General features: G+C 46.0%; 2 long non-coding RNA genes across 2 annotated transcripts; one reads left to right on the top strand and one right to left on the bottom strand.

Moving 5' to 3' along the window:
• Positions 1–13301: 13301 nt before the first annotated feature.
• Positions 13302–42641, top strand: LOC149431420 (uncharacterized). Its single transcript, XR_016309270.1, has 3 exons — positions 13302–13383; positions 38421–38503; positions 41205–42641. It is a non-coding gene; the product is annotated as an uncharacterized LOC149431420 (long non-coding RNA).
• Positions 42642–58114: 15473 nt separating this feature from the next.
• Positions 58115–65884, bottom strand: LOC149431419 (uncharacterized). Its single transcript, XR_016309271.1, has 2 exons — positions 64769–65884; positions 58115–58338 (listed from the first exon to the last, which is right to left on the bottom strand). It is a non-coding gene; the product is annotated as an uncharacterized LOC149431419 (long non-coding RNA).
• Positions 65885–72089: the final 6205 nt, after the last annotated feature.

Genomic DNA, 72089 nt, shown 5'->3' with positions numbered 1-72089 from the left:
TGACAGCCGCTTCAAAGCGGCTAGGAGTAAGCGAGTGGCGGCGGCTAGAGGGCCCGTGGAAGAAGTCTCCTCCATGGAGGAGCTGAGTGAGTTCCCTGTGGTGAAAGGTGAGCCGGAGCAGGGGCTTGCTAGGCCCGCTGCGTCCTCTCAGTGCAATGCTGTCCTATTATGGAAGACGCGGAAGTTGCGGCAAGCACGGAAGATTCCGGGTCCCTCCCCCTTGGTCAGCAGCCCGCTGATTGGGGAACCAGGATGGAGGAGGCGGAAGCGGCTGGCGAGCTCCACTTTGTACCGGAAGTGGAGCAGGGACTGGACGTGCATCGCTTCTGGTTTACCTCCGAGTTGGAGGACGAAGAGGCGGATGTGACATCATCCAAACCACCGAAGGCTATTGTGAAGGAGTGTGCGGTGTACGTCCGGCTTCAGCGCATCCCTAGCTCTGTGGAAAGCGGCCTTCTGGCGAGAGCAGGGGAGCCGCAGGTTGAAGACTGTGTGGGACTCTGCTAAGTCGGGTGTCAGCACGCCCTTGGATGTTGGAGGTGGTAAAGTATTGTGTGATGCTGTTGTGGTACAGGCCCCTTTCGTGAGTCAGGGGGTGGGCGTATCTATCCCCACTACCCCTCCGTCTCTGGGCCTGCGAGGCCCCGCCCCCTTGGGGGCTAAGGATGCTCATGTTACACAGCCCATTGCTAAGGGTCCCCCGGTTTGTTCTAGGGACCCCTCGGGTCAAGCCCCGCTAAGCCCCTCCCCTAGTGGTCCAGGCCCCCGGCCTCAGGTCCCATCTGCTCACGTATCACCAGGGGAGGCCCTTCTGAGTTCTGGTGCCCCCATTACAGCCCCCCCTAGTTGCAGGTCCTTCTGCTGTAGGTGGCCCGGTGGCCAAGCCTATCTTGAGCTATTCAGCGGCGGTGAGGTGAGGTCAGGAGCCAGCTAGACCACTCCAGGCGTGTGCTGGCAACCTGCCCATCTCAGCCGCATGCAGAAATGTGGTCCAGCTAAAATGGACCGGGGAGGGCCCCCCTTTAAGTCGCAGAGAGGTCATAGATCGGGTCCAAGACATGGGATTCCGGGCAGTGGACATCTTTGCTTTCATCAACCAGGTGGGAACGGGCGAATATGATGTCTCTTTCATGAGGGCTGAGCTTCTTGACCTCTTCTGGCAAAGGTTTGAGGCCACCTATATCCGTAGCCCCAGGTGGGTGGGCCTCACCCCCAAGCTTATCTCCCGCCAGAATGTGGTAAAGAAGGTTACAATCTTGGTCGGGAATGAGTCAGTCCCAGCCTCCGATATTGTTGTCTGGTCGGGGAGGTTTGGAGATGTTTTAGGGCCCCTGAGCAAAATTTTAGACGACAGGGGGATATGGACAGGTGGATGGACAACCACTGTCCGCCTGAAAGTGGTGGGTAATGTGCTCCAGCACATCCCATCCTCTGCTTTTTTGGGGAGGGATAGGCGCATTGTCTTCTACGCTGGTCAGCCACAGTGTGTCACAGGTGTGGGGGCAAGGGACACTTTGCTACCTCGTGTCCCGTCATCCGGTGTTCTCTTTGTCAGGAGATAGGTCACCTGGCGAGAGATTGCAACATCATCCGTTGCAACTTGTGTGGAGTCCTGGGGCATGCCTACAGCCAGTGTCCTGAGGCTCTCCGTAACTTGTCCGAGGGTGAGTTGGCGGTGGAGCTGGATAGGCTTGATGCAGAGGAGGCGGCAATACAGGCAGAGAAGACCAGCTTGGCCTCTGCAGCAGCCTCTGGAGGTGGAGGGGGGGTTCCTGAGGCCCCTTCTGCTTCTGTTGCCCCTTCTGTCTCTGTCCCCCCTGTTGAGTCTGCCCTTGTTGAGTCATCTGTCATTTCCCCTGCTGTGCCTGTCCCCCCTCCTAGGAGAAGGAAGAGATTAGTGGAGGCTGCCAAAGGGGCAGGGGTGGTGGTTACATCTGGGCCCTCTGTGCCTGTTCCCCCAGTCCTTCTTCCATTGCGGAGGGGTGTGGGGCCTAAGAAAGTTCCTCAGGAAGTCCAGGGTCCTGTCCAGGGTGGGCAGGTGGAGGTCCCAGTGGGGGAAGGGTGGTCAGTTGTAGGAAAATGGAATGAGGCAGTCCTTTCTACAGCAGGGTCAGTTTCCTCTCTGGAGGTGGGGGATCTGGCCCTGGACAACATGTTTGGGGCTCTGTCGGGGAAGGAGGGGAAGGTCTCAAGTGACCCCGCTTCTCTGATGGAGGATGAGGAGGCGGGGGGGTCTCTAAAAAGGTTGAGGGACCCTGCCAAAAAGTCCAAGAGGAAGGTTAAGAAACTCCCCTCTCAATCTCCTTGATGGCAGTTCCCACTCCGTTAAAGGTGGCAACTATGAATGTTGCCAGCATGAGGTCTGTAAGTGCTAGAGAGACAGCCTTATTTTTGATCAGTGGTATGGATGCTGATATTTTCTTTTTGCGGGAGACCCGGTTGTCCAGCCTGGCGGATATACATCTGGCCAAGCGGGAGTGGAGGCGTGGGCCATCCTACTGGTCTCTTGCGGCTGAGCCTTACAGCGGAGTTGCGGTGCTTTTTACCGATATGGTACCGTGCCAGCGGGTTATTGAGGTGGAGATTGGAAGATGTTTGATCTTGGATGTCCTTGTGAGGGGGCAGGAACTGTGCCTAATCAATATATATGGACCGCAGTCCAAGTGGGACAGAAAGTGCCTCTTCACAAGGATCAAGCCTTTCCTTTTTACGTCCCGGCTGGTGGTCTTTGGAGATGACTTTAATACCATAACTAGGCCCAAGGACAGGAGGGGCTTCAATGACAGGCTGAGATATGACAGCGTTTTTCTAAATGCCATAGTCAGGGAAGCAGGTCTGGTGGATGCCTTGGTTAAGAGCAGCCCGAACAGCACTGGTTTCACATTTAGGAGAGGTAATAGTCAGAGTAGGATAGACAGGTTTTTTTTGAAGGAGGACTCTGCCTTCTCGGCACCCGAGTGTCGGGCGGTAAAGTTTTCTGACCACCTTATGCTTACTGTGATTTTGAATGTTTCAGACACGCCGCTGAGAGGGAAGGGCATCTGGAGGTTGAATTCGTCTCTGCTGGAGGACGAGGAGGTGAGACAATCCTTCGAGGAGTTCTTTCAGGCTCAGGAGACTGTGCTGGATCTCTGCGACAGTAAGTCCGAGTGGTGGGAACTTACCAAGGTGCAGATTGGCAGGTTTTTCAAGGTAAAAGGAGGCAGTTTGTTAAGTACTAATCTCCTACCAACGGTTACGGAGGAAGCTCGACCGCCTTGTTTCTAGCGGTGGAGATTCTGGGGCAATCTTGGAGGCCAAGCTTCTCCTCAGGGAGTATCAGTATGACCGGCATACCTCTTTGGTTCTGGAGAGGGATTATGGGAAGTACCACTCCCCCGACCCTTTCCAGAATTGCAAACAGAGTGCAGTGATTAAGACAGTCTCTGCCCTAAGGGATAGTGCGGGATCCCTGACAAGATCCAGGCCAGGGATCCTGGAGGTCTCTAGGTCCTTTTATGAGGACTTGCTGGGTGAGAAGTGCCTCGACCGGACAAGGATGTTGAGCTTTTTGGAGTCTACACCGGGTCTGGACGGTAATGTTCCGCTTGCAAGTTTGACTGGGGAGATTACTGCAGAAGAGGTGGTCAAAGCCATCGATAGTCTGGCCATTAAGAAGACTCCTGGGCCAGATGGCCTGACAGCCGAGTTTTTTAAAACCTTTAAGTCCAGCTTGGCGCCTTGCGGAGGTTTCCAACTGCTGTCTGGATGAGGGGTCCCTCCCTCCCTCCATGAGGCAGTCTGCAGTGATTCTCTTGTCAAAGGGTAAGGATCCTTCGGCTATTGAGAACTGGCGCCCCATTAGCCTTCTCAATGTCGATAGAAAGGTTCTGGCTAAGATCTTGTTCTGGCGCCTGTCGTCAGTGGTGGATGGCTTGCTTTCACGTCAGCAGCATTGCTTGGTCCAGGGCAGGAGTACCTTCACAGCGGTGTTTGCTGTCCTGGAGGCCCTGGAGCGGTGTAAGGCTAAAGGATGGGGAAAGTTTCTGCTGGCAGTGGACCAGGCTAAGGCCTTTGACCGAGTCAATCATGAGTACCTCTGGCATCTCCTGGACCGATATGGTTTGTAGGGGAGGTTCATTGACTGGCTGAAGATGTTGTATAGCGAGGCTGAGAGCTTCATGTTGGTGAATGGCTGAGTTGGGCGACCCTTTGAGGTTGGATCTGGGGTGCGCCAGTGGTGCCCGCTGAGCCCTTTGCTCTACGCCTTTCCCATCGACCCCTTCGTCAGGAGGCTAGATGGTGGGGCGGTGAGTGGGGTGCCGGTGGGGTCCGTTGAGGATCCGCCCCTGAGGGTCATGGCTTATGCTGATGACGTTTCTGTTTTCATCTCTGGGTCGGAGGAGGCACAGGAGGTGGTCTCAGTGATGGATCAGTATGCCGAAGCATCTGGCTCCAAGGTCAGCCAGGACAAATGCAAAGTTCTCTGGATGGGGAGGGAGGGTGAGAGCTTCTTACTGCTGGACACCTTCCCAGTGCCTCAACAGAGTATAAAGGTTTTAGGCAACAATTTTGCCCTGCTGATTATAGCAAATCAAATTGGGAGGCCAAACTGTCTGGTGCCGAGGTCAAGGTGAGATGTTGGAAGGGGTGGCGGCTCTCCTTGAGGGAAAGGGTTGATTTGATCAAGACTTTCCTGGTCCCCGTGTTTTTGTATGTCAGTTTCGTTTGCCTCTTGCAGGAATCGCTCTATACGAGGATCTACAGCTGCTTCTTCCAGATGTTATGGGGGAACAGGCTGAACCTTGTCAAGCGGAATGTGACCTACTCATCCAGGTGGGAGGGTGGCCTAGGTATGGTCAACCCGGTGGTTTTTTTCTCTCTGATGTTTTTGAAACATAACTTTGGTAACATGCTGGCAGAGAGACCACCTGCATGGGTAGGACTGTTTCGGATCTGGTTTAGACCCTTTTTGAACAGTTGGGAGAGTGGCGGGCCAGTGAAAAGCCTGCGGGTCACGCACAGTAAACTCCCGGCTTATGTGGCACCGTGCCTGAAGTTATTCCGGTGGTGGCATGTGACGGTGGAGGAGGTCAGATCCCTCCCTAGGAGACTCCTGGGTGAAAGGATTGTGGCAGCCGCCTTTCATGCTCCATTGGCCTTAAAAGATTGCCCAGGCCATATCATGAGGGAGGGTTTACGTTTAATAAATCTGGAGCGGATTCCTTTGAAGTTTAGAGACCAGGCCTGGCTCGCTTTCCATGGCAGGCTTTACGTGAGGGGTAATTTGAAGTACCGTCCTCTGGATGACCGTGGTAGTCAGGGTGAAGTGGAAACTATGGACCACTTCTTGCTTACATAGTGGAAACTATGGACCACGGTGCCAGGTATCCCTTCAGCAGAAAGTCCTCCCCGTCCAGGTGGTGGTGTGTGGCATCCTTGGTGAGGTTTGTAAGATTCAGGGTCTGGAGAAAGACAGGTGGTGGCGAAAGGCCTGGATGGAGGCGTGGAGGAACATCAGGCCTGTAGCTGCTGCCTGTTGATCTCGGGTGGTGGGGTCTGTCCCTATTTTCCTCTCCTTTCACCCCCCCTAGAATTTGTAGTTGTGGATCCTTTTTGATGGAAGGCTGCAGGCGCTGAAGATCTGGTTTCTTAGCCTCCTTCATGGGTATGTATTCTTTTTTTTTTTGATGTGGTGTGTTTGGGTCATGAAGGCCCCTGAAGCAGTAGAATGGAAATTGTTTATTTCTTGCTAAGTTTATTGGCCATAGAGGCCTATTTACTGTGGGTTTTTTATGTTTATTTTTATGTTTGCTGTTACCTGGCCATAAAGGCCTGAAGGGAACAGGTATTCATGTTTTTTGTTCCAAGTGATGGACTTTTGTGTTGTAGGCCATAAAGGCCTCTTTTTTTCCCAGATATGGACTCTTATGTTTAGGCCATGAAAGGCCTTGGACAGCCTTATTAAGGGCCATGAAGGCCGTATCTATTATGTTGAGTTTTTTTTCTTTTTAGGAATTTCCCGGACTTTTGAATTTTGTGCATGAGGGAAAGGCTTATGTTTGTATTTGTTTCTTTATATTTATATATTTTGTATTTTTGTAAATAATTGGATTGGTGACTTGTATGACTTTAATACAAATAAAAAATCTTCATTCCTGACACGGTGTGGAGAGGTTGTGTTGGACAGTGCTCTGCTGAGCTCCAGAAAGGCCTGAAAAGCCAGGGGCTTGAATGTACCAGCCAGCCCAGGAAGGATGGCAGATCCTGGGCCTGGCCTTGCAGGAGGAAGGTCCCCTGAGGGGCTTAGTACCGGTCCCAGCTTTCCACCAGTGGAGGACCTGGGAGCGGCCCCTAGGAAGGGTGAGAACTACTCACAGTATCGGGTCCGTGTGGCTGCCCGGCCAAAGCGGTGGAGAAGGAAGAGGCCAAGCTCGGTAAGCTCAGTTTGGAGCTGAAGAAGCTCTGGTCACAGTATGACCGTGTATGGAGCTCCAAACGCGAGGCAATGAAGCCAGGCCTGGAAGCATTGAAGCAGCGTGTTTCGCTGCAGGAAAAATATGTGGCGGCGCTGAAGCGCAAGAGTGCAATCCTCTGGAAAAAGTACCAGAATGACGCCAGATTCAAGGCAGCAAGAAGCCGCAGTGTTGAAGCTGTGAGGGGCCCGGTGGAGGAGGCCTCCTCCTCCGAGGAATTGTCAGAGGAGCTCATGGTGGAAGGTGAGCAGTTGCAGGGGCCAGCTGAGCCCGCTGCATCTTCCCAGCATGGCACTGATCCCAAAAAGGAAGATGCAGTGGCCGCGGGAGAGTCTGGTTCCCTCCCCTTGGGCAGCAGCAGTCGGCTGATTGGAGGACACGGATGGAGGAAGCGGAGGCAGCGGGAGAGCTTTGCTTCGAGGCGGAAGTGGGGCAGGTACTACAGGCGGATGGCTTCCGCTTTGCTTTGGAGGAGTCTGATGGCGAAGTGGAGGAAGTGGCGTCACGGAAGTCACAGAAGTCGCCGAAGCCGGTTCTAACAGAGCGGGCGGTGTATGTGAAGCTCGAGCGTATGCCTAACACTCTGGAGAGTGGCCTGCTGGCAAGAGCTGGAGAACCGGCTGTTAAGGACGTGGTGCAGGACTGGGTGGTAATGTGCCTGGTAATGTAGCGGTGGCTGGGGATGCATGTGCTGGAGGGTCTGTGGTGGGGGTTCCCTCTGTAAGTTCAGGGGTTGGTGTTACTGCCTTGTCAGTGCTCCGGTCCAGGTCCCGCCTAGTCCCAGTCCCTTGGGGGTGGTGGTTGCTCCTGGTGCAGTGCCTAGTTCCCCTGGTCCCCTTGCTATTGCTCAGGTCTCCCCAGGGTCTGTGGTGCGGAGTCTCACCTCTGCTGGTCCAATCCCTCTGCCTTTGGCCTCTGCTGAGCCCGTTTTGTCTGGGGCTGGCTCTACAGTCTCAGCTGCTCCGGCTGTGGTCCCTCTTGTTTCAGGTCCCTCTGCAGTGGGTACCTCTATGACCAGGCCCGCTTTAAATTATTCGGCGGCATTAAGAGGGGGTCAGGAGTCAGCTAGGCCACTCCAAGCAAGGGCAGGGAACCTGCCAACATCTGCGGTTCGCAGGAATATAGTACAATTAAAATGGACCGGGGAGGGTCCCCCTCTGAGCCGCAAAGAGGTTATAGACCGGGTCCTAGAAATGGGATTCCAGGCGGTCGACATTTTTGCCTTCATTGCCCCAGTGGGCATGGGCAAGTATGACCTGTCCTTTGTGAGGGGAGATCAGCTCGACCTTTTCTGGCAAAAATTTGAGGCCACCTACGGCCCAGGTGGGCGGGACTCACCCCAAAGCTTATTTCACGTCAGAATGTGATTAAAAATGTGACAATTCTTATCCGGAACGAGTCTGTTCCGGCCTCGGATATAGTTGTCTGGCTGGGGAGATATGGAGATGTGTTGGGACCCCTTCAGAAAATTTTGGATGATAGGAAAATCTGGACGGGAGGATGGACGGCACATGTCCGTTTGAGGGTGGTCGGTCACGTCCTGCAACACATCCCCTCCTCGGCCTTCTTGGGAAAAGACCGGCTGATCATTTCTTATCCGGGTCAGCCTCGAGTGTGCCACAGATGTGGTGGCAAGGGGCATTTCGCCGCCACCTGTCCTGTTATTAGGTGTTCCCTATGCCAGGAAATCGGTCACTTGGCGAGGGACTGCAACCAGATTCGTTGCAATCTCTGCGGTGTTTTAGGACACTCCTATAGTCAATGTCCTGAGGCTCTATGCAACTTGCCTGTAGATGAGTTGGCAGCAGAGCTGGACCGGATGGATGCTGAGGAGGCTAAGTTGGGGGTGGGGAGGGCTGGTGTGGCTTCTGCAGTGTCTTCCGGGGCAGGAGGGGAGGCATCTGAGGCCCAGCCCGTTTCAGTTACCCCTGCTGAGCCTGGTCCAGTAGAGTCCCCTGCAGTCCCTTCTGTAGCACCCGTCCCCCTTCCCAGGAGAGGGAGGAAATTGGTTGAGGCCGCCAAAGGGGCGGGGGTGGTTGAGTTAGGATCTAGGTCTGTTGTGCCTGTTCCGCCGGTCCTTCTCCCTCGCAGTCGGAGTGGGGGGTCTCTCGGGAGGCTCATGGTCCTGTTCGGGAGGAGCGGGATGGGGTTCAGGTGAAGGAGGGTTGGTCCCTTGTGGGGAAGCAGAATCAGCCTGTTCTCCTCCTTGGAGGTGGAAGACTTGGCCCAGGATAATCGGTTTGGGGCTCTGTCTGGGGAGGAAGGGGGGGCTTCTAGTGACCCCACGTCCCCGATGGAGGATGAGGAGGGAGGTGGGTCCCTGAAGAGGGTGAGGGATCCTGCTCGAAAGTCCAGAAGGAAGGTCAAGAAACGTCTTTCTCAATCTCCTTAATGGCAGTTCCCGCTCCGTTGAAGGTGGCAACCATTAATGTTGCCAGCCTGAAATCTGTAAGTGCACGAGAAACAGCCTTATTTTTGATCAGTGGTATGGATGCTGATATTTTCTTTTTGCAGGAGACCAGGTTGCCCAGCTTGGCGGATATACACCTGGCCAAACGGGAGTGGAGGCGTGGGCCCTCTTACTGGTCTCTTTTGCAACTGAGCCTTACAGTGGGGTTGCGGTTCTTTTTACCGGCATGGTAACGTGCCGGCGGGTTATTGAGGTGGAGATTGGAAGATGTCTGATCCTGGATGTCCTTGTGGGGGGGCAGGAACTGCATCTGATTAATGTTTATGGGCCGCAGTCCAAGTGGGACAGGAAATGCCTCTTCACAAGGATTAAACCTTTCCTTTTTACGTCCCGGCTGGTAGTCTTTGGAGGTGATTTTAACACCGTAACTAGGCCCAAGGACAGGAGAGGCTCCAATGACAGGCTGGGATATGACAGAGTTTTTCTGAATGCTATAGTCAGGGAAGCAGATCTGGTGGATGCCTTGGTTAAGAGCAGCCCAGACAGCACTGGTTACACATTTAGGAGAGGTAATAGTCAGAGTAGGATAGATAGGTTTTTTTTGAAGGAGGACTCTGCCTTTTTTGTACCTGAGTGTCGGGCAGTGGAGTTTTCCGATCACCTTATACTTAGTGTGACTATAAATATTTCAGACATGCCACTGAGAGGGAAAGGCATCTGGAGGCTGAATTCGGCCCTGCTGGAAGACGAGGAGGTGCGACAATCCGTTGAGGAGTTCTTTCAGGCCCAGGTGACTGTGCTGGATTTTTGCAACAGTAAGTCAGAGTGGTGGGAGCTTACTAAAGTGCGGATCGGCAGGTTTTTAAAGGCCATAGGTAAGAGAAAGCAGTTTAACAAATATAACGCCTACCAACAGTTGCGGAGGAAGCTCGACCGCCTTGTTTCTAGCGGTGGAGATTCTGGGGCAATCTCGGAGGTTAAGCGTCTCCTCAGAGAGTACCAGTATGACCGGCGGACCTCTTTGGTTCTGGAGAGGGATTATGGGAAGTACCACTCGCCTGACCCTTTCCAGAACTGCAAACAGGGTGCAGCGGTTAAGACGGTCTCTGCCCTGAGGGATGGTACGGGGTCCCTGACGAGATCCAGGTCAGGGATTCTGGAAGTCTCTAGGTCCTTTTATGTGAACTTGCTGAGTGAGAAGCACCTCGACCAGACAAGGATGTTGAGCTTTTTGGAGTCTACACCAGGTCTGCAGGGTAGCGTCTCGTCTGCAAGTTTGACTGGAGAAATTACTGCAGAAGAGGTGGCCAAAGCTATTGACAGTCTGGCCATTAAGAGGACTCCTGGGCCAGACGGTTTAACAGCTGAATTTTTTAAGACCTTTAAGTCCAGCTTGGCGCCTCGCCTTGCGGAGGTTTACAATTGCTGTTTGGATGAGGGATCCCTCCCTCCATGAGGCAGTCTGCAGTTATCCTTCTGTCAAAGGGTAAGGATCCTTCGGCTATTGAGAACTGGTGCCCCATTAGCCTGCTCAATGTCGATAGAAAGATTCTGGCCAAGATCTTGTTCTGGCGGTTGTCGTCAGTGGCAGGCGTTTTGCTTTCTCGTCAGCAGCATTGCTCGGTCCAGGGCAGGAGCACCTTCACAGCGGTGTTAGCTGTCCAGGAGGCTCTGGAATGGTGTAAGGCTGAAGGATGGGGAAAGTTTTTGCTGGCAGTGGACCAGGCAAAGGCCTTTGATTGGGTCAATCACGAATATCTCTGGCGTCTCCTGGACCGGTACGGTTTGGAGGGGAGGTTCATTGGCTGGTTGAAGACGTTATACAGGGAGGCTGAGAGCTTCATGTTGGTGAATGGTTGGGTTGGGCGGCCCTTTGGGATTGGATCGAGGGTGCGCCAGTGGTGCCCGCTAAGTCCTCTGCTCTACGACTTCGCTATCGACCCCTTAGTCAGGAGGCTAGATGGTGGAGCGTTGGATGGGGTGCCGGTGGGTGCTGCTGGTGATCCACCCCTGAGGGTCGTTGCCTACGCTGATGACGTTTCTGTCTTCATCTCCGGGACTGAGGAGGCGCAGGAGGTGGTCTCAGTGATGGATCCGTATGCTGAGGCGTCTGGCTCCAAGGTCAATCGAGACAAATGCGAAGTTCTTTGGGTGGGTAGGGAGGGCGAGAGCTTCTCACTTCCAGACACCTTCCCAGTGCCTCAACAGAGTGTGAAAATCTTAGGCATCAATTTTGGCCCTGCTGATTATGGCAAGTTAAATTGGGAAGCCAAACTGTCTGATGCTGAGGTCAAAGTGAGATGCTGGAAGGGGTGGCAGCTCTCCTTGAGGGAAAGGGTTGATCTGATCAAGACTTTCCTGCTTCCTGTATTTTTGTATGTCAGCTTCGTCTGCCTCTTGCCAGAGTCGCTCTATACGAGGGTCTACAGCTGCTTCTTCCAGATGTTATGGGGGAACAGGCTGAACCTTGTTAGGAGGGACATAACTTACTCATCTAGGCGGGAGGGTGGCCTAGGTATGGTCAACCCGATAGTATTCTTCTCTGATGTTCCGGAAACATAATCTTGGTAGTATGTTAGCAGGGAGACCGCCTGCATGGGTAGGACTGTTCCAGATCTGGTTTAGGCCCTTTCTGAGCAGTTGGGAGAGTGGCGGGCCAGTGAGAAGCCTACGGGTCAAGCACGGTAAGCTCCCGACTTATGTGGCCCTGTGCCTGAAGTTACTCCGGCGGTGGCATGTGACAGCGGAGGAAGCCAGATCCCTCCCTAGGAGACTCCTAGGTGAGAGGATTGTGGCGACCGCTTTCCATGCGCCGTTGGCCTTGAAGGATTGCCCAGGCCATATCATGAGGGAGGGTTTACATTTGTTAAATCTGGAACGGATTCCCTTGAAGTTTAGGGACCTGGCCTGGCTCGCCTTTCATGGCAGACTTTACGTGAGGGGCAACTTGAAGTGCCGTCCTCTGGATGACCATGGTTGTCCGAGGTCGGAGTGTCAGGGTGAAGTGGAAACTATGGACCACTTCCTGCTTCAGTGCCCCTTTAACGTAGAAGTGTACAGAGAGGTGGGTGGGGCTCTGGGTGTCTCTTTCCTCCATTGCATGTCTTATGCAGAGTGGGTGTATGGAGCATTTGAAAGCCGCCAGGATTTTGATTTGGGCACCCTGTTCTTAGTTAGTGTAGTGGTCCGGTATTACACATGGAACGCATGGTGTCGGTCTCTATTCGGAGAAAAGTCCTCCCCGTTCAGGTGGTGGTGCGTGACATCCTTGGTGAGGTTGGGAAAGTTTGGGGCCTTGAGAAAGGCAGGTGGCGGCAGAAGCCCTGGATGGAGGCATGGAGGAACATCAGGCCTGTAGCTGCTGTCTGCTGATCTCGGGTGGTGGCATCTGTCCCTATTTTCCTCCTTTTTCACCCCCCTAGATTTTGTCAAGAAATATTCCATTTTATGAAAGGTCGCAACGCTGAAGGTCTATGTTTCTTGGCCTTCCTTCTGGTAAGTTTGTAATGTTGTTTAAGTGTTAAGTTCTCTTTCTATGGTGAGTTTAGGCCATAAAGGCCGAGTATTGCGGGAGATTGGAAATTGCATGTGTCCTTTCTTTGGCCAAATAGGCCTACTGCATGGGAATATCCTATGCAATATAAGTTCTTGGATATGGGCATGTTTTTGGCCATAAAGGCCTATGTATATATGGATTTTTTTCTCCTTTTAGGGATGAACTTTCTCTGGTCATTAAGGCTTTTTGGACTTAAGTAATAGGCCAATATAGGCCTGGGACTACTATATAGTGAGCCTAAAGGGTGGTTTTTGTTAAAGTTTTTCCTTTCCAGGAGTTTCTGGACTTTTGTTTCTGCATGCGTTTCATGTTTGTATTTATTTATGTTTTTTACTTTTATAAGAAAAGTATGATGATTATGTATGAATCAAATACATAATAAAATATCTCCATTCCTGACACACAGCCATTAATGTCTAAATCACTGGCAACAAAAGTGAGTCCACCCCTAAGTGACAAGGTCTAAATTGGTCCCAATTAGCCATTCTCCCTCCCTGGTGTCATGTGACTTGTTAGTGTTACAAGGTCTCAAGTGTGAATGGGGAGCAGGTGTTACATTTGGTGTTATCACTCTCACTCTCTCATACTCATCACTGGAAGTTCAACATGGCACTTCATGGCAAAGAACTCTCTGAGGATCTGAGGATTTCTCCAGTGTTGTTACATGAAAAGATAAAATAAAATATTTACAAAAATGTGAGGAGCGGACTCACTTCTGTGAGATACTGTGGTTGGAATGCTCATTGGGTGCTAATATTTGTTCCACCTGGAGGCTAGGAGGTAAATATTTTGCTAAATACATGTGATATCAGTCATTTGAGAATGATCTCAAACTTTACTTAAAAATTCCGTGTACTAAATTTATTATTCTTCTATTATATAAGCGACCCCGTTCTTCGTAGGGTGGACCTCCACTGACGATTTCCATCTGTCTACATTCTCAGCACCAACTGACCTCCCCGGTAAGTATACGCTGGAATATCTTTATTATATTATTCATCCTATTATAATTATTTATAATGAAAGAATCCTCGGTCTTCAGCTTTAAGGTGAAGTATAAATGACTCCTCTGTTTTATTTTGATTCTAAATGTGGCTGATTCACAAAATTCTAAATATTCTCCCTCCCTGATAGGAGATATCATGAGGAGTCACTCTGCAAATGCTCAGTTTGGTGTGTATTGCTAGGTCAGCACAGAGCCAATCTGTCCAGAAAGAGGTCAGGGGTTCTGCATCCTCCTAGAGCAGAATGAAAACTCCGCCTACAAGTTTTAACCAGTGCTCAGACGGACACTGATAGAAGTCACAAGATTGTTATATACTGCTGATGAGAAAAGGGATTTAGCAGTTTATATTTACTAAAATAATTGCATTTCCATGTTCTGTGTACTGTGGGAGAGCGGATATAGTGAATGCAGGGTCCAGGGAGACCAGATATAGTGAATGCAGGGTCCGGGGAGAGCGGATATAGTGAATGCAGAGTCCGGGGAGAGCGGATAAAGTGAATGCAGAGTCCGGGGAGAGCGGATAAAGTGAATGCAGAGTCCGGGGAGAGCGGATATAGTGGATGCAGGGTCCGGGGAGAGCGGATATAGTGAATGCCAGGTCTGGGGAGAGCGGATATAGTGAATGCCAGGTCCGGGGAGAGCGGATATAGTGAATGCAGGGTCTGTGGAGACCGGATATAGTGAATTCAGGGTTCCGGGGAGACCGAATATAGTGAATGCAGGGTCCGGGAAGAGTGGATATAGCAAAGGCAGGGTCCGGGGACAGCGGATATAGTGAATGTGGGGTCCGAGGAGAGCAGATATAGTGAATGCAGGGTCCGGGGAGAGCGGATATAGTGAATGCATGGTCCGGGGAGACCAGATATAGTGAATGCGGGGTCCGGGGAGACCGGATATAGTGAATTCAGGGTTCCTGAGAGACCGAATATAGTGAATGCAGGGTCCGGGGAGAGTGGATATAGCAAATGCAGGGTCCGAGGAGACCAGATATAGTGAATGCAGGGTCTGGGGAGAACGAATATAGTGAAAGCAGGCTCTGAGGAGAGCGGATATAGTGAATGCAGGGTCCAGGGAGAGAGGATATAGTGAATTCAGGGTCCGGGGAGAGAGGATATAGGGAATGCAGGGTCCGGGGAGAGAGGATATAGTGAATGCAGGGTCCGGGGAGAGCGAATATAGTGAACGCGGGGTCCGGGAAGACTGGATATAGTGAATGCAGGGTCCGGGGAGAGCAGATATAGTGAATGCAGGGTCTGGGAAGACTGGATATAGTGAATGCAGGGTCCAGGGGGAGCTGATAGAGTGAATGCAGAGTCCGGGGAGAGCGGATAAAGTGAATGCAGAGTCCGGGGAGAGCGGATATAGTGGATGCAGGGTCCGGGGAGAGCGGATATAGTGGATGCAGGGTCCGGGGAGAGCGGATATAGTGAATGCCAGGTCCAGGGAGAGCGGATATAGTGAATGCCGGGTCCGGGGAGAGCGGATATAGTGAATGCAGGGTCTGTGGAGACCGTATATAGTGAATGCAGGGTCCGGGGACAGCGGATATAGTGAATGTGGGGTCCGTGGAGAGCAGATATAGTGAATGCAGGGTCCGGGAAGACCGGATATAGTGAATGCAGGGTCCGGGGAGAGCGGATAGAGTGAATGCACGGTCCGGGGAGACCGGATATAGTGAATGCGGGGTCCGGGGAGACCGGATATAGTGAATTCAGGGTTCTGGAGAGACCCGAATATAGTGAATGCAGGGTCCGGGGAGAATGGATATAGCAAATGCAGGGTCCGAGGAGAGCAGATATAGTGAATGCAGGGTCTGGGGAGAACGAATATAGTGAAAGCAGGGTCCGAGGAGAGCGGATATTGTGAATGAAGGTTCCAGGGAGAGAGGATATAGTGAATTCAGGGTCTGGGGAGAGAGGATATAGTGAATGCAGGGTCCGGGGAGAATGAATATAGTGAACGCGGGGTCCGGGAAGACTGCATTTAGTGAATGCAGGGTCCGGGGAGAGCAGATATAGTGAATGCAGGGTCTGAGAAGACTGGATATAGTGAATGCAGGGTCCAGGGGGAGCTGATAGAGTGAATGCACGGTCCGGGGAGACCGGATATAGTGAATGCAGGGTCTGGGGAGAGTGGATATAGCAAATGCAGGGTCTGGGGAGACCAGATATAGTGAATGCAGGGTCTGGGGAGAACGAATATAGTGAATGCAGGGTCCGGGGAGAGAGGATATAGTGAATACAGGGTCCGGGGAGCCAGATATAGTGAATGCAGGGTCCGGGGAGACCAGATATAGTGAATGCCGGGTCTGGGGAGAACGGATATAGTGAATGCAGGGTGGGTATTGTGATTGACGTTGAATCTACTTCGGGGGACATTTTTCTAATTTTTATTTTTAATAAAGGACTTGTCAAAGACGGACTCCTGTCTTTTATGACACCACACTTAATTTTTTTTGTGAATGGGTAGCGGTACCATGTACCTCATACTCATTCACATGGGGCAGCCGGGATCTGGGTGGCCCCCTTGTTAAAGGGGGCTTCCTGATTCCTGTAAGCTCCCCGCCCACAAACCCCTACAACTACCGGCCACCATTGTGGGGAAAAGGCTTTTGTCCCCATCAACATGGGGACAAGGTGCTTTGAGGGTAAGCCCCCCTGCCCCAAAGCACCCCCTCATGTTGAGGGCATGTGGCCTGGTATTCTTTAGGAGGGAAGGGGTCTATCGCTCATCATCCCCTTTTCGGACCTGCCAGGCTGCATGCTTGGATTGGTCTGGTATGGATTTTGCGGGGACTCCCACGCCATTTTTTTTTTACCTTTTGGCATGGGGGTTCCCCTCAAAATCCATACCAGAAGGGCTTGGTATGGATGCGTGGGAAGAGCCCCATGCTGTTTTTTTTTAAATTGAATTGTTGAGCAATGCAGATACATTCACATTTTACATTCAGCTGTTAGCGGGGAAACATAAATGAATGTCTCACTACTAAAATATCGCATGGCTTAATACTATAACTCATGCCGGATTTTAGTAACTGAGCGGGATCTTACCACATACCCAGATGTGGTAAGATACCACTCAGTACATTGTTCGGTTCATGTTCGAAGTTCATGGTCGAACATTCTGTATGTTCGGATGATCGACCGCGAACAGAACAGGTGGGGGGGGGGGGGGGGGGTTGGCCTATCACTAGATGTAAGATAGCACTGCTAAGTTATAATGATCAATTATGTCACATCATCTCAATGGTCTTAATCTCCTTCTCTCCAAACCTGGAACAAATTCTAATCACAGAGACCATTATCTAGGGACTCTACTCATTCATACAAAAAAAAACCCTCTAGAAACCATTAGTCCAGTTAGTAAAACAGGTTAATATAAATTGATTTTCAATCTAATATCCTTTAGTTCTGCTTGAGTGAGGAGTAGAGCGGGAAGCCCGGGTGAGGCAAGAGGCATCAACGTTTAAGATAGAAGGTCCTGGAAACCATAGACAATGGAGATTGGAGCTTCATTTCTTGTGAATCAACTCCAATGACGTCTAACAACCTCCTTTTATCTGATTGAGGAATAAGATAGATAAAGCCCCCTTAATCATTTTTTAATCTATGGGGAACCAGATCCAGAAAGGTCTCAAAAGGATCAAGCAAATCCATGTAATTTAAAAACACTCAACCTGCCAATAATGGGTTCCAGGTCTTCGTGATCTTTTGTGATGGTTTAGAGTCAACAAACATCGAACCTTTTATTGTATTGGAACAACCATTTTATGTGTGCCTAACATTAGGGGGCCTCCTGTTATTTTTGAGTCATAATTTCCATTTTAAAGGTGTAAAAATGGAAAAGCGAGCGCTACACAAATGTGTCTATATGAGCTGCTAGAACACCAAAAAAAAGGTAACCAACCAACCTTTCAGTAAACAATGGAAAAAAGAGAGGGATCGGTGCAGCGCTAGAATTTATGAAAACATAAAATAAGTACTCGATTTATATGTCCTAAGCGTATAAGCAAAGGCAGAAAAAGAGAAGGAAAAATATAAAATAAAAATGCAATATGCTATTCAGTTAATAATGGCAAAGCACACAATAGTCCAATTCCCATGTAAATTGCTGTAAGGGATGTGTTGCGGTTCAGAGGTAGAGGTCCTTAAAATAAATAGATTGCACACTCACCAGAAGTGCGTATAAAATACGCATGTAGAGAGATATAAATCTTCAAAAACATCTCGGTCAATAGGGTTCTGGTCAGGTCGCACTCTACATCATCATCCGTCTCACCGTAATCATCAATTACCAGGGTTCAGTATGGGCGTCAAGAATTCCCCTTGGTCCAACCAGGCACTGTGGAAGGTGGTGCTCTCAAAGAGAGCCCAATAAGGGACGCCACATAGTGTAATGTTGTATGAACAGGTTTATTCTCAAAATAAGATAGAATAAAGAATGCTACTGACCATAAATAAGTTGGCCACATGTAGTGGCTAGATGTCCATGTGCTGTAGCCCCCCTGACGCGTTTTGTGCGATGCACGTTCTCAAAGGGTGCAGGGCTTACAGCAGGACATCTGCCTACAACTATTTATGCAGAGAAATGGCAATCGCGCTAGTCGCGGCCGCCATTTTGCCGGCGTCTTGCGCATGCGCAGTGTATCGGCGCCATTTTGCTGTGGATCACTAAAGTTAATACATATGTTTCCTCTAGTGTCCACTGAATACATATAAAACGGCGCCATGTTATAGGCAGGAAACGAATCTCTATTGCCATGATCCTGATACACAAACCACAGGATCATGGCTATACCAACTTAGAAGTAATCGTTATTATTGATTATTTAGACTATTTAGATACTCCTCACACTGGTATGTTGACTTCAGTGGAGGAGGTCTATATTATATTAAAAAATTGCAAATTATGGTAATATATTTGCAATGTATATATGCATATATAAATGCATATAGCAAAACGTTCATTATGCAAATAATAAGAGCGGTCATTCTGTATTCAAACTCTCAATTCTAATATAAATATAGGTATTAATTAATAATAGCAGTGATATTAATATATATATATTTTATTTTAAAATAAACTATAAATTATGAATGGTACGTATGCGATATCAATATGCGATGGCCATTTCTACTGCAAAAAATAGAAGTATATAATATGAATTCAAAAACTAATATATTTATTAAAAATAAGTTAAAAATAGGTCAGTAGGATATATCAAAATACAATCAATGTCATATAGTCAGAAGGCACCCAAAAACACATAAATTCAGTATACATCAACACTGATTAAAATTACTCATGTATAAAGGAATCTAATAAGTAGAATACAATCAAATGCAATAAAATAACACAAGATAAACCACCTAAAGGCATATAAAATTAAAATGAATTCGCAATGACAAACTATAGTAGTATTCATTATGGAGACAATATCAATCCACATAAAATCCATACAATTCCTGAAAGCCACTTGTTCAGCGGCGACGAAAAAATATTTAACTATGCAAGATCATTTATCTAAAAGATGTGAAATAATTAAATAAATAGATAAAAATCCCAAACTTATAAAAAGAGGGGGGGGGGAATTATAAAATGTAGAATGTAGAATCACTAGTAATATAAACGCACATTAGCTATCATCAATGAAGCAATTCAGATCGAATTCAATATTGTGGCCTTTAGGGTACAAAGATCCAAGTTCATATATCCACTTGGATTCCATTTGTGAAATCGCTCTTTTTTTATTTTGTCCTCTCCAATGTGCGTTTATAATTCCTATGCCCATAAATATTAATGATGATGGGTCTTGATTATGATGTGTTTTGTAATGGAGGGACAATGAGTGGTCTTTGTAACCCTTTTTAATGTTGTTCACGTGTTCTTTTAAACGATCTCTCAAGCGTCTAGTGGTTCGCCCTATATATATTAGGTGACAAGGGCACTGTATTAAATAAACAACATATTTACTAGTGCAGGTGAAAAAATCATCAATTTTAAATGTCTTGCCGTTTGCTGTGGATTTAAAACATATATGTTTACTTGTAAAATTACTATTAACACAGATCATGCACTTTCTGCATGGATAGAAACCTTTCATATTTGGAAACAAAGGGGCGTATATGGGGGGATCAAGAACATTTGGAGCTATTCTATTCCCCAACGGAGTGGCTTTTCTGAAAGCAATCTGTGGTTTTTCTGGCAAAAACCATCTTAAAACTGGGTCTAACATTAAGATCTTCCAATTATTTCGAATTATCCTAGTGACGGACTTATGTTGAATTGAATAATTCGTCACAAAAGGACAAACTCTCTCTGGTCTCTGATTAACATTATTATTCAGCATCAAATCTCTATTTGCATTGCCTACTTCTGTTACAACTTGATTCAAAATGTTTTCATCGTATCCCTTTTCAAGGAATTTAGTTTTAATAATGGTGGCCTGTTTATAATATGTATTGACATCAGTGCAGTTGCGTCTAATTCTGGTGAATTGACCCTTTGGGATGTTCTGCAACCATGCAGAGTGATGACAACTTTCCAAGGGGATGTAACTGTTTCTATCAGTTTTCTTAAAAAATGACTCAGTTATAATTCTCCCATCCAGATTTATCAAAGTCAGGTCCAAAAAATCAATATTCTCATGGTTATAGTTAAAAGTGAGACTAATATTGAGAGAGTTAAAATTCAAAGTAGTAAAAAAATTTAAAAGTGATTCTTCATCGCCATTCCATATGAGGAGGATGTCATCTATGTATCTCCTGTAAAAGGAGAGTTCGGGCCAATCCCTAGCGTAGATGACATCCTCCTCCCATCTGGCCATAAACAGATTCGCCCCCAGATTGAAATTTGCACCTAATAAGCCTCTCAATAAATTTCAAACATATGTCGACATCAGAAAATATGTAAGACAACTATCCCTAAAGAAATATTTTTTCAATAAACCTCCAATACCATATAACGAAAGTCGATTTATTAATTCTAACCTGCATAATGCGTCACTTTTTAATCCACCACCACAAAATAACACCTATATTAATGCCTTTAGGGATACGGTGTTACGTGATCTAGAGACTTTAAAGATAAAGAGAATCAATAAACATGATGCAAATCACCTAGCTATTGATTCATTGTTAGAGAAAAAAGATCTTGTAATCCGTCCTGCGGATAAAGGGGGAGGGGTAGTTGTCCTTAATAAAACTGACTATATTAGAGAAGTCCAGAATATCCTCAGTGATAGAGATACATACTTACCATTACCTAAAAATCCTGTAGTTCAATATAAGAAAGAACTCAAGTCTATAATACAAAAGGGATATGATGACAACATTATAAGTAAGAAAGAAAAAACATTTCTATGTCCCGTAGCACCGAGGCTTCCTATTTTATACATACTGCCCAAGGTACACAAATACCCATTTAATCCACCAGGGAGGCCAATAATAAGCGGCATAGGATCTTTAACGGCCAGAATAGGTAAATACATAGATCATTTCCTACAGCCACTTGTGACTAAGATGCCAGCGTATCTTAAAGACACTAAGCAGGTTCTTCAGGATGTTAAAGATATAACTACTAATTCAGCTACATTCTTGGTTACAGCCGATGTAGCCTCCTTATATACTAATATAAACCACTTAGATGGTATGGAAGCAGTGAGGTTCTTTTTAAATGATTTTAGCGATATACCTAATGCACAGAAAGATTTTATTTTAACACTCTTAGAATTCGCAATGACAAAGAACCATTTTTGGTTCAATCGTCAGTTTTACTTTCAGACAAAGGGAGTGGCCATGGGGGCCAAATTCGCCCCCAGCCTGGCGAATCTGTTTATGGCCAGATGGGAGGAGGATGTCATCTACGCTAGGGATTGGCCCGAACTCTCCTTTTACAGGAGATACATAGATGACATCCTCCTCATATGGAATGGCGATGAAGAATCACTTTTAAATTTTTTTTACTACTTTGAATTTTAACTCTCTCAATATTAGTCTCACTTTTAACTATAGCCATGAGAATATTGATTTTTTTGGACCTGACTTTGATAAATCTGGATGGGAGAATTATAACTGAGTCATTTTTTAAGAAAACTGATAGAAACAGTTACATCCCCTTGGAAAGTTGTCATCACTCTGCATGGTTGCAGAACATCCCAAAGGGTCAATTCACCAGAATTAGCCGCAACTGCACTGATGTCAATACATATTATAAACAGGCCACCATTATTAAAACTAAATTCCTTGAAAAGGGATACGATGAAAACATTTTGAATCAAGTCGTAACAGAAGTAGGCAATGCAAATAGAGATTTGATGCTGAATAATAATGTTAATCAGAGACCAGAGAGAGTTTGTCCTTTTGTGACGAATTATTCAATTCAACATAAGTCCGTCACTAGGATAATTCGAAATAATTGGAAGATCTTAATGTCAGACCCAGTTTTAAGACGGTTTTTGCCAGAAAAACCACAGATTGCTTTCAGAAAAGCCACTCCATTGGGGAATAGAATAGCTCCAAATGTTCTTGATCCCCCCATATACGCCCCTTTGTTTCCAAATATGAAAGGTTTCTATCCATGCAGAAAGTGCATGATCTGTGTTAATAGTAATTTTACAAGTAAACATATATGTTTTAAATCCACAGCAAATGGCAAGACATTTAAAATTGATGATTTTATCACCTGCACTAGTAAATATGTTGTTTATTTAATACAGTGCCCTTGTCACCTACAATATAAAGGGCGAACCACTAGACGCTTGAGAGATCGTTTAAAAGAACACGTGAACAACATTAAAAAGGGTTACAAAGACCACTCATTGTCCCTCCATTACAAAACACATCATAATCAAGACCCATCATCATTAATATTTATGGGCATAGGAATTATAAATAGAGATGAGCGAATCGAAGTAGGCGAAGTGGAATTCGTTTCGAATATTAGGAAAATTTCGATTCGCGTCGAATCCGAAAATAAGCAGACTTTTTCCTAAAATGGCGGCGACATGTGCGGCGACGGAGCGGGGATGTCTGGGAAGGCGCGCAGACAAGGCGCGCTGACCCATAATGCATTCATTCATGACATGTGTTCGCATTAGCCAATCAGCAGCCAGCCAGCCAGCCAGCACAGTGTAATGGTCGAGCTATAAATGGCGGCCATTTTAGAATTCTCCATTTGCCTCCAGTCATTCAACAGAGGCAGACCTGGCTGTATTCAGGGAGAGAGTTAGGGACAGAGAAACGTTACTTAGGGACACAGAAACATTAGTTAGGGCCACAGAATCGTTACTTAGGGCCATAGAAACGTTACATAGGGCCACAGAAACGTTACTTAGGGACACAGAATTGTTACTCAGGGACAGACAGAATTGTTACTGAGGGATACAGAATTGTTACTGAGGGCCACAGAATTGTTACTTAGGGCCACAGAAACGTTACTTAGGGCCACAGAATTGTTACTTAGGGACAGACACAGAATTGTTACTGAGGGACACAGATTTGTTACTGAGGGCCACAGAATCGTTACTTAGGGCCACAGAATTGTTACTTAGGGACAGACACAGAATTGTTACTGAGGGACACAGATTTGTTACTGAGGGCCACAGAATCGTTACTTAGGGCCACAGAAACGTTACTTAGGGCCACAGAATTGTTACTTAGGGACAGACACAGAATTGTTATTGAGGGACACAGAATTGTTACTGAGGGCCACAGAAACGTTACTTAGGGCCACAGAAACGTTACTTAGGGCCACAGAATTGTTACTTAGGGACAGACACAGAATTGTTACTGAGGGACACAGATTTGTTACTGAGGGCCACAGAATCGTTACTTAGGGCCACAGAATTGTTACTTAGGGACAGACACAGAATTGTTACTGAGGGACACAGATTTGTTACTGAGGGCCACAGAATCGTTACTTAGGGCCACAGAAACGTTACTTAGGGCCACAGAAACGTTACTTAGGGCCACAGAATTGTTACTTAGGGACAGACACAGAATTGTTATTGAGGGACACAGAATTGTTACTTAGGGCCACAGAACCGTTACTTAGGGCCACAGAAACGTTACTTAGGGCCACAGAATTGTTACTTAGGGACAGACACAGAATTGTTACTGAGGGACACAGATTTGTTACTGAGGGCCACAGAAACGTTACTTAGGGCCACAGAATCGTTAGTTAGGGCCACAGAAACGTTACTTAGGGACACAGAATTGTTACTCAGGGACAGACACAGAATTGTTACTGAGGGATACAGAATTGTTACTGAGGGCCACAGAATCGTTACTTAGGGCCACAGAAACGTTACTTAGGGCCACAGAAAAGTTACTTAGGGCCACAGAATTGTTACTTAGGGACAGACACAGAATTGTTATTGAGGGACACAGAATTGTTACTGAGGGCCACAGAACCGTTACTTAGGGCCACAGAAACGTTACTTAGGGCCACAGAATTGTTACTTAGGGACAGACACAGAATTGTTACTGAGGGACACAGATTTGTTACTGAGGGCCACAGAAACGTTACTTAGGGCCACAGAAACGTTACTTAGGGCCACAGAATTGTTACTCAGGGACAGACACAGAATTGTTACTGAGGGATACAGAATTGTTACTGAGGGACACAGAACCGTTACTTAGGGCCACAGAAACGTTACTTAGGGCCACAGAATTGTTACTTAGGGACAGACACAGAATTGTTACTGAGGGACACAGATTTGTTACTGAGGGCCACAGAAACATTACTTAGGGCCACAGAAACGTTACTTAGGGCCACAGAATCATTACTTAGGGCCACAGAAACGTTACTTAGGGCCACAGAAACTTTACTTAGGGCCACAGAATTGTTACTTAGGGACACAGAATTGTTACTCAGGGACAGACACAGAATTGTTACTGAGGGATACAGAATTGTTACTGAGGGACACAGAAACGTTACTTAGGGCCACAGAAACGTTACTTAGGGCCACAGAAACGTTACTTAGGGCCACAGAATTGTTACCTAGGGACAGACACAGAATTGTTACTGAGGGACACAGAATTGTTACTGAGGGCCACAGAACCGTTACTTAGGGCCACAGAAACGTTACTTAGGGACACAGAATTGTTACTCAGGGACAGACACAGAATTGTTACTGAGGGACACAGAATTGTTACTGAGGGCCACAGAACTGTTACTGAGGGCCACAGAACTGTTACTTAGGGCCAAGAAACGTTACTTAGGGCCACAGAAACGTTACTTAGGGCTACAGAAACGTTACTTAGGGCCACAGAATCGTTACTTAGGGCCACAGAATCGTTACTTAGGGCCACAGAAACGTTACTTAGGGACACAGAAACGTTACTTAGGGACACAGAATTGTTACTCAGGGACATACACAGAATTGTTACTGAGGGACACAGAATTGTTACTGAGGGCCACAGAACTGTTACTGAGGGCCACAGAACTGTTACTTAGGGCCACAGAAACGTTACTTAGGGCCACAGAAACGTTACTTAGGGCCACAGAAACGTTACTTAGGGCTACAGAAACGTTACTTAGGGCCACAGAATCGTTACTTACGGCCACAGAAACGTTACTTAGGGCCACAGAAACGTTACTTAGGGACACAGAATTGTTACTCAGGGACAGACACAGAATTGTTACTGAGGGACACAGATTTGTTACTGAGGGCCACAGAACCGTTACTTAGGGCCACAGAAACGTTACTTAGGGACACAGAATTGTTACTCAGGGACAGACACAGAATTGTTACTCAGGGACACAGAATTGTTACTGAGGGACACAGAATTGTTACTCAGGGACACAGAATTGTTACTCAGGGACACAGAATTGTTACTGAGGGACACAGAATTGTTACTGAGGGACACAGAATTGTTACTCAGGGACAGACACAGAATTGTTACTCAGGGACAGACACAGAATTGTTACTGAGGGACACAGAATTGTTACTGAGGGCCACAGAACTGTTACTTAGGGCCAGAGAAACTTTACTCAGGGACACAGAATTGTTACTCAGGGACAGACACAGAATTGTTACTCAGGGACAGACACAGAATTGTTACTGAGGGACACAGAATTGTTACTGAGGGACACAGAATTGTTACTGAGGGCCACAGAACTGTTACTTAGGGCCACAGAAACGTTACTCAGGGACACAGAATTGTTACTCAGGGACAGACACAGAATTGTTACTCAGGGACACAGAATCGTTTAATAAAAGAGTATGTCAGACAACATGCAGAGGAGTGGCAGAGGAGGCAATGTTTTAGGAGTGAGCAGACGTGGCAGCAGAGGAAGGAGTCGAGGCAGCACTATTCGCAGCCAGAGGCCAGTGCTCCCGGTGTCATCCAGCGGTCGTGTCTCCACCGACAACCCTGCCGTCATCGATTGGTTGGCTCGGTCGTCTTCCTCTTCCCAGGTCACCTCTGACACCTACAGCCAACGGTCGGTGGGTACGTCAGACACAACCGTTAGTTGGCATGGCCCGGGAGCAAGCCCACTGAAATCACGTGTCCTCTACCTGCCCCTGTCCTTTGGTGTTCCCTCACCAAGCGAAGTATCGCATGCTGTGGGCTCAGCCCCACTGTACAGTGAGGAAGAGCTAACAGAGGGCGGTCAGGAACGGGGGGAGACATCCGCCTCTTCAGCAGCCAGGCGAAGAAGTACTGGCGAGGAGAGTGGCTCGGTAGCCGGTCTAGAGACAGGTCTGTCTCCTGACCCACACGCAGCCGAGGGGGCTAGTAGTGAGGCGGAGACCCTAATTGATGATGATGAGGCTGATCGCACTTGGCAGCCTCGTCGTCATCAGGCTATTGCTTCCGCATCATCAGGAGAAGAGGGTGGCAGCTTGGCAGCGAGCAAAACAGTCGGTGGGTTGCCCAGGAGGCAGCAGGGTCGCAGCAGTGTCAGTGGAGGCAAACGGCCACGGAGTACAGCACCAGCTCCACTGCAGCCTACCACGACGGCCAGTAGTGGTGCCGGTGTGCACGGAGGAAGCAGCAGTCAGCCAGTGAGGAGTATCGGGGGCAAATTTCCTACTCGGCGGTGTGGCAATTTTTTGTCAAGCCGCCCGAGGAAGTAAACGTAGCCGTATGTCGACTATGTGGCCAGAAAGTCAAGCGTGGCCAGGGGGCCCATGTTGGGACTACAGCGTTGCGGCAGCATATGCAGCGTCGCCATTTGGTGGCCTGGGAAAACCGTGATAAAGATACGGCGGTTCTGCCCGCCCCAGCCCCCGCTCCATCACCCGCTCCGTTACTTGCTCCGTCACCCGACGTCAATCGCCCTCTATCAGCCAGTCAAGGCTCCAACACCTCTGCTGAGGGGAGTTTCGCTCGTTGCCATCTTCCGCTCGTTCAGATGCTCCTTCTCCTGCTACTCCTCTTCACGGATTCCGTCAGCAGTCTTTCTTGGAATCCGTTTCCAAGAGACAACAGTTTGCGAGCACGCACCCGACGGTGCAAAAGCTGAACGTCCTCCTGTCCAAGTTGCTGGTGCTGCAGTCCCTCCCTTTCCAAGTGGTGGACTCAGCACCTTTCCGAGAAATGATGGCTTGTGCTGCGCCGCGGTGGAGAGTGCCAAGCCGTCATTTCTTTGCCAAAAAGGCAGTGCCAGCCCTGCATTCACATGTAGAAGAGATGGTGGGCCAGTCTTTGAGCATGTCGGTCTCTGCCACAGTGCACGGCAGCGCCGACGTGTGGAGCTGTAACTACGGTCAGGGACAGTTCATGTCATTTACGGCCCACTGGGTGAACGTGGTGCCATCACAGCCGCACCAGCAACTTGGACAGGTCACGCCGCTTTTGCCTCCACGTTTGCACGTCCTTGGTCCACAAAAGATGTCCGCCTCTACCACCTCTTCTTCCTTCGTGTCCTCAGCCGCCACCTCCGTGCCAAGTCCCATTACCCGACCGGCATATCACATGTGCAGGGCGCAACGGTGTCACGCTGTGCTGCACCTGGTATGCCTTGGCGAACGTAGTCACACAGGGGAGAAACTTCTCAGTGTAATGAACAGAGAAATCGACAGATGGCTGTCTCCGCGCAAACTGAAAATCGGAACAATGTTGACCGACAACGGAAAGAACATGGTGTCTGCTCTGCGTCAAGGAAGGTTGTGCCATGCGCCATGCATGGCTCACGTGTTCAATCTGGTTGTCAAGCGGTTCCTAAAATCCACCATCCCACTGCAAGACATCCTTAAAATGTCACGTAAACTTTGCATGCATTTCAGCCATTCCTACACCGCAAAGCACACCCTCCTTGAGCTGCAGCGGCAGAACGGAATTCCACAGCATCGCCTGATCTGCGACGTTGCAACAAGGTGGAATTCAACCCTACACATGTTAGACTGCCTTTACGAACAGCGAAAGGCCATCACCGATTTCCTGATGTTACAAGCGGATAAAGGTACTCCCCTGTGTAACTTAGATGTCAGCCATTGGCAGCTCATGCGTGACACCTGCCGCTTGCTCAGGCCCTTTGAGGAGGCCACGCTATTCGTGAGTCGGCAGGACTATGGGATGAACGACGTCATTCCTCTGTTGCACGTCCTGGAACAAATGCTGTTAACAATGGCTGGTCAGGGTGCGGTAGACGTGGCGCACAGATCTCAACGCCACATGACCCCTGTGGGGGCAGGACAGGAAGAAGAGGAGGAGGTAGAGGAGGACATTTGTGCTCAGAAATTATTGAGTGAAATGGGTGGTTTTTCCACTCAGCGGACAGGAGTGGAGGAGCAGGAGCATCTGGTAGAGGAGGAGACAGAGGACCCAGACGCACCGTGGCAGTATGCTGTGGAGATGGAGGCAGGGAGTCCCTCGCATTCCTTGGCACAAATGGCCCATAGCATGCTCGGTTGCTTGCGTAGCGACAGCCGAATAATAACCATCAGACAGAGGGATGACTTTTGGCTGTCCACCTTGTTGGACCCTCGCTACCGTTCAAAAATGGTGGCCTTTTTCACACCTGCTGAGAGGGAGGCCAAAATAACGTACTATAAAAACCACCTATGTAGTCAGTTGGTCTCTGCCTTTGTGCGCCAACGTCCATCCTCAGACACTGTGGGCCCTGTGCACTCGCGTTCCGCTGCCATGGCAGCAGGGGAGGGGTGGGGTGGTAGGAGCAGTGGTAGCTCCACCAGCAGCGGCTGCCTCAGTCTGCAGTCGATGATGAGTAGCTTTCTTCACCAGCGCAGTGAGGAAACTACTAACCAGCCGCAGCAGCAGCAGCATCAGGTGGACCTGGAGCAGGACCTCAAACAACAGGCTTGGGCCTACTTGGACAGCACCCTGCCAACCGAGGTAGACAATCCCCTTGACTACTGGGCAACAAAACTTGACCTTTGGCCCCAACTAGCTGAATTTGCCCTTGAAAGGCTGTCATGCCCGGCCAGTAGCGTGGCATCGGAGCGCGTGTTTAGTGCGGCAGGAGGTATTGTAACTCCGCGGAGGACACGACTGTCCACCCAAAGTGTGGAGAGACTCACGTTTGTGAAAATGAATCAGGCGTGGATTAGTCTGGATTTCAAACCACCAGTTCCTGACACAACTGACTAAATCCGCCATGAATCATGCCCCTGCCATGTGCCACTTTCACGTCTCCTCACACTGCTGGTGTGTTGAATTTTTTGACATAGGGTGCTGGCAGATTACGGGCCTCCCATAGCTGCTGCCAGGACCATAATCTGCCATGGGCCCCTGTACCGCCTCCTCATGCTGCTGCCAGGTCCACAGTGTCTCATGCCATTTGCCACTTTCAGGTCTCCTCACACTGCTGGTGTGTTCCATTTTTTGTCATAGGGTGCTGGCAGATTACGGGCCTCCTATAGCTGCTGCCAGGCCCCTAATCTGCCATGGGCCCCTATACCGCCTCCTCATGCTGCTGCCAAGTCCAGAGACTCTCATGGGTCCTTGTACGGCGTCCCATTGCTGCTGTCTCCATCGCCACACTCTGCCATGTGCCACTTTCAGGTCTCCTCACACACTGCTGGTGTGTTCAATTTTTTGACATAGGGTGCTGGCAGATTACGGGCCTCCCATAGCTGCTGCCAGGCCCCTAATCTGCCATGGGCCCCTGTACCGCCTCCTCATGCTGCTGCCAGGTCCACAGTGTCTCATGCCATGTGCCACTTTCAGGTCTCCTCACACTGCTGGTGTGTTCAATTTTTTGACATAGGGTGCTGGCAGATTACGGGCCTCCCATAGCTGCTGCCAGGCCCCTAATCTGCCATGGGCCCCTGTACCGCCTCCTCATGCTGCTGCCAGGTCCACAGTGTCTCATGCCATGTGCCACTTTCAGGTCTCCTCACACTGCTGGTGTGTTCAATTTTTTGACATAGGGTGCTGGCAGATTACGGGCCTCCCATAGCTGCTGCCAGGCCCCTAATCTGCCATGGGCCCCTATACCGCCTCCTCATGCTGCTGCCAAGTCCAGAGTCTGTCATGGGTCCCTGTACGGCCTCCCATTGCTGCTGTCTCCATCACCACACTCTTCCATGTGCCACTTTCAGGTCTCCTCACACTGCTGGTGTGTTCAATTTTTTGACATAGGGTGCTGGCAGATTACGGGCCTCCCATAGCTGCTGCCAGGCCCCTAATCTGCCATGGGCCCCTATACCGCCTCCTCATGCTGCTGCCAAGTCCAGAGTCTGTCATGGGTCCCTGTACGGCCTCCCATTGCTGCTGTCTCCATCGCCACACTCTGCCATGTGCCACTTTCAGGTCTCCTCACACACTGCTGGTGTGTTCAATTTTTTGACATAGGGTGCTGGCAGATTACGGGCCTCCCATAGCTGCTGCCAGGCCCCTAATCTGCCATGGGCCCCTATACTGCCTTCTCATGCTGCTGCCAAGTCCGGAGTCTGTCATGGGTCCCTGTACGGCCTCCCATTGCTGCTCTCTCCATCGCCACACTCTGCCATGTGCCACTTTCAGGTCTCCTCACACTGCTGGTATGTTCAATTTTTTGACATAGGGTGCTGGCAGATTACGGGCCTCCCATAGCTGCTGCCAGGCCCCTAATCTGCCATGGGCCCCTATACCGCCTCCTCATGCTGCTGCCAAGTCCAGAGTCTGTCATGGGTCCCTGTACGGCCTCCCATTGCTGCTGTCTCCATCGCCACACTCTGCCATGTGCCACTTTCAGGTCTCCTCACACACTGCTGGTGTGTTCAATTTTTTGACATAGGGTGCTGGCAGATTACGGGCCTCCCATAGCTGCTGCCAGGCCCCTAATCTGCCATGGGCCCCTGTACCGCCTCCTCATGCTGCTGCCAGGTCCACAGTGTCTCATGCCATGTGCCACTTTCAGGTCTCCTCACACTGCTGGTGTGTTCAATTTTTTGACATAGGGTGCTGGCAGATTACGGGCCTCCCATAGCTGCTGCCAGGCCCCTAATCTGCCATGGGCCCCTATACCGCCTCCTCATGCTGCTGCCAAGTCCAGAGTCTGTCATGGGTCCCTGTACGGCCTCCCATTGCTGCTGTCTCCATCGCCACACTCTTCCATGTCCCACTTTCAGGTCTCCTCACACTGCTGGTGTGTTCAATTTTTTGACATAGGGTGCTGGCAGATTACGGGCCTCCCATAGCTGCTGCCAGGCCCCTAATCTGCCATGGGCCCCTATACCGCCTCCTCATGCTGCTGCCAAGTCCAGAGTCTGTCATGGGTCCCTGTACGGCCTCCCATTGCTGCTGTCTCCATCGCCACACTCTGCCATGTGCCACTTTCAGGTCTCCTCACACTGCTGGTGTGTTCAATTTTTTGACATAGGGTGCTGGCAGATTACGGGCCTCCCATAGCTGCTGCCAGGCCCCTAATCTGCCATGGGCCCCTATACCGCCTCCTCATGCTGCTGCCAAGTCCAGAGTCTGTCATGGGTCCCTGTACGGCCTCCCATTGCTGCTGTCTCCATCGCCACACTCTGCCATGTGCCACTTTCAGATCTCCTCACACACTGCTGGTGTGTTAAATTTTTTGACATAGGGTGCTGGCAGATTACGGGCCTCCCATAGCTGCTGCCAGGCCCCTAATCTGCCATGGGCCCCTATACCGCCTCCTCATGCTGCTGCCAAGTCCAGAGTCTGTCATGGGTCCCTGTACGGCCTCCCATTGCTGCTGTCTCCATCGCCACACTCTTCCATGTGCCACTTTCAGGTCTCCTCACACTGCTGGTGTGTTCAATTTTTTGACATAGGGTGCTGGCAGATTACGGGCCTCCCATAGCTGCTGCCAGGCCCCTAATCTGCCATGGGCCCCTGTACCGCCTCCTCATGCTGCTGCCAGGTCCACAGTGTCTCATGCCATGTGCCACTTTCAGGTCTCCTCACACTGCTGGTGTGTTCAATTTTTTGACATAGGGTGCTGGCAGATTACGGGCCTCCCATAGCTGCTGCCAGGCCCCTAATCTGCCATGGGCCCCTATACCGCCTCCTCATGCTGCTGCCAAGTCCAGAGTCTGTCATGGGTCCCTGTACGGCCTCCCATTGCTGCTGTCTCCATCGCCACACTCTTCCATGTGCCACTTTCAGGTCTCCTCACACTGCTGGTGTGTTCAATTTTTTGACATAGGGTGCTGGCAGATTACGGGCCTCCCATAGCTGCTGCCAGGCCCCTAATCTGCCATAGGCCCCTATACCGCCTCCTCATGCTGCTGCCAAGTCCAGATTCTGTCATGGGTCCCTGTACGGCCTCCCATTGCTGCTGTCTCCATCGCCACACTCTGCCATGTGCCACTTTCAGGTCTCCTCACACACTGCTGGTGTGTTCAATTTTTTGACATAGGGTGCTGGCAGATTACGGGCCTCCCATAGCTGCTGCCAGGCCCCTAATCTGCCATGGGCCCCTATACCGCCTCCTCATGCTGCTGCCAGGTCCACAGTGTCTCATGCCATGTGCCACTTTCAGGTCTCCTCACACTGCTGGTGTGTTCAATTTTTTGACATAGGGTGCTGGCAGATTACGGGCCTCCCATAGCTGCTGCCAGGCCCCTAATCTGCCATGGGCCCCTATACCGCCTCCTCATGCTGCTGCCAAGTCCAGAGTCTGTCATGGGTCCCTGTACGGCCTCCCATTGCTGCTGTCTCCATCGCCACACTCTGCCATGTGCCACTTTCAGGTCTCCTCACACACTGCTGGTGTGTTCAATTTTTTGACATAGGGTGCTGGCAGATTACGGGCCTCCCATAGCTGCTTCCAGGCCCCTAATCTGCCATGGGCCCCTATACCGCTTCCTCATGCTGCTGCCAAGTCCAGAGTCTGTCATGGGTCCCTGTACGGCCTCCCATTGCTGCTGTCTCCATCGCCACACTCTGCCATGTGCCACTTTCAGGTCTCCTCACACACTGCTGGTGTGTTCAATTTTTTGACATAGGGTGCTGGCAGATTACGGGCCTTCCATAGCTGCTGCCAGGCCCCTAATCTGCCATGGTCCCCTATATACCGCCTCCTCATGCTGCTGCCAAGTCCAGAGTCTGTCATGGGTCCCTGTACGGCCTCCCATTGCTGCTGTCTCCATCGCCACACTCTTCCATGTGGCACTTTCAGGTCTCCTCACACTGCTGGTGTGTTCAATTTTTTGACATAGGGTGCTGGCAGATTACGGGCCTCCCATAGCTGCTGCCAGGCCCCTAATCTGCCATGGTCCCCTATATACCGCCTCCTCATGCTGCTGCCAAGTCCAGAGTCTGTCATGGGTCCCTGTACGGCCTCCCATTGCTGCTGTCTCCATCGCCACACTCTTCCATGTGCAACTTTCAGGTCTCCTCACACTGCTGGTGTGTTCAATTTTTTGACATAGGGTGCTGGCAGATTACGGGCCTCCCATAGCTGCTGCCAGGCCCCTAATCTGCCATGGGCCCCTATACCGCCTCCTCATGCTGCTGCCAAGTCCAGAGTCTGTCATGGGTCCCTGTACGGCCTCCCATTGCTGCTGTCTCCATCGCCACACTCTTCCATGTGCCACTTTCAGGTCTCCTCACACTGCTGGTGTGTTCAATTTTTTGACATAGGGTGCTGGCAGATTACGGACCTCCCATAGCTGCTGCCAGGCCCCTAATCTGCCATGGGCCCCTGTACCGCCTCCTCATGCTGCTGCCAGGTCCACAGTGTCTCATGCCATGTGCCACTTTCAGGTCTCCTCACACTGCTGGTGTGTTCAATTTTTTGACATAGGGTGCTGGCAGATTACGGGCCTCCCATAGCTGCTGCCAGGCCCCTAATCTGCCAAGGGCCCCTATATACCGCCTCCTCATGCTGCTGCCAAGTCCAGAGTCTGTCATGGGTCCCTGTACGGCCTCCCATTGCTGCTGTCTCCATCGCCACACTCTTCCATGTGCCACTTTCAGGTCTCCTCACACTGCTGGTGTGTTCAATTTTTTGACATAGGGTGCTGGCAGATTACGGGCCTCCCATAGCTGCTGCCAGGCCCCTAATCTGCCATGGGCCCCTATACCGCCTCCTCATGCTGCTGCCAGGTCCACAGTGTCTCATGCCATGTGCCACTTTCAGGTCTCCTCACACTGCTGGTGTGTTCAATTTTTTGACATAGGGTGCTGGCAGATTACGGGCCTCCCATAGCTGCTGCCAGGCCCCTAATATGCCATGGGCCCCTATACCGCCTCCTCATGCTGCTGCCAAGTCCAGAGTCTGTCATGGGTCCCTGTACGGCCTCCCATTGCTGCTGTCTCCATCGCCACACTCTGCCATGTGCCACTTTCAGGTCTCCTCACACTGCTGGTGTGTTCAATTTTTTGACATAGGGTGCTGGCAGATTACGGGCCTCCCATAGCTGCTACCAGGCCCCTAATCTGCCATGGGCCCCTATACCGCCTCCTCATGCTGCTGCCAGGTCCACAGTGTCTCATGCCATGTGCCACTTTCAGGTCTCCTCACACTGCTGGTGTGTTCAATTTTTTGACATAGGGTGCTGGCAGATTACGGGCCTCCCATAGCTGCTGCCAGGCCCCTAATCTGCCATGGGCCCCTATACCGCCTCCTCATGCTGCTGCCAAGTCCAGAGTCTGTCATGGGTCCCTGTACGGCCTCCCATTGCTGCTGTCTCCATCGCCACACTCTGCCATGTGCCACTTTCAGGTCTCCTCACACACTGCTGGTGTGTTAAATTTTTTGACATAGGGTGCTGGCAGATTACGGGCCTCCCATAGCTGCTTCCAGGCCCCTAATCTGCCATGGGCCCCTATACCGCTTCCTCATGCTGCTGCCAAGTCCAGAGTCTGTCATGGGTCCCTGTACGGCCTCCCATTGCTGCTGTCTCCATCGCCACACTCTGCCATGTGCCACTTTCAGGTCTCCTCACACACTGCTGGTGTGTTCAATTTTTTGACATAGGGTGCTGGCAGATTACGGGCCTTCCATAGCTGCTGCCAGGCCCCTAATCTGCCATGGTCCCCTATATACCGCCTCCTCATGCTGCTGCCAAGTCCAGAGTCTGTCATGGGTCCCTGTACGGCCTCCCATTGCTGCTGTCTCCATCGCCACACTCTTCCATGTGCCACTTTCAGGTCTCCTCACACTGCTGGTGTGTTCAATTTTTTGACATAGGGTGCTGGCAGATTACGGGCCTCCCATAGCTGCTGCCAGGCCCCTAATCTGCCATGGGCCCCTATACCGCCTCCTCATGCTGCTGCCAAGTCCAGAGTCTGTCATGGGTCCCTGTACGGCCTCCCATTGCTGCTGTCTCCATCGCCACACTCTTCCATGTGCCACTTTCAGGTCTCCTCACACTGCTGGTGTGTTCAATTTTTTGACATAGGGTGCTGGCAGATTACGGGCCTCCCATAGCTGCTGCCAGGCCCCTAATCTGCCATGAGCCCCTATACCGCCTCCTCATGCTGCTGCCAGGTCCACAGTGTCTCATGCCATGTGCCACTTTCAGGTCTCCTCACACTGCTGGTGTGTTCAATTTTTTGACATAGGGTGCTGGCAGATTACGGGCCTCCCATAGCTGCTGCCAGGCCCCTAATCTGCCATGGGCCCCTATACCGCCTCCTCATGCTGCTGCCAAGTCCAGAGTCTTTCATGGGTCCCTGTACGGCCTCCCATTGCTGCTGTCTCCATCGCCACACTCTGCCATGTGCCACTTTCAGGTCTCCTCACACACTGCTGGTGTGTTCAATTTTTTGACATAGGGTGCTGGCAGATTACGGGCCTCCCATAGCTGCTGCCAGGACCCTAATCTGCCATGGGCCCCTATACCGCCTCCTCATGCTGCTGCCAGGTCCACAGTGTCTCATGCCATGTGCCACTTTCAGGTCTCCTCACACTGCTGGTGTGTTCAATTTTTTGACATAGGGTGCTGGCAGATTACGGGCCTCCCATAGCTGCTGCCAGGCCCCTAATCTGCCATGGGCCCCTATACCGCCTCCTCATGCTGCTGCCAAGTCCAGAGTCTGTCATGGGTCCCTGTACAGCCTCCCATTGCTGCTGTCTCCATCGCCACACTCTGCCATGTGCCACTTTCAGGTCTCCTCACACACTGCTGGTGTGTTCAATTTTTTGACATAGGGTGCTGGCAGATTACGGGCCTCCCATAGCTGCTGCCAGGCCCCTAATCTGCCATGGGCCCCTATACCGCCTCCTCATGCTGCTGCCAGGTCCAGAGTCTCTCATGGGTCCCTGTAGGCCTCCCATTGCTGCTGTCTCCATCGCCACACTCTGCCATGTGCCACTTTCAGGACTCCTCACACTGCTGGTGGTTTCCATTTTTGTCATAGGGTGCTGTATGGCCTCCCATTGCTGCTGCCTCCACCGCCACACTGTGGCTCCACACTCTGGTTTTGGCCCCGTGACTGCCCAAATGAGTGAAGTGTGCGGTGATTCTAAGATCGACGGCACTCATCTGCATGTCATACTGACTGTCAGTATTATTTCTCTTCCCCAGCAGACTCCAAGGGCATTTAAATTAAAGGTACAGTGTTCTGCACTAATATAAAGGCTCTCTGAAGCCTAGAAACACCCTTTTATAAGTTAAATTCACAGTGAATATATTCGACTCGAATCAAAATTTTTCCACGAATTCGCCGAATCAGTCGAATCGAATTTTTGAATACTTTGCTCATCTCTAATTATAAACGCACATTGGAGAGGACAAAATAAAAAAAAAGCGATTTCACAAATGGAATCCAAGTGGATATATGAACTTGGATCTTTGTACCCTAAAGGCCACAATATTGAATTCGATCTGAATTGCTTCATTGATGATAGCTAATGTGCGTTTATATTACTAGTGATTCTACATTTTATAATTCCCCCCCCCCCCCTCTTTTTATAAGTTTGGGATTTTTATCTATTTATTTAATTATTTCACATCTTTTAGATAAATGATCTTGCATAGTTAAATATTTTTTCGTCGCCGCTGAACGAGTGGCTTTCATGAATTGTATGGATTTTATGTGGATTGATATTGTCTCCATAATGAATACTACTATAGTTTGTCATTGCGAATTCATTTTAATTTTATATGCCTTTAGGTGGTTTATCTTGTGTTATTTTATTGCATTTGATTGTATTCTACTTATTAGATTCCTTTATACATGAGTAATTTTAATCAGTGTTGATGTATACTGAATTTATGTGTTTTTGGGTGCCTTCTGACTATATGACATTGATTGTATTTTGATATATCCTACTGACCTATTTTTAACTTATTTTTAATAAATATATTAGTTTTTAAATTCATATTATATACTTCTATTTTTTGCAGTGGAAATGGCCATCGCATATTGATATCGCATACGTACCATTCATAATTTATAGTTTATTTTAAAATAAAATATATATATATTAATATCACTGCTATTATTAATTAATACCTATATTTATATTAGAATTGAGAATTTGAATACAGAATGACCGCTCTTATTATTTGCATAATGAACGTTTTGCTATATGCATTTATATATGCATATATACATTGCAAATATATTACCATAATTTGCAATTTTTTAATATAATATAGACCTCCTCCACTGAAGTCAACATACCAGTGTGAGGAGTGTCTAAATAGTCTAAATAATCAATAATAGCGATTACTTCTAAATTGGTATAGCCATGATCCTGTGGTTTGTGTATCAGGATCATGGCAATAGAGATTCGTTTCCTGCCTATAACATGGCGCCGCTTTATATGTATTCAGTGGACACTAGAGGAAACATATGTATTAACTTTAGTGATCCACAGCAAAATGGCGCCGATACACTGCGCATGCGCAAGACGCCGGCAAAATGGCGGCCGCGACTAGCGCGATTGCCATTTCTCTGCATAAATAGTTGTAGGCAGATGTCCTGCTGTAAGCCCTGCACCCTTTGAGAACGTGCATCGCACAAAACGCGTCAGGGGGGCTACAGCACATGGACATCTAGCCACTACATGTGGCCAACTTATTTATGGTCAGTAGCATCCTTTATTCTATCTTATTTTGAGAATAAACCTGTTCATACAACATTACACTATGTGGCGTCCCTTATTGGGCTCTCTTTGAGAGCACCACCTTCCACAGTGCCTGGTTGGACCAAGGGGAATTCTTGACGCCCATACTGAACCCTGGTAATTGATGATTACGGTGAGACGGATGATGATGTAGAGTGCGACCTGACCAGAACCCTATTGACCGAGATGTTTTTGAAGATTTATATCTCTCTACATGCGTATTTTATACGCACTTCTGGTGAGTGCGCAATCTATTTGTTTTAAGGACCTCTACCTCTGAACCGCAACACATCCCTTACAGCAATTTACATGGGAATTGGACTATTGTGTGCTTTGCCATTATTAACTTAATAGCATATTGCATTTTTATTTTATTTTATTTTTTTCCTTCTCTTTTTCTGCCTTTGCTTATACGCTTAGGACATATAAATCGAGTACTTATTTTATGTTTTCATAAATTCTAGCGCTGCACCGATCCCTCTCTTTTTTCCATAATTTCCATTTTGTCTTCTTCTTCTTTCCATGAATCCAAATGGACCACAGAGTCCAAAGATGTTCACCTTGAAGAAATTCCTGTTATTCCTTTTCTTTCTTGGGATCGTCTCCATATCTCTCTGTCATCAAGAGTAAGTATGTAGAAGACCTTTATATAATATTTTAGACTTTTAAAGCTAACTATGGAAAAACAGAGAAACATATAGAAGAAATACATTGATGTGTCGTTTTATTTATTTATAAATAATAAATTATAACATACTTATTATATAGCACTATCAATTTATTAAATGCATTTATTTTATTTTTTTTTATGTGAACTTACCTTTTAATTAGGAAGGGTTTTATTTATTACAGGTACTTATATAGCGCCATCAATTTATGCAGTGCTTTACACATATATATTGTACATTCACATCAGTCCCTAACCCTCAAGGGGTGTACAATCTAAGGTCCCTAACTCACATTCATACATACACATACTAGGGCCAATTTAGACCGCAGCCAATTAACCTACCAGCATGTCTTTGGAGCATGTCTTAGGAAACCAGAGTACCTGGAGGAAAACCCATGCAGGCACAGGGAGAGCATGCAAACTCCAGGCAGGTGGTGCCATGATTGGGATTCGAACCAATGAACCTAGTACTGGCAGGTGGAAGTGCTAAGCACTCAGGCACAGGAAGAACAAGCATACTACAGGCAGGTGGTGCTGTGGTTGGGATTTGAACCAACGACCCCAGTACTGCCAGGTGGGACTGCTAACCAAGCAGGCACAGGGAGAACATGCAAACTCCAGGCAGGTGGTGCCATTGTTGGGATTTGAACTGATGACCCTAGTACTTCCAGGTGGAAGTGCTAACCACACAGGCATAGGGAGAACATAGACTCCCTGAAGAGTTGGTTCTGGCCAGCTCAGTGGATTGCTTCAAAAAAGTTCTGTATTCTTTCTTGGATACACAGAATATAACTAGATGCTAACATTTATAGATAAAGGTGATCCAGGGAATATCCGATTGCCTCTCGGGGGATCAGGAAGGATTTTTTTTCCCTGCCGGAGCTAATTGGTTCATGCTTTGCTGGGTTTTTGCCTTCCTCTGGATCAACTGTGGGTGTAGGATTATAACTTTTCAGCCAGACTAACTATGTCACTTGCAGACTCTAGGCAGGTGGTGCCATGGTTGGATTTGAACTGATGACCCTAGTACTGCCAGGTGGAAGTGCTAACCATGCAGGCACAAGGAGAACATGCAAACTCCAGGCAGTTGGTGCTGTGGTTGGGATTTGAACTGACAACCCCCAGGTGGAAGTGCTAACCATGCAGGCACAGGGAGAACATGCAAGCTCCAAGCAGGTGGTGCCATAGTTGGGATTTGAACCAACGACCCCCAGGTGGAAGTGCTAACCATGCAGGCACAGGGAGAACATGCAAACTCCAGGCAGGTGGTGCTGTAGTTGGGATTTGAACCAACGACTCCCCCCGTACTGCTAGATGGAAGTGCTAACCATGCAGGCACAGGGAGAAAATGCAAATTCCAGGGAGGTGGTGCTGTAGTTGGGATTTGAACCAACAACTCCTAGTACTGCTAGATGGAAGTGCTAACCACACAGGCACCGGGAGAATATGCAAACTCTAGGCAGGTGGTGCCAAGGTTGGGATTTGATCTGTGCTAACCATTTAGCCACTGTGCCGCCCTGTTTTTTCCCTACCAATTTATTTTATTTAGTGTTGGCATTTGCACAGCTCAAGTAGAGGTTACAATCCATCCCATTGATGACTTTCATTTTAAAAACACATTTATATTACTGGGACAGGAATCTTTTTAACTGTAACAGCAATAATAACCTGACAGTTTCCAATCCTAGAAATACAAAGCACTGACACTGTACTAATGATACTGGGCAAGAAGGGGTTAACATGTGGGGCGATCAAAGAGGTAACTGTGTGCTGTTTTATTAAATTATTCGTAAAAAAAATATTTATTAAAAAAAATAATTATTATTACATTTTATTAAGTTTATGCAAAAATGTATTCTGCTCCATGTCTTTGCTATAATAAATCCCAATGTGTGTAAATTAATTGGTTTACGTGAAAGTTATAGCATCTACAAATGGCGGTATAGATAATGGCATTTTTGTATTTTTTATACTAGTAATGGCGGCAATCAGTGACTTATAGTGGGACTGCGGCGGACATTCTGACATTGGGGGGGAACTGCCTTGGTGTCATTGACATCCCCAGTGACACCAATACAGTGATCAGTGCTAATAAAAAGCACTGACACTGTACTAATGACACTGGGCAGGAAGGGGTTAACATCTGGGCCATACAAAGCAGTGTGCAGGAGCTGACAGGGGAGAGATCTGTATTGTTTACATACAGGTCTCTCCCCCATCTGTGATACACGGTGATTGCCGGCTGCCGGCGGGGAATCACCGGCCGAGACCTGGTGATCGACAGGTGGCACGGGTAGGGCGCACGGCTCATGCGCGCCACCTACCAGTACATGCAAAATCACATATACCACCCCTGCTGCACTGTAGCAGTATTTCTGCTATGGGGAGGAGGGGAAGCGGTTAAAGTCCATGAAAATAAGTGAATGTCCATCAAAGTGAAGAAAAAAGGGAGGGGCCACTTTTTCAACAAGAATGAAGATATAGGCTCCACGTGATGTCACCACACAATGTCACCACGCTGAGATCAGTTGAGTTTTTGCTGCAATTCCATGATGGCTTAATTTCTTCCTGATGCATATATATTGTAAGTGCAATTCTTTAATTACAACAAACGTACTTTTATAACAAACTACACTATTTGCCTTCATATTTTACAGGACGCCGTTTGGTGGAGAATGGAATGTTTCTGAGGAACCAGAGGATTTGAATGCTGCTATGCTGTGGGATCGAACCCTGTAGGCATTTTTGGCTTTTTATTAAGTTGAAGGCCCAGCTTCTCCGGTAAGGGTTTATACTCACCTGTGGTTACCAGAAGCACTTTGGAGTGTTACCGTATCTTCATACTTTTTGGAAGAGTGAGTCGTCACTTTTACTTCGCTTTGATCGACATTTACCTATTTTCACAGACTTTAATGTGGACGTTTATTTGATCATGATGGATTGTCACTATTTTTTATGTTTGTTTTATTGTGCTGAACTTTTTTAGACCATTAAGGAGAAGCGCCATGGCAGAAGTCCATAATCAGCCCCCTGTATGTATTGCCCCATATGGAAGAAAAATATATTTGAAATATATTTTTAAAATATTCTTCCCAAATATATTGACATGTTTGAAATGCTACAATTTTGGCCGTATTCAATATATTTCAAAAATATATTTCAATATATGTATACTGTATGTTGAAATGTGCTTTTTATATATGTTAAAAAAGATATGAAAAAATATTTTTAAAAATACCTTTTCAAATATGTCTTTGAAAATACACAAATGATAGGGTCCAATGACATCAATGAAGGGACACAATTCCTCCCAGTGACACAAATGATAGGGTCCAATAACATCAATGATGGGGCACAATTCCTCCCAGTGACACAAATGATAGGGTCCAATGACATCAATGAAGGGACACAATTCCTCCCAGTGACACAAATGATAGGGTCCAATGACATCAACGATGGGGCACAATTTCTCCCAGTGGCACAAATGATAGGGTCCAATGACATCAACGATGAGGCACAATTCCTCCCAGTGACACAAATGATAGGGTCCAATGACATCAACGAAGGGGCACAATTCCTCCCAGTGACACAAATGATAGGGTCCAATGACATCAATGATGGGGCACAATTCCTCCCACTGAAACCAAACAATGGTACATGATTTTTTTTCCAATGACGTCAGGACCTTTTCTACTGCTGCTAGCCACAGTCCGTCCCTTGTAAAGTCTGAAGGACCATAAGCTGGCCCATTGTTTAGAAAGTTTGGAGACCCCTTATCTAGCACATACTGTAAAACATTTCCTTTTATTGTTTCAACTCTTGTAAAGTAGGATTGGACTTTTTGTCATATGGAAAAGCACATTTAAGCATTTGTTTGAACCCTCTATCTATTCACATTTTTGAACAAAGTTAGCTGACACAATGATAGCAAGATCAGATCTTCTAGCAAATTAATTTTCAGAATTTCTATATGAATTAAATTCTACTGGCAATTATGGCCAGCTATGGCTGCTGAGAAAGACGAGACGATGAGAAAAAAAAAAACATCTGAATGCTCCTGCTGGCTATTCAATAAAGGATTCAAGTTTGTGGCATCCCGATGTGCAGTATTCCTTTAACATGTAGACATGGAATAGTAGTCCACGTGGCCTAAGAATATCCATTGTTGGTCCCGGTGAAATACAGTTTTCGTGTTGTTTTATTTACCAATAACTGTGTCTTCTTCCAGGAGAGATGCCAATGAAGAAGAAAATGAAGAATACGGAGGGGAAGCCAATGTGAAAGTCGCACAAAAAACCCACATACAGTAGGTGGGCTTAGCCCATTACGTAACCCAGCAACTTGAATTGGAAGTCATCTGATGCGGAATATCATTTAGCTAAATGCTAAATGTCTTTAAAAAAAAAAGGCAACATAAGTAATCCACCACTCTTCATTTACTTAAGCAATATGTAAAACCATTAATGGTCAGCTTCTGTATCAAATACCCTTCGATATGAAGGAATTCAAGCTAAATGAAGAATGGAGGGGAAGCTAATGTGAAAGCCGTAAAAAAAAACATGTAGGTGGGCTCAGCCTATTACGTAACCCATAAGTGATCCAGTAGCGCATAAATATATAGGTGAAAAAATATGAGTAAAAGAAAAATAAAAAATAAATAAAAATAGGTGTATAGCCCCAGGAAAAGTCCAAAGAACTATCCTTATCCACCAAACGATTCTTCAAAGTAATCACTACATGAGAACAGAAAATGGTGTTCCCCCATTACGTAACCCAGCACCTTGAATTGGAAGTCATCTGATGCGGAACATCATTTAGCAAATGCTAAATGTCTTTAAAATAAAAATAAAAAGGCAATATAAGTAATCCTGCGCTCTTCATTTACTTAAGCAATGTGTGAAACCATGAATGGTCATCGTCTGTATTAAATAACCTTCAATATAAAAGAATTAAAGCTAAATGAACCCTAAATACAGCACTGATGCCAATCCCATCAACGTGTGCAATGCCAAGGTTGAAATCAACACAACACACTTCATCTTATAAAGCAAAAAACAACCCCCCCCCCCCGCAGTGTCAGAGTGTAGAAAGTTAAAAACCAACGCATAACAAACCCCACTGTCAGGAATGGACTCGCCAATAGTGGTGAGACTCACCTGCCTTGTGGGTTGCAGTACCAGGACTGGCCAGCGGGTGCTCTCAGCAACCAGAGGCTCACTCCTGCCCGTCTGACTACGCTCTGCCTGCTCCTTTGTACCTTGCCTGCCCATTTGCTACCGACCCGGCCTGCTCGACTACGCTTAGTATTGTTCTTTTGTTATCTGTTGGGGGTTTTGGTTTGGTTTGTTTGCACTGTGTTTATGTTTAGTCTTGCACTGCGTTTATGTATTGTTTAGTCTTAAAGAAATTATATTGTTTATACTATATCCGATGCCTGCGTTTCCCTGAGTCAGTCCACACACCTCTGGTCATAGCCGGAGCCCTGACACCCACCCACTTCACCTAATTTTACCAAAGGAGATAAATTGGGGACTTTTAGTCTGTGAATAATCTGAGGGGTAATTCTCTTTCCGATAGATACATGATAAGTAATGGTGTAGGCAGGACTTGGCCATAGCTGCAGATGTTTAACCACTTTCCATCAGCCCTATAGCAGTTTTACTGCTACAGGGTGGCATTCCTGTGCAAAATCACGTAAATAAATGTAATTCTGAACTTCCTCCACACAGGGGCACGGGTGTGCCACCGGAGGAGATCTTCAGCTGTGAACTGTCAAAGCACAAAACGATTTGCAATCCCCTAGTGAGCAAATGCTCGTTGACACCTGCAGATCGTCATTTTGAACTTCCTCCACACAAGGGCGCAGGCATGCTACTGGAGGAGATCTTCCCCCTGAGGAAGCCACGTGACCCTGTGGCGTAACGCGTAGGGGAGGGGCTCTGACGTCACGACGCCATTACCAGAGGAACGGCGAGTACTGTCTTTGTGCGCGGGCACACAATTTTAAAAAAACGCTCTGTATTGATCTGTGGAAATGTGAGTTTGAATTTGTCAGGAGACACATTAAAACCTTTTTAAAGGATATAAGCACCATGTGGGGATTTTTCTTCTTTTTCATGGCCTAAATCGGAGGAGCAAAAGGGGAGGAAGAGGAAATAGGAGATAGACCCCATACTACAGGAGGGGAAATACCTATATCTATCCATCCAGCCCTCATAACTCGGAAGGAACTGGGAGGCCATCTAGTGGAAGGAAAGCAACATCACAGTCTACTGTAACAGCAATAGACTTTCTATATATCTGCATAGATTGGGACGTTTATATCTCAGCTAAAATAAGGATTAGGAGTATACAGTCCTAATCACCGTTTCAGGTTGCACAAGTGGAGTGATTACAATACATTACTTGCACAGTTTTTTATTATTATTTATTTTTTCATATTTAATTGAGTATTGCACTTTATTATATATAAATTTTGTATTACTGTTTTGGGCAATATTTGCATTTTTTGCACATGCACAATTTTTGCACATATTTATTATTGATCAAAGAGGTTTTTCTTTGCTCATTTGATTTGTGGCACATTATATTATATTTTTTCACATTATTATACACATATTTTTTATTTATAATTCAATTAATTATAGCACTGGGAATGTTTTAATTTAATTCACATTATATCATTATGAGATTATATTTATTTATTTATTTATTTATATTTATTTAATTTATTTTAATTATATATCATAATATATTATATTATATATCACCCAACAATATTTTGAGGAGCGCGACACATATAATATTTCATTTGGAGGAGATCTTCAGCTGTGAACGGTCACAGCACAAAACGTTTTGCAAGCCCCCGGTGAGCAGTTGTTCGTCGGCACCTGCAGATCATCAGTCAAGAAGCAAGAACAGAGCTATGGTATGAATAAAACAACATGCAGCGTTTGAAATAAACATTAGTGATCATATGAAAAATAATTTGAATGCGTAGACATAAAAAATGTATAAACACAACGTCTCTTTAACCACCTCCTGCCCTCCATATAGTAATATGACGGGCACAAGGTGGTTCTCTCGTTCTTGGAGGATGTCATATGACGTCCTCCCATTCTCACTGCGCATGCACGGCTCAGGGAGCGCGCAGCGCGGCGATCGACTGTGCGCTGTGTCCCTCGGACACAGCGGATCACCGATCACGGAAAGAGCCGAAGATGTCGGCTCCGTCATGTGATCAGCTGTGTCCAATCACAGCTGATCACATGTAAACAGGGAAATGCCGGTTATCGGCATTTCTCTCCTCTCGAGCTGTCACGCTGACAGCTCGAGAGGAGAGCCGGTAATCGGCTTTCCGCGGAGGGTACATGTACACTGATCATCAGGGCACTGATGGTCAGTGTGACCCCAGCAGTGCCACCTGTCAGTGTCCATCAGTGCCTTATGTCAGTGCCTCGTGCCAGTGCCCATCAGTGCCACATCAATGCCACATATCAGTGCCATCTGAGCTGCCTTTCAGTGTCATCCATCAATACCAATCAGTGCCACCTATCAGTGCTGCCAGTCAGTGCCGACTAACAGTGCCAGTCAGTGCTGCCTAACAGTGCCAGTAAGTGCCGCCTAACAGTGCTGCCTATCAGTGCCATATATCAGTGCTGCCTTTCAGTGCCCATCAGTAATGCCTGTCAATGCCCATCAGTGCCACCTACCAGTGCCTCCTCAACAGTGCCCATCAGTGCCACCTATCAGTGCCCATCAGTGCAGCCTATCAGTACACATCAGTGCAGCCTCATTAGCACACATCAGTGAAGGAGAAAAATCATTTATTTACAAAATTTTATAACAAAAACTAAAAAAAAACATTTGTTTTTCAAAATTTTCAGTGGTTTTTGGTTTGTTTAAGAAAAAACAAAAAACCCAGAGCTGATTAAATACCACCAAAATAAAGCTCTATCTGTCACAAAAAAATGATAAAAATTTCATATGGGTCCAGTGTTGTTTGACCGCGCAATTGTCATTCAAAGTGCGACAGCGCTGAAAGCTGGAAATTGGCCTGGGCAGGAAGGGGGTATAAGTGCCCTGTAGGCTAGGGGTTAAATAGATGAATATTCAGTTAGTTAGCTTGAATAAATAAATGGTTATCCAGTATTCTAGGATTAATGGAAGTGTGCGACATGAAATAGTCTATCCAAAGTAAAAGTTGGTAGTAGTGGCATTAGTGGTGAGATAAGGTAAAGGTGTGGATTGCACTAACCAGATAGCGCATTTAAAGCGCATATGAGTGATGAAAATAAACTCCTGGTCATCAACAAGTGGGCATCTGGAATTCGGATCGTCTATTGGGCAGCAGCAAGAATTACAGCACACCGACCAAGCTTACAGGTATCAGAAGTGCAATCCAGGTCCACCAGAGGGAGCCAACCCTTCAGATGTCATCAAATGGTCTCACTTGATATGAGTGCTAACATTAATGGCCCCTGGCCATAGAAGAAACCACGTGGTAAGGTCACTGAGGGTAGCTTCCTGACATGTTTCGTGCTAATGCGCGTTTTCAAAGGAAGCTAGCCTCCCTCAGTGACAGCTCTTATATACTGTGGATGGCACATGCGCATAGTGGACCTGTGACGTCAGCTCTGTCCGATCGCGCATGCGCAGATCGTATGAGCAACGGCCATTTTCTAGAAGCCCAGTAAAAATTTTCTAACTCCTCCCTGTAAAAATCGTGCCGTTGAACGGTGTATTAGCCTAGTTATTATATACATAAAAGCAGAAATCGTGTGCAAAAAGTCTAATGATGGGTAATGATGTTCAGTGGCACAGTAATGATTATGTGGCAAGACCCATGTGTGGGTGGTAGAATTACTTGATGTAGGTTATAGAACTACAGGTGTCAGAAGCACCAGAACTCTATGGCATGTGCAAACCAGCTATAAATAACAAATTGGCAGTACAACAAGAAAATACAATTCAGTGGGTGGCATCACAGTTAATAAAATGATAAACATATAAAATTCTACATAAATAATATATGAATATAAATATCTAAATTAATCATAAAAGGGAATATTCATAAAAGGAGAATCATCCATTCAAAAGAGTATATGATTCTATTAATATCTGATGGAAAATAAATATATTGTAAAATCAATATTCAGAAAAAATTCAAAAACAGAGCAATGATTTGTGTTATTATAATATTGAAGTGACATATACACACAGAAATTATAGTGATGCAAAGCATAAAGAGACCAGTGTATTGTCACAATATATACGGTCAAATAAACCAGGTTATCGTGAATATTAATATTATATGATATAGAAATGTATAATACTTTATTATTAATAAAAAAAAGAGGGGGGGGGGGAGAAAATCAGGAAAAAATCCATTTTAGTGTTAATTGGGTATATGGCAGCTCAAAAAGGAATATGTAATAATAGAGCTATTATCATATATTAAATTTGCATAATAATAATTCTAGACATTAAAATCTATGGTAAAAACCATAATTATAATAATTTGATTGTACAATTAGGAACAGGGAGATTAACTGGTGTCAATGTAACAGTTGATGTCCAGGTCGATATTAAGGCCAAGTGGTGCCAAAGTACGTAATAGGTAAATCCACTTGGTTTCAAGCTTCGAAACTGACCGACGCTGAAAGATACCTCTCCAGTGATTGGTTATTATATCTATCCCAGTGAATCTAAGACAGTGTGGGTTTTTGTTATGGGAAACCCGAAAGTGCATAGAAACTGAGTGTTCCTTATATCCTTTTTTGATGTTAGTTAGGTGTTCTCTAAGCCTGTCTCTTAATCGTCTGGTAGTTCTACCGATATATTGTTTCCCGCAAGCGCTTTCAAGTAAATAAACAACATGAGTGCTATAACAAGTTATTGCTGTTTGTATATCGTCCGTCTTTCCAGTGACATTAGAGCGGAAACTCCTAATAAGCTTTTTGTGAATCCCATTGTGAACACAAAGCATACAGCGGTTGCAGGGATACCTTTCTGATTAAAATTAAAAGAGAGTTGTCTCAGTGGATTATCGATATTCTGTGCTAGAGTACTCCTCAAAGGGAGGGCTTTTCTAAATGTGATTTCTGGGTAATTGGGTAATGCTTCGCCTAGTATAGGATCACTTTTAAGAATGGACCAGTTCTTCTTAATAGTTCTAGATACTCTTTTATAATGGATTGAATAATTAGTGATGAAAGGGCAAAATCTTTCACTCTTTAGACTACCCCTAGGGGCAAGGTGATTATCTCTATTTAAATTACCCTCCTCATGAATCTCTTTATCTAGGGTGCTGATATTATAGCCTTTTCTCCACAAACTGTTGTTTAAGAGTATTCGCTTGGGTGATGTAATCCTCTATTCTATCACAATTTCTACGAATACGTAGAAATTGTCCTTTAGCGATTCCATTTAGCCACCTGGGATGATGGCAACTGTCTTTTGGAATGAAACTGTTCCTATCTGTAACTTTAAAAAAACTTTTTGTTAAAATTCTGGTTCCTTCATTAAAAAGTGTTAAATCTAAAAAGTTTATTTCATTGTAACTGTGTTCGGAAGTCAATTTGATATTAAGATTGTTATGATTCAGAGTGGTAAAAAAGTTAGTCAGGGAAAATTTCCTGCTCTTTTAGGGTAATAACAGGTAAGGTGTGGCAGCTTATTTGTGCCCGCCAGTAGGTAAATTACTTCACTTTCTACCTTCATCCATCAGAAGGCGCCATGCCGTGCAGCACAAGGGTCTCAGCCTTTGGGCTGGGTGTACGTAAATTTATTGTATGTTTCCAGCATTTGTGGTTGTGTTTATTTGCCACATCTAAGTAAAATTCTGTTGTGGCAAAAGCTGGTGTTGGGGTTGCTTTCCTCGTTCGTGACTTCACTGTATCCTGGAGAGCCCACCCCGGTTCAAGGCTTACAACAGCACAAAACGATTTGCAAGCCCCTGGTGAGCAGTTGCTTGCCTTTGATCACCCTAGATGTTAACACCTTCCCACCATTGTCATTAGAACAGTATCAGTGTCTATGTTTAGTGCTGATCACTGTATTATTGTCACTGGTTCCCATAAAGTGTTAGTGTAATAATGCCCACTGCTATAAGTCGCTGATTGCCGCCATTACCAGTATAGAAAAAAATTAAAAAAAATTCCAGCACATGTACCAGAGTTTGTAGCTGCTGTAACTTTTGTAGAATCAATATACACTTATTGGGATTTTTTTTTTCACCAAAAATATGCAGCAGAATACATTTTGGTCTAGATTTATGAAGAAATTTGATTTTTAAAATTTTTTATTGGACATGTTTTATAACAAAAATTAAAAAATATTTATGTAGCGCAGGAAATTAATCCTATCTGTGACTGCTGTAACCTGCTGACTGGCATCTCCTCTGAACCCTGACACTTGCACAGTGAGGGATTTCAGCCCCCCCCTTCTCCACTCAGACTGTAATTATAATTTTTTTGTTTACATTTTTTTTTTTTTACATACTGTCACCCTAGCAGTACAGTATCACCATGGTGACACTGTACTACTTGTGGGGGGTGATGAAGATTTTTTTTTTTTTACACTGATTGCTTTTACACCCATAAAGGATGTAAAAGCAATAATTTCACCTTCTCTCTAGCTGCATTCTTGCAGCCATTGAGAACTACTGAGTGAGCTGTGATTGGTCACAGCTTGTCACATGGTACAAGGCTGTTGTGAATAACCTTGTACCATGTGACCTCTGTGATCATTCACAGATTTCACATGTAGTAAACGATGTCAGAAATTACATCTTGCTTACTACTCTGCATGTGATCACTGATTGGCCAATCCGTGATCACATTATCGGGACCTCACACAGAGGTCCCATCCGACAATCAGTGCTTCACTGTGTCCAGAGGACACAGCGGGCACCGGATCGCATTGCTGCACGTTCCCAGGTAGCGCGCACAAGCAGGGTGCAGGGAGGCCGTTTATAAATGGCCACCCGACTTTGCACTGCCACCGTTCGGCCATTTATATACAAGGGCCAGACGTGAGGTGGTTAAGCAGCCCCTTCGGGGGTATCTCTACATTTAGTTTTTTCCAAAATTGTCAGTCTTTTATTGTTTATAGCACAAAAATTAAAAACCGCACAGGTGATCAAATACTACCAAAAGAAAGCTCTATTTGTGGGAAAAAAAGGACATAAATTTCATTAGGGTGCAGCGTTGCATGACTGCGCAATTACAGTTAAAGTTACATAGAGCCATATCGCAAAAAATGGCCTGGTCAGGAAGGGGGGTAAATCTTGTGGAGGGCATGTGGTTAATTTAACAAACTGTTATTATTTATTTTTTTGTGTTTTCTGTTGTTTCTTTATTTGTACAATGTTTTTTTTTTTAAGTTCTAAACTATCAGCGGTCATTGATCCCTGAAGAAGCCCCTCTGGACGAAACATGTTGGGAGTGTTATTCTCTGCACTGCTGTAAAAATTAAGGACAACAAGACCATATTGATATAATGAGTGGTTTTATTATGAATTAATTGATTTTGACATTTAACCCTTTCGCTGCCGGAGCCGTTTTTGCATGGTTTTTTTGCACACATGTCTAAAAAAATACATTTTAGGCCTGAAGATTACACAAAACCCCCCAAAAACAATATATATTTTCTGAAAGCAAACACCAAAGAGAAAAAAATAGCAGTAGTTCCAATTTTTTTTGTCACACGATATAACCGAAAAAACATCTAAGAAACGTAAAATTTTGGTAAACAAAACACACTAAAGTGAATTTTAGGTCAAACAATGGCAATAAATGACCCAAATTTTTGGTAATGTAGAAAAGATGAGTAAATAGCTAGCCAGCATGTCAAACCTTACATTTTTGTGCGTCCGTAAAATGGCAACAGACTTCAGTACCCTATTTTTTTCTATAGGTGACGCTTTAAAAGCCCCTACAGGTCATCAGTTCAGTGTTACAGGAGGAGGCCTTGTGCTAGAATTATTGCTCTCTCTCCGGAGTGTGCGGCGATATGCATCGCAATCGACGTTTTCACACATAGGTATCCTCCAACGCATGTGTTTGTGATTGTATATGTGAGGGGGAGGATGTTATGTGCTTGGGTGTAACTTTATTTTTCTGCAATAAAAATACATTTTTTTTTGCTTAATTTTTTTTTTTTCATGACATAGGAGACAAAAAGTGTCCTATGTGATGATTTTTAGGTGACAGGTTCTCCTTAATGAGACACACATGATCTAAAAGACCCCCAATGTCTCCTCTTGGCTCTTATTTGGGATCAGGGCTGGTGCTAGACTATTTTGTGCCCTAGGCAAGACTGGCTACTTGCACCCGATTTTCGACCCATATATGGCTGGTCTTAGCGTGATACTGCTAAAATCACAAATTTATTCAAAGAAATTGCACTTTGTATCTTTGTAACAGATTGTATAAAATCAAATGATGTGTAGCCACAGGAGGTCAATTTCATTGGTACGCTACTGACAAAGCAAAAGCCGATCGTTCTGTATAACAACACTTCTGAAATTTCTACAGAAACAGCCACATTGCCTGACTCCACCGACATACTTCATCAATGGATGATTTTCCAAGGCATAGCCCAGCAGTGTATGGCCTTAACCTTTTACAGTCTCAGTCCTATGCATTCAAAATACTAATGAAACAATTATTTTTGGATCAAAAAGTTTTTTTTTAACTGTGGAAGGTACAGTATAGGGGGCAGAGGACTAGTACTGTAAACCTAAAGAAAAAAGACAATTATCCCCTCCACTAAAATGGGTAAAGAGTCTGAAATGTATTATTTTATTTCATCTGACATGATGCATGTAATCTATGTGCTCCAATGCCCTTGTAGACTTCAATATATAGGTTGAACAAAAAAAAAAACCTTTAAAGAAATGTCGTAAAAAACACATTTACACAAAAAAGGTGTAAAAAAACACAAATGATAGAAAATGAATACAAAAATCATAGCTTGTCTCTCCATTTCAGAAGGGTACATAACAGAGATGCAAGATTTTTTGGGGGGGAAAAGATAGAGTTGGAATCTAGTGGAGAGGGATTAACAGCATTAGGGAAATTTCCAAAAAAAAGAAATTAAATAAATATTTGATCTAAATTCTTTACATCTTAATGGCCTGAAAATTGAATTTATACAGGATACATGATTTTGGACAGTATCTCCAAAATCAGGAGCATTCCCGTAAATACACTTAGAAATTTCTGGGAGATGCGGTCCCAAACACATGATCCATTTTAAGGGTGGGCCAAAATCAAAACAGCGCAAATAAATAAACACTCAAAAAAATGTTAAATAATACAAAAAAAAATCATACAGAAAAAAATATAATAATTAAATAGTCCCACTCCAAAAGATAGAATATAGTGAGTAGAATGAAATTGAAAGTCCTTATTCCAAGACGGTTCACACCTGTTTGTGCTAAAATCACATACCGCGTTCACCAGATATTGGTGAAAAAAATGCCTTATATATGGGCTCAGGAATCCTAGAACCCCTCAACTCAGCTTCCAATTGTTTTATATCTCTTTATATTAGATATAGAAACCTATATTAAAACTCCATTAAAGATCATCATTTTTGCAATCCCTACTACTTGAACCCTTAAATGAATAATTCCTTGGTAACTATATAATTTTTTCAATAGGAGATCCATTTTCTACAGATTTTTGCTTCAGTATTTCTGTATTGAATTGCATGCAAAATAAGACAGCACTAATATATTATATACTGTATAAACAGGGCCGGGACAAGGGAGGGGCAGTATGACATATTGGCACTGTTTTGTGCATTCTCTACAGTTTATAGAGCCTGTGCTATGCATTGATTTCATGATGTTAGTGAATTGTTTTATTAGTATTTGGGATGTGTAGGATTAAGACTATGAAAGGTCACGGCCATACACTGCTGGACTATCCATTGATGAAACGCGTTGGACAGTGTGGCTCTTTTTATTAGCACTGATCACTGTATTGGTGTCACTGGGGATGTCAGTGACGCCAAGTCAGTTCCCCCCAGTGTCAGAATGCCTACCGCAGTCCCGCTATAAGTCGCTGATCACTGCCATTACTAGTAAAAAAAAAAATTCCAGTATATATCGATATAGCCATTTGTAGACGCTATAACTTTCACGTAAACTGATTAATTTACACTTATTGGGATTTTTTTTAGCAAGGACACGGAGCAAAATACATTTTGGACTAAATTTATGAAGAAATTTGATTTTTAAAATTTTTTTACCGGACTTGTTTAATAGCAAAAGGTCAAAAATATATATATTTTTTTTTTTCCAAATTTTTTTTTACTATTTATATATCGTGCAAAGAATAAAAAAAGCATAGGCAATCTGCAGAAAGAAAGCTCTATTCGTGGGAGAAAAAAAGGATGCAAATTTAATTTGGGTGTGACGTTGGATGACAACGCAATTGTCAGTTAAAGTAACGCAGCGCCGTATCGCAAAAAAAAAAAAATGGCCAAGTCATGAACCTTTATCCTAAAAGGTAAAAAAAAAAATTGCTGTAGCTGCTTAAAAAAGTGTGAGCTGGAGTTCAGATTCAATGCGTTAGTGTATTTAAACCTGTTAATACATTCAACATTACGCTCCCCCTAGACTGACAATGTTGCGTTATGCTGTGCCTCTTGTGCTCCCCCGTCCAGAATGGTGCCCACTGGATCACCAGGTGAAAACAGAGAGGGGAAAAAGACAAAGAAAACGGATGCAGACATCCCATCTAATGATTGATAAGCTGCAATATGTTACATTTTTAGTTTTGGGTTTAATACCTCTTTAAATTTTTACATTCTTACACTGTATTTTTGTGCACTATTATTTGCTTTATAAGAATGTGTTGATTTTAACTCTTGCACTGCACATGCTGATAGGATTGGTATTAACGCTGTATTATGGATTAAATTTGCTTGAATTCTTTTATATCTTGATCAATCCAAGATGGCGCCCGGAACAGCAGCATGACCGCCAGCTCCAGCGCCCCCGCACTCCATCCGCTGCCATCCGCCACCACCCGGACCCCCGAGCTGCCACCGAGGTCCCCACCAACACCCTGAAGGGGCCCTGGACTCTCCATCCCTCCGGTGGGTCGAAGTGGGTTGAGGCCTACCACGGCACCTGAAGCCGCTGTGTTTCCTGATGCCCCCATCAATGCCAACAGCCCGGCTACTTCCCAACTCCTCCTCCTAACCTCCTCTATCGCACCCACACAGCACAGAGGCCTCCACCCACACCAATGGAAACACCCTGGACCTCGTTTTCTCCCACCTCTGCACCCCCCACAATTTCACTAACACCCCCTTCCCCCTTTCTGACCACCACCTCCTCACATTCTCCATCTCACCCTCCCTAAATCCCCCCCCCCAAAGCGTCTAACCATCACCCGCAACCTCCGCAATCTGAACCCGACCCATCTCCACCCGGCAGCTGACCGTCTGTATGACAGTATCCTCCCTCTGTCATGCCCTGACCTGGCCACTACTGTGTACAACGACTCACTGTCCGCTCCCCTCGACTCCCTGGTACCCCTAACCACGCGTCACACCAGACCCCGACCGCTTCAACCCTGGCAAAACGACCAAACAAAATGTCTCAAACGACGCAGTCGCACGCTGGAGCAAAACCAGATCCCCTCGCGCGTTCTCCCTCTATAAAGCCGCCTTCCTCACCTACACCACCTCCCTCCACGCCGCCAAGCAAGCCTATTTCGTAACCCTTATCAACACCCTCTCCACCTGTCCTCGCCGGCTATTCTCCACTTTCAAATCCCTGCTCTCCCCCCCCCCCACCCCCACTCAGTACCTCACTCACCGCACACGAGATTGCTAATCATTTGCAAAACAAGATTGACGCAATCCGTAAGGACATTGTCAACTCACATTCTACCTCTCCACCCAGCCCCCCGCCCTCCATCAACCCCTCAACCCTCCCCTCCTCCGACCTCATAGCCGCACTACCCCCCACTATGCCTAATGCCCCGCACACTATCACCTCCCCAACGCTCCGCTCCTTCAGCCCAGCTACCCCTGAGGAGGTCTCTAAGGTCTTCACTGAAGCCCGCCTCACCACCTGCCCCCTGGACCCTATCCCCTCACAGCTCCTCCAGTCACCCCCCCTCCATCATTCACTCCCTCACCCACATCTTCAATCTCTCCCTCTCCACTGGCACTTTCCCCTCCCCTCTAAAGCACGCGCACGTCACCCCCATACTCAAAAAACCCTCCCTTGACCCCACTGACCTGAACAACCTTAGACCCATCTCCCTGCTACCATTCACTTCCAAGCTCCTTGAACGTCTGGCCTACAATCGCCTAAGTGCCCACTTCGCTGATAACAACCTCCTTGATCCTCTACAGTCTGGCTTCCGTCCCCTACACTCCACCGAAACCGCCTTACTTAAAATCACCAACGACCTGCTAATCACCAAAGCGAATGGCCATTACTCTGTCCTCCTGCTCCTTGACCTCTCCGTGGCCTTCGACACTGTCGACTACCCTCTCCTCCTTACTAAACTGCACCCCCTTGGCATCAGGGACGCTGCTCTCTCCTGGTTCTCCTCCTACCTATCCCAACGCTCCTTCAGCGTCACCTATAACACTGCCACCTCCCCCTCTCTCCCTCTCTCTGTAGGGGTCCCCCAAGGGTCTGTCCTTAGACCCCTCCTCTTCTCCATCTACACCTCCTCCCTTCGCAAATTAATACACTCCCACGGATTCAATTACCACCTCTATGCCGACGACACACAAATTTACCTCTCCACCCCCCACCTCACCCCCTCACTCTCCGCCCGCATCCCCCACCTCCTGAACGACATGTCAGACTGGATGTCGCTCCATTTCCTCAAATTAAACCTGTCCAAAACTGAGCTCCTGGTCTTCCCCCCACCCCACGCCCCCCCCCCCATCCTCTCCATCACTACTAACAACGCCACCATCACTCCCACCCCACATGCCAAAGTCCTGGGTGTCACCCTGGACTCAAACCTTTCCTTCCTACCTCACGTCCAATTACTATCAAGATCATGCAGGCTCCACCTCTGCAACATCTCCAAGATACGTACATTCTTCACCCCAGACACTGCTAAACAACTCGTACACTCCCTCATCATCTCACGCCTGGACTACTGCAACTCCCTACTCACTGGCCTACCCAAACAAACGCTATCCCCACTCCAGTCGATCCTGAACTCAGCGGCTAGACTCATCCACCTCACCAACCGCTCCACATCCGCCACCCCCCTCTGCCAATCCCTTCACTGGCTCACGATTGCCCAGCACATCAAATTCAAACTGCTAACTCTGAGCTACAAAGCCATTCACAACACCACCCCAAACTACCTAACCGACCTGATACCCAAATACCACCCTACCCGTGCCCTTCGCTCCTCACAGGACCTCCTACTCTCTAGCTCCCTGGTCTCCTCCTCCCACGCCCGATTGCAGGATTTCTCAAGGACTTCCCCCATCCTCTGGAACTCCCTACCCCAATCCATGCGACTGTCACCTACCCTCTTCACCTTCAGGCGCACCCTGAAAAACCACCTCTTCAGAGAAGCCTACCCCACCCTCACCTAACAACTGACCTCCTCCACTCCTCCCACCACTCCATCCCCCAACAGCCATTTCCTCCTGTACCACTTTCCCCTCCCTCTTAGATTGTAAGCTCGAAAGAGCAGGGCCCTCGAACCCCTCGTGTGTTGTTTTGTTTCTGTCTTGTCTTATGATCTGTCCCCCTTGCTATTGTACAGCCCTGAGCAAACCCTTTGGCGCTCTATAAATACTGTATAATAATAATAATCTAAGGTTTGTTTAATACAGCAGGTCCCACACGGAAGAAAAATATATTTGAAATATATTTTAAAAATATTCTTCCCAAATATATTGACATATATTTGAAATTCTACAATTTTGGCCATATTCAATAAATTTCAAAATATATTTTAATATATTTAAATGTTGGCCATAATCAATATATTTCAAAATATATTTCAATAAATATACATATATATGTGTGTGTGTACAGTATATATATATATATATATATATATATATATATATATATATATATATATATATTGAAATAAATATTGAATATGGCCAATATGTTGAAATGCATTTTTTATATAATACAAAAAAATATGAAAAATATTTTTTAAAATATATTTTTGAAAAATATATTCTTCAAATTTTTTTAAACATATAAAACAGTAATTTTAACATATATTTTTACATATACAGTATTTGTAAATGCATTCCAAAAATGTACATTTGTATTTTTAAAGACATACAATATATTAAATGTATTTTTAAAAATAGTTTTTCATATATTTTGTAATAAAAATGCATTTCAACATGCAGTATATATATATTTATTGAAATATATTTTGAAATATATTGAACACGGCCAACATTGTAGCATATCAAATATTTGTCAATATATTTGGGAAAAATATTATTAAAATATATTTCAAATATATTTTTCTCTTTCATATGGGGTGACCATTATGGCTCACGTTACTTAAAAATTCACGGAGAGGAATTATAGATGCGACATGTTTATTTTTTATCAGACATTGAGCATTTAGCTAAATGATTTTCCACATCAGACGACTTCCACATCGCGATTAAACGATTTCTGGTGCAACACGAAATGGGGTGAACCCAGGTGGGACTCTGACCATTCTCATCTGTCCCGCTCTTTTTACATCTTCCATTTTAGCTTCCCCTCCATTTTCTTCATTTTCGTCTTCATCGGCATCTCTCCTGAGGGAGGACACAGGAATCATTAAATAGTGAATGCAGGGTCCGTGGAGAGCAGATATAGTGAATGCAGGGTCTGGGGAGACCGGATATAGTGAATGCAGGGTTTGGGGAGAGCAGATATAGTGAATGCGGGGTCCGGGGAGACCAGATATAGTGAATGCAGGGTCCGGGGAGACCGGATATAGTGAATGCGGGGTCCGGGGAGAGCAGATATAGCGAATGCAGGGTTCGGGGAGAGCAGATATAGTGAATGCAGGGTCCGGGGAGACCGGATATAGTGAATGCAGGGTCCGAGAAGAGCGGATATAGTGAATGCGGGTTCCAGGGAGAGCGGATATAGTGAATGCAGGGTCCGGGGACAGCAGATATAGTGAATGCGGGGTCCGGGGAGAGCGGATATAGTGAATGTGGGGTCCGGGGAGAGCAGATGTAGTGGTAAATATGGGGTCTGGGGAGAGTGGATATAGTGAATGCGGGGTCCATGGAGAGCGGATATAGTGAATGGGGGGTCCGGGGAGAGCAGATATAGTGAATGCAGGGTCCGGGGAGAGCGGATATAGTGAATGCGGGGTCCGGGGAGAGAGGATATAGTGAATGCGGGGTCCGGGGAGAGCGAATATAGTGAATGCGGGGTCCGGGAAGAGCGGATATAGTGAATGCGGGGTCGGGGGAGAGCGGATATAGTGAATGTGGGGTCCAGGGAAAGCAGATATAGTGAATGCGGGGTCTGGGGAGAGCGGATATAGTGAATGCAGAGTCCAGGGTTTAGTAACACTGAGCCCTGATGAAGGTGGAGTATTGTCCATGAAACATAAATAATAAGGGATCCTCCTGCGCTCATGGGAATAATTGACAAAATACAGCTGCTGTCACTTAGCTGATACCAATAAGTGCAAAATAAAATTAAAAATTAGTGAAGCGCTTGTATCACATGAATACAATCATGTATCTCCATATAGTGTAATTATAAATCAAAGTGACCACTATATATAATAAATGTGTGTTGACTCCCTCTAGTGAAAAGAAAAAATAGTGTCAACCAAAATAGCTAAATAACACACATTAGGAAACTAAATATATAGTGCATAAATCAAATATAATGAACAGAATATATATACGTGAAAACAGAATATTGGCCACATACAATGGTGTCTAAATTATACATAACTGATATATGCCATAGGTGAACAAGACAATATCAAAGGTGAAAAAAATATTCCATGCATGTGACTGTGCTTTAAGCTGGAACACACACGTGATCTCCACTTCTAAGTGCAAGTACTCTCCTTCAAATGGCAGCAATGCCTGCTCACCTCCCTTCCTCGACCCACACAGGGCCTCAAAGCAGTTACCACCTCAGTGGTGTATTCCTCTGGCAGACTCCTTATTCCTCCTCCTCTCTTATGCAACTCATAAAAAGACAAGAAAGCCTTCCATAGTGTAGTAAATTTAATAGGCAAAGTTAAAAATTACAAAGTTTTCCACTCACATGCTCCTTTCCATAAAAAAGCGTTTTTCCCAGCCTGTGGGTAGATATGCATGCACCTGGGGGAATCCAATATGGCCACTGTGTCCGGACATACGTCACCAGGAAGTAGACAAACCGACGCGTAGCGTCACGTGCGTCGTGACTTCATCAGGGTTACCGCCCCCTGGTGACTCAATGGTATTTATAGAGAAGAAAAAAAAAAAAAAAAAAAAAAAAAAAAAAAACCTAATTGGATTCCATTGTGAGAGCGGGCATACGGCGGACATCTTATTAGAGTCCTGCACTCACATACATGAATCTATCCCATATATGAATTCTAGTGCTGGATACCAGATATAAATCTCCATATGTCATATTCAAGATATACACATATAGGAGTAAACAAATTATATATTTAAGCCTATATGAACCACATCTACATCTTTAATGGTGCACTAACACCAAATCATAAACTTTATTAATCATAAATATTAAAACCATTAATCTTAGTGGGCTTCCTTATTAAGTAGATATATATATCCTAAATAAAATAAAAAATAAAAAATAAAAATAAATATAAAAAATATAAAAAATAAAAATAAATAAATAAAAAATAAATAATAAATATAAATATAATAAGTAATGGAAAAAAAAAAAAAAAAAAAAAAACGCATGAGGGTACATGTTCCCTCATGCGTTTCCAAAAAAATAAATAAATAAATAAATAAATAAATAAATAAATATAAAAAATAAATAAAAATAAAAATAAAATAAAAGTAAATAAATAAAAAGTAAATCATTAATAAGTAATGAAGAAAAAAAAAAAAAAAAAAAAAAAAATTTTAAAATATATATCTACACGACCATTGTAAATTAATTCGAATGAATGCTCAAAGAGCTCATTAAATACCGATTTAAAAGAACAATTAAAAATGAAAATAAATAAAGTGGCATGCACAAATACCAATAGCTTGGGTTTACAAAAATACATTCGTTATATTAACAGAGTTAAAAAATATGGATTTCTATCTACAGCCAGTAGTTAAAAGAACTAAAGCGTACCTACGGGATACGAAACATTTAATTCAAATATTAGAAAAAATTGAGGGTCATCCAGAAATAATTTTAGCAAGTGCAGACGTAACTTCGCTGTACACCATTATTGACCATGATGGAGCAATGGATGCAGTGAAGTGGGGACTTGAAAAGTATAGTGATATCCAACGAGTTCAAAGGAAATTTACATTGGAGTGTCTAGAGTTTTGTCTTTTACATAATTACTTCTGGCACAATCATACCTTTTTCCAGCAGATTAGGGGTGTTGCGATGGGGGCAAGGTTTGCCCCCAGTGTTGCCAACCTGTATATGGCCCACTGGGAGGAGGAAGCCATCTATAAACAAACCCCATGTGAACTTATCTCATATTATCGATATATTGATGATGTTATCATCATTTGGAAGGGAAGTAGACAACTGTTGATTAATTTTCTGAATGGATTAAATAATAATACGAAAAATATTAAATTTTCCTGGACTTTTGATAATGAGAGGATTAATTTTTTGGATCTTAACATTATGAATCAACAAGGGAAAATTTACACAAATACTTATTTTAAAGAAGTGGATCGTAATGGATTCATACCATCAGACAGTTGCCATTACCGCCCATGGCTCTATAATATACCAAAGGGCCAGCTAGTGAGGTTGAGAAGGAATTGCTCTGATAAGGAAGAGTACAAGAAACAAGCAAAGACTTTAGGAGATAAGTTTATCAAAAAAGGCTACCCTGAGAAAGAAATAGAGAAGAGAATAATTGAAGTTCAAAATATGGAGAGGGAGTCACTGATTGTAGACAAAAATAAAAAGGAGAACTTTGAGAGTCAAATGGCAATTATTCTAGACTACAATGTCCATTATAAAAAAATCGAGAAAATATTCTCTAAACATTGGTCTATTCTTAAAACGGACCCTGATCTAAATAAGATTTTGGGAGATAATCCAAAATTTATATATAGGAAGGCCCCTTCCCTGAGGACGAAACTAGTTAAAAATGTACTTGATCCACCAGTCAAAAAGAAGAGCATTACATTTCTTGACCAAGTAGGTTTTTTTCCGTGCCGAAAATGTTACGCATGTAGAGCAACCAAAGGAAAAAACGGCAAATGTAACACTTTCAAGGCCAACTATGATGGCACAATATATAAGATCAAAGATTTCATTTCATGCCATACAGAGGGAGTAGTTTATGGCCTTGAATGTGCATGTGGTTATCAGTATATAGGAAGAACTAAAAGGCCTATGTGGAAACGCATGAGGGAACATGTACAAAACATAAAAAAGGGGTTCCCTAAACATAGCGTTTCCCGGCACTTTTTAAAACAGCATAATAAAGACCCTTCAGGACTCAAATTTTGGGGTATACAGAAGTATGTGAGTCATTGGAGGGGGAGTAATAAGATTAAATCCCTTAGTCAGGCAGAGTCGAGATGGATGTATACCATGCATACACAGGCACCGCATGGCCTTAATATTGAGTTTGATCTCAACTGTTTTATTAGCGATTTTTAAATTTGAATTTTAAATGTTAGAAAATTGATCTGGTAACAGCAATTTATATATAAATACATAATACAATATAATTTTATAATACATATAAAATATCTCTGGTAATATTAACTTACATATTATATTTTTTAACTCTGTTAATATAACGAATGTATTTTTGTAAACCCAAGCTATTGGTATTTGTGCATGCCACTTTATTTATTTTCATTTTTAATTGTTCTTTTAAATCGGTATTTAATGAGCTCTTTGAGCATTCATTCGAATTAATTTACAATGGTCGTGTAGATATATATTTTAAAATTTTTTTTTTTTTTTTTTTTTTTTTCTTCATTACTTATTAATGATTTACTTTTTATTTATTTATTTTTATTTTATTTTTATTTTTATTTATTTTTTATATTTATTTATTTATTTTTTTATTTTTATTTTTTTTTGGAAACGCATGAGGGAACATGTACCCTCATGCGTTTTTTTTTTTGGTTTTTTTGGGGTTTTTTTGTTTTTTTTTTGTTTTGTTTTTTTGTTTTTTTTTTTTTTGTTTTTTTTTTTTCCATTACTTATTATATTTATATTTATTATTTATTTTTTATTTATTTATTTTTATTTTTTATATTTTTTATATTTATTTTTATTTATTTTTATTTTTTATTTTTTATTTTATTTAGGATATATATATCTACTTAATAAGGAAGCCCACTAAGATTAATGGTTTTAATATTTATGATTAATAAAGTTTATGATTTGGTGTTAGTGCACCATTAAAGATGTAGATGTGGTTCATATAGGCTTAAATATATAATTTGTTTACTCCTATATGTGTATATCTTGAATATGACATATGGAGATTTATATCTGGTATCCAGCACTAGAATTCATATATGGGATAGATTCATGTATGTGAGTGCAGGACTCTAATAAGATGTCCGCCGTATGCCCGCTCTCACAATGGAATCCAATTAGGTTTTTTTTTTTTTTTTTTTTTTTTTTTTTTCTTCTCTATAAATACCATTGAGTCACCAGGGGGCGGTAACCCTGATGAAGTCACGACGCACGTGACGCTACGCGTCGGTTTGTCTACTTCCTGGTGACGTATGTCCGGACACAGTGGCCATATTGGATTCCCCCAGGTGCATGCATATCTACCCACAGGCTGGGAAAAACGCTTTTTTATGGAAAGGAGCATGTGAGTGGAAAACTTTGTAATTTTTAACTTTGCCTATTAAATTTACTACACTATGGAAGGCTTTCTTGTCTTTTTATGAGTTGCATAAGAGAGGAGGAGGAATAAGGAGTCTGCCAGAGGAATACACCACTGAGGTGGTAACTGCTTTGAGGCCCTGTGTGGGTCGAGGAAGGGAGGTGAGCAGGCATTGCTGGCATTTGAAGGAGAGTACTTGCACTTAGAAGTGGAGATCACGTGTGTGTTCCAGCTTAAAGCACAGTCACATGCATGGAATATTTTTTTCACCTTTGATATTGTCTTGTTCACCTATGGCATATATCATTTATGTATAATTTAGACACCATTGTATGTGGCCAATATTCTGTTTACACGTATATATATTCTGTTCATTATATTTGATTTATGCACTATATATTTAGTTTCCTAATGTGTGTTATTTAGCTATTTTGGTTGACACTATTTTTTCTTTTCACTAGAGGGAGTCAACACACATTTATTATATATAGTGGTCACTTTGATTTATAATTACACTATATGGAGATACATGATTGTATTCATGTGATACAAGCGCTTCACTAATTTTTAATTTTATTGTCCATGAAACATGTTGGCCATTTTATATGACCTATTTACCAACAATTAGAATTGTCTTCGACCTTTGATCTGGTTTTGGTCTGGCAGTGCTTTCTGTATTTCTAGGATTAGAAACTCTGTCAGGTTTTTATTGCTGTTACAGTCATAGAGATCCCCCCCCACCTCACTTACTGTCCTACTAATATGCATTTTTAAAATCCAATATGTGTTTTAACCTCTGAAAAAGCCCCAGTACACTTTAAAGATGAACTCCAGGCACCTAAACATATATACAATAATGCACCCCAGAACATGACCTGGTATCAGCCTCTTGCAGTCCCTGTACAGCAGAGTTCAGACAAGGAGAAGCAATACAAAGAGCATAATATGTAATAAAGTGAGCGCTACTAATAGAATAATCAAGTAAGCAGCTAATAGCACTGAAGATGATCACAACCACCTTCGGTATAAATAAAATAAACAAAGTGCAGCGCTTTATAACAGGTTAAAAAGTTCGACCTCAAAAGTTCGACCGAGGATCGATCTAAAGACACACATTTGAATGTTCATATGATCAAAATAGGCAATATGTGAACACAGCTGGAAATCTGGTCCGGGAAATGGCAAGAATGCGCACTCACCGACCGCACATAGGAAATGCGCGTTTACGCGTATCCAATCAAAACGAATGTAGATATCCCACAGAGAGAGATGTCCTCAATCGATCTGCTGGGCTGATGGATCAATCACAGGCACATGCTCCTTCCAGGTACAGGTGTTCCTCCTCTGGATGATATGTAGCTGTGTCTGCCGACCCCTCAGTGGGGGGTAAGAAGTGGGAAAATACTCATGGTGTAGTATGTCAAATATTTATTAATAGAAGTAGTTAAAAAGCTAGGTCAGTAATGTCACTGGCAATGTGCCATATAACACATATACAAAGGTGAAGAAGTAAGTTACTGACCCTTTAAGAGCAAGCACCCAGACCTCCTCGTGGTCTGGGTGATAAAGAGGCGTCACAGGCTGTCAGTTCCTCCTGAGGCCTTTCGTGCTAAGGCACATCTTCAGAGGGGATGCTGACAGCTCTGTGACCGACGCCAAATGAATAAGTAGAGAGAATGCGGGATTTGCGCATGCGCAATAGATCGCCGCCATTTTACGGAGGGCCATACCACTGCGCATGCGCGCACATCGAAGCGCCATTTTGCCATAGATATATAGAACTGTCAGCAGTGGCATAACTAGCCATGCTGACAGGACGCATATACAGCGCAATTGAGCCTAAAGCCTATGGCTCAGAGTACCCAGGGGAGTAGACCAGCAAAATCTTTTAGTTTGTATCCCCATAAAACGGCAACGGTGCCTCATTGATTAGTTCACCATAATTAAGGTGACACAATAAGGGGGTGATGTGAATGGACCCATATTATGAAAAAAGCGCTCCGAGTGCACAGGTTACAGACATTGACAATAATCCGAAACCTCATTACATGCAAGTAATTGACGGTCTGTCAGAGAATAGTTCTCCACCGCTATTGGTCAGTATATTTGCATCTAGAGACTCCATTATTATGCCAGATCAAGATGCATCTCTTAATTGATAATACTTCACCAATTTGAGGTAAAGGATAAATTGGCATTAATATATGGCAAATATAGATGGTCCAGGTGCAAAATACCATTAGACATATTCAAATATATACATATGAGTGACATATCATTTCCATACACAAAGAAATAAATAGATAGCTTATAATTAGAGATGAGCGAAGAAATGAAAAATTCGATTCGACTGATTCGGCGAATTCGTGGACAATATTCGATTCAAGTCGAATAAATTCGCTGTGAATTTAACTTAAAAAAGGGTGTTTCTAGGCTTCAGAGAGACTTAATATTAGTGCAGAACACTGTACCTTTAATTTAAATGCCCTTGGAGTCTGCTGGGGAAGAGAAATAATACTGTCTGTCAGTATGACATGCAGATGAGTGCCGTCGATCTTAGAATCACTGCACACTTCACTCCTTTGGCCAGTCACGGGGCCAAAACCAGTGTTTGGAGCCACAGTGTGGCGGTGGAGGCAGCAGCAATGGGAGGCCATACAGCAACCTATGACAAAATGGAAACCAGCAGGAGCGTGAGGAGACCTGAAAGTGGCACATGGCAGAGTGGGAGCAATGGGAGGCGGTACAGGGACCCAGGTCACACTGTGGGCCCAGCAGCAGCGTGACCAGGCGGTACGGGGGCCCATGGCCGATATGGGGCTTGGTGGCACCTATGGAAGGCCTGTAATCTGCCAGCAACCTATGACAAAATGGACAACCGCAGGAGTGTGAGGAGATTTCAAAGTGGCACATGGCAGAGTGGAAGCAATGGGAGGCCGTACAGGGACCCAGGTCACACTGTGGGCTCAGCAGCAGCGTGACCAGGAGGTACGGGGGCCCATGGTCGATATGGGGCCTGTCGGCACCTATGGAAGGCCGCTAATCTGCCAGCAACCTATGACAAAATGGACAACCGCAGGAGTGTGAGGAGATTTCAAAGAGGTACATGGCAGAGTGGAAGCAATGGGAGGCCGTACAGGGACCCAAGTCACACTGTGGGACCAGCATCAGCGTGAACAGGCGGTACGGGGGCCCATGGCCGATTTGACCTCATTCATCCCATAGTCCTGCCGACTCACGAATAGCGTGGCCTCCTCAAAGGGCCTGAGCAAGCGCAGGTGTCACACATGAGCTGACAATGGCTGACATCTAAGTTACACAGGGAGTACCTTTATCCGCTTTTAACATCAGGAAATCTGTGATGGCCTTTAGCTGTTCGTAAAGGCGGTCTAACATATGTAGGGTTGAATTACACCTTGTTGCAACGTCACAGCATGAGGAGTCGGTACGGGGGCCCATGGCAGATTACATGTCTGGCAGCAGCAATGGGAGGCCCGTAATCTGCCAGCACCCTATGTCAAAAAATTAAACACACCAGCAGTGTGAAGAGACCTGAAAGTGGCACATGGCAGCAGAGTGTGGCGATGGAGACAGCAGCAATGGGAGGCCGTACAGGGACCCATGAGAGACTCTAGACTTGGCAGCAGCATGAGGAGGCGGTATATAGGGGCCCATGGCAGATTAGGGGCCTGGCAGCAGCTATGTGAGGCCCGTAATCTGCCTGCACCCTATGTCAAAAAATTAAACACACCAGCAGTGTGAAGAGACCTGAAAGTGGCACATGGCAGCAGAGTGTGGCGATGGAGACAGCAGCAATGGGAGGCCGTACAGGGACCCATGAGAGACTCTGGACTTGGCAGCAGCATGAGGAGGCGGTATATAGGGGCCCATGGCAGATTAGGGGCCTGGCAGCAGCTATGTGAGGCCCGTAATCTGCCTGCACCCTATGTCAAAAAATTAAACACACCAGCAGTGTGAAGAGACCTGAAAGTGGCACATGGCAGCAGAGTGTGGCGATGGAGACAGCAGCAATGGGAGGCCGTACAGGGACCCATGAGAGACTCTAGACTTGGCAGCAGCATGAGGAGGCGGTATATAGGGGCCCATGGCAGATTAGGGGCCTGGCAGCAGCTATGTGAGGCCCGTAATCTGCCTGCACCCTATGTCAAAAAATTAAACACACCAGCAGTGTGAAGAGACCTGAAAGTGGCACATGGCAGCAGAGTGTGGCGATGGAGACAGCAGCAATGGGAGGCCGTACAGGGACCCATGAGAGACTCTGGACTTGGCAGCAGCATGAGGAGGCGGTATATAGGGGCCCATGGCAGATTAGGGGCCTGGCAGCAGCTATGTGAGGCCCGTAATCTGCCTGCACCCTATGTCAAAAAATTTAACACACCAGCAGTGTGAAGAGACCTGAAAGTGGCACATGGCAGCAGAGTGTGGCGATGGAGACAGCAGCAATGGGAGGCCGTACAGGGACCCATGAGAGACTCTAGACTTGGCAGCAGCATGAGGAGGCGGTATATAGGGGCCCATGGCAGATTAGGGGCCTGGCAGCAGCTATGTGAGGCCCGTAATCTGCCTGCACCCTATGTCAAAAAATTTAACACACCAGCAGTGTGAAGAGACCTGAAAGTGGCACATGGCAGCAGAGTGTGGCGATGGAGACAGCAGCAATGGGAGGCCGTACAGGGACCCATGAGAGACTCTAGACTTGGCAGCAGCATGAGGAGGCGGTATATAGGGGCCCATGGCAGATTAGGGGCCTGGCAGCAGCTATGTGAGGCCCGTAATCTGCCTGCACCCTATGTCAAAAAATTTAACACACCAGCAGTGTGAAGAGACCTGAAAGTGGCACATGGCAGCAGAGTGTGGCGATGGAGACAGCAGCAATGGGAGGCCGTACAGGGACCCATGAGAGACTCTAGACTTGGCAGCAGCATGAGGAGGCGGTATATAGGGGCCCATGGCAGATTAGGGGCCTGGCAGCAGCTATGTGAGGCCCGTAATCTGCCTGCACCCTATGTCAAAAAATTAAACACACCAGCAGTGTGAAGAGACCTGAAAGTGGCACATGGCAGCAGAGTGTGGCGATGGAGACAGCAGCAATGGGAGGCCGTACAAGGACCCATGAGAGACTCTGGACTTGGCAGCAGCATGAGGAGGCGGTATATAGGGGCCCATGGCAGATTAGGGGCCTGGCAGCAGCTATGTGAGGCCCGTAATCTGCCTGCACCCTATGTCAAAAAATTAAACACACCAGCAGTGTGAAGAGACCTGAAAGTGGCACATGGCAGCAGAGTGTGGCGATGGAGACAGCAGCAATGGGAGGCCGTACAGGGACCCATGAGAGACTCTAGACTTGGCAGCAGCATGAGGAGGCGGTATATAGGGGCCCATGGCAGATTAGGGGCCTGGCAGCAGCTATGTGAGGCCCGTAATCTGCCTGCACCCTATGTCAAAAAATTAAACACACCAGCAGTGTGAAGAGACCTGAAAGTGGCACATGGCAGCAGAGTGTGGCGATGGAGACAGCAGCAATGGGAGGCCGTACAGGGACCCATGAGAGACTCTAGACTTGGCAGCAGCATGAGGAGGCGGTATATAGGGGCCCATGGCAGATTAGGGGCCTGGCAGCAGCTATGTGAGGCCCGTAATCTGCCTGCACCCTATGTCAAAAAATTAAACACACCAGCAGTGTGAAGAGACCTGAAAGTGGCACATGGCAGCAGAGTGTGGCGATGGAGACAGCAGCAATGGGAGGCCGTACAGGGACCCATGAGAGACTCTAGACTTGGCAGCAGCATGAGGAGGCGGTATATAGGGGCCCATGGCAGATTAGGGGCCTGGCAGCAGCTATGTGAGGCCCGTAATCTGCCTGCACCCTATGTCAAAAAATTAAACACACCAGCAGTGTGAAGAGACCTGAAAGTGGCACATGGCAGCAGAGTGTGGCGATGGAGACAGCAGCAATGGGAGGCCGTACAGGGACCCATGAGAGACTCTAGACTTGGCAGCAGCATGAGGAGGCGGTATATAGGGGCCCATGGCAGATTAGGGGCCTGGCAGCAGCTATGTGAGGCCCGTAATCTGCCTGCACCCTATGTCAAAAAATTAAACACACCAGCAGTGTGAAGAGACCTGAAAGTGGCACATGGCAGCAGAGTGTGGCGATGGAGACAGCAGCAATGGGAGGCCGTACAGGGACCCATGAGAGACTCTAGACTTGGCAGCAGCATGAGGAGGCGGTATATAGGGGCCCATGGCAGATTAGGGGCCTGGCAGCAGCTATGTGAGGCCCGTAATCTGCCTGCACCCTATGTCAAAAAATTAAACACACCAGCAGTGTGAAGAGACCTGAAAGTGGCACATGGCAGCAGAGTGTGGCGATGGAGACAGCAGCAATGGGAGGCCGTACAGGGACCCATGAGAGACTCTAGACTTGGCAGCAGCATGAGGAGGCGGTATATAGGGGCCCATGGCAGATTAGGGGCCTGGCAGCAGCTATGTGAGGCCCGTAATCTGCCTGCACCCTATGTCAAAAAATTAAACACACCAGCAGTGTGAAGAGACCTGAAAGTGGCACATGGCAGCAGAGTGTGGCGATGGAGACAGCAGCAATGGGAGGCCGTACAGGGACCCATGAGAGACTCTAGACTTGGCAGCAGCATGAGGAGGCGGTATATAGGGGCCCATGGCAGATTAGGGGCCTGGCAGCAGCTATGTGAGGCCCGTAATCTGCCTGCACCCTATGTCAAAAAATTAAACACACCAGCAGTGTGAAGAGACCTGAAAGTGGCACATGGCAGCAGAGTGTGGCGATGGAGACAGCAGCAATGGGAGGCCGTACAGGGACCCATGAGAGACTCTAGACTTGGCAGCAGCATGAGGAGGCGGTATATAGGGGCCCATGGCAGATTAGGGGCCTGGCAGCAGCTATGTGAGGCCCGTAATCTGCCTGCACCCTATGTCAAAAAATTAAACACACCAGCAGTGTGAAGAGACCTGAAAGTGGCACATGGCAGCAGAGTGTGGCGATGGAGACAGCAGCAATGGGAGGCCGTACAGGGACCCATGAGAGACTCTAGGACTTGGCAGCAGCATGAGGAGGCGGTATATAGGGGCCCATGGCAGATTAGGGGCCTGGCAGCAGCTATGTGAGGCCCGTAATCTGCCTGCACCCTATGTCAAAAAATTAAACACACCAGCAGTGTGAAGAGACCTGAAAGTGGCACATGGCAGCAGAGTGTGGCGATGGAGACAGCAGCAATGGGAGGCCGTACAGGGACCCATGAGAGACTCTAGACTTGGCAGCAGCATGAGGAGGCGGTATATAGGGGCCCATGGCAGATTAGGGGCCTGGCAGCAGCTATGTGAGGCCCGTAATCTGCCTGCACCCTATGTCAAAAAATTAAACACACCAGCAGTGTGAAGAGACCTGAAAGTGGCACATGGCAGCAGAGTGTGGCGATGGAGACAGCAGCAATGGGAGGCCGTACAGGGACCCATGAGAGACTCTGGACTTGGCAGCAGCATGAGGAGGCGGTATATAGGGGCCCATGGCAGATTAGGGGCCTGGCAGCAGCTATGTGAGGCCCGTAATCTGCCTGCACCCTATGTCAAAAAATTAAACACACCAGCAGTGTGAAGAGACCTGAAAGTGGCACATGGCAGCAGAGTGTGGCGATGGAGACAGCAGCAATGGGAGGCCGTACAGGGACCCATGAGAGACTCTAGACTTGGCAGCAGCATGAGGAGGCGGTATATAGGGGCCCATGGCAGATTAGGGGCCTGGCAGCAGCTATGTGAGGCCCGTAATCTGCCTGCACCCTATGTCAAAAAATTAAACACACCAGCAGTGTGAAGAGACCTGAAAGTGGCACATGGCAGCAGAGTGTGGCGATGGAGACAGCAGCAATGGGAGGCCGTACAGGGACCCATGAGAGACTCTAGACTTGGCAGCAGCATGAGGAGGCGGTATATAGGGGCCCATGGCAGATTAGGGGCCTGGCAGCAGCTATGTGAGGCCCGTAATCTGCCTGCACCCTATGTCAAAAAATTAAACACACCAGCAGTGTGAAGAGACCTGAAAGTGGCACATGGCAGCAGAGTGTGGCGATGGAGACAGCAGCAATGGGAGGCCGTACAGGGACCCATGAGAGACTCTAGACTTGGCAGCAGCATGAGGAGGCGGTATATAGGGGCCCATGGCAGATTAGGGGCCTGGCAGCAGCTATGTGAGGCCCGTAATCTGCCTGCACCCTATGTCAAAAAATTAAACACACCAGCAGTGTGAAGAGACCTGAAAGTGGCACATGGCAGCAGAGTGTGGCGATGGAGACAGCAGCAATGGGAGGCCGTACAGGGACCCATGAGAGACTCTAGACTTGGCAGCAGCATGAGGAGGCGGTATATAGGGGCCCATGGCAGATTAGGGGCCTGGCAGCAGCTATGTGAGGCCCGTAATCTGCCTGCACCCTATGTCAAAAAATTAAACACACCAGCAGTGTGAAGAGA

This window comes from Staurois parvus, unplaced genomic scaffold (genome assembly GCF_062004578.1).
Source record: "Staurois parvus isolate SC_StPar_1 unplaced genomic scaffold, SC_StPar_1.0 ptg002269l, whole genome shotgun sequence".
Classification (NCBI taxonomy): domain Eukaryota; kingdom Metazoa; phylum Chordata; class Amphibia; order Anura; family Ranidae; genus Staurois; species Staurois parvus.
The sequence above is the reverse complement of the archived record's forward strand: the minus strand, read 5'-3'. Positions and strand labels throughout refer to the sequence as shown.